A 70,825-nucleotide genomic window follows, 5' to 3' on the forward strand; every position below is an offset into this window, starting at 1 on the left:
ACTCTGGGATCCGCATGCCTTGTCTGAACTCTGGGATCCGCCTGCCTGGTCTGAACTCTGGGATCCGCCTGCCTGCCTGGTCTGAACTCTGGGATCCTCCTGCCTGGTCTGAACTCTGGGATCCTCCTGCCTGCCTGGTCTGAACTCCGGGATCCTCCTGCCTGCCTGCCTGGTCTGAACTCTGGGATCCGCCTGCCTGCCTGGTCTGAACTCTGGGATCCTCCTGCCTGGTCTGCACTCTGGGATCCTCCTGCCTGGTCTGAACTCTGGGATCTGCCTGCCTGGTCTGAACTCTGGGATCTGCCTGCCTGGTCTGACCTCTGGGATCGGCCTGCCTGCCTGGTCTGAACTCTGGGATCCGCCTGATTGCCTGCCTGGTCTGAACTCTGGGATCCGCCTGATTGCCTGCCTGCTCTGAACTCTGGGATCCGCCTGCCTGCCTGGTCTGAACTCTGGGATCCGCCTCCCTGGTCTGAACTCTGGGATCCGCCTGCCTGGTCTGAACTCTGGGATCCGCCTGATTGCCTGCCTGGTCTGAACTCTGGGATCCGCCTGCCTGCCTGGTCTGAACTCTGGGATCCGCCTGCCTGGTCTGAACTCTGGGATCCACCTGCCTGCCTGGTCTGAACTCTGGGATCCGCCTGATTGCCTGCCTGGTCTGAACTCTGGGATCCTCCTGCCTGGTCTGAACTCCGGGATCCGCCTTCCTTGTCTGAACTCTGGGATCCGCCCCGCCTGGTCTGAACTCTGGGATCCTCCTGCCTGGTCTGAACTCAGGGATCCTCCGGCCTAGTCTGAACTCTGGGATCCTCCTGCCTGGTCTGAACTCTGGGATCCTCCTGCCTGGTCTGAACTCTGGGATCCGCCTGCCTGCCTCGTCTGAACTCTTGGACCCCCCTGCCTGACCTGAACTCTGTGATCCGCCTGCCTGCCTGGTCTGAACTCTGGGATCCGCCTGCCTGCCTTGTCTGAACTCTGGGATCCCCCCCGCCTGGTCTGAACTCTGGGATCCTTCTGCCTGGTCTGAACTCCGGGATCCTCCGGCCTGGTCTGAACTCTGGGATCCTCCTGCCTGGTCTGAACCCCGGGATCCGCCTGCATGGTCTGAACTCTGGGATCCCCCTACCTGGTCTGAACTCTGGATCCTCCGGCCTGCCTGCCTCATCTGAACTCTGTGATCCTCCTGCCTGCCTGCCTTGTCTGAACTCTGGGATCCGCCTGCCTGGTCTGAACTCTGGGATCCCCCCTGCCTGGTCTGAACTCTGGTATCCCCCTGCCTGGTCTGAACTCTGGGATACTCCGGCCTGCCTGGTCTGAACTCTGGGATCCCCCCTGCCTGGTCTGAACTCTGTGATCCTCCTGCCTGCCTGCCTTGTCTGAACTCTGGGATCCGCCTGCCTGGTCTGAACTCTGGGATCCACCTGCTTGGACTGAACTCTGGGATCCTCCTGCCTGGTCTGAACTCTGGGATCCTCCTGCCTGGTCTGAACTCCGGGATCCGCCTGCCTGGTCTGAACTCTGGGATCCCCCTGCCTGGTCTGAACTCTGGGATCCTCCGTCCTGCCTGCCTCATCTGAACTCTGGGATCCTCCTGATTGCCTGCCTGGTCTGAACTCTGGGATCCCCCTGCCTGCCTGGTCTGAACTCTGGGATCCGCCTACCTGCCTGGTCTGAACTCTGGGATCCTCCTGCCTGGTCTGAACTCCGGGATCGTCCCGCCTGCCTGGTATGAACTCCGGGATCCGCCTGCCTGCCTCGTCTGAACTCTGGGATCCGCCTGCCTGGTCTGAACTCTGGGATCCGCCTGCCTCGTCTGAACTCTGGGATCATCCTGCCTGCCGGGTCTGAACTCTGGGATCCCCCTGCCTGGTCTGAACTCTGGGATCCTCCGACCTGCCTGCCTCATCTGAACTCTGGGATCCGCCTACCTGGTCTGAACTCTGGGATCCGACTGCCTGGTCTGAACTCTGGGATCCGCCTGCCTGGTCTGAACTCTGGGATCCTCCTGCCTGGTCTGAACTCTGGGATCCGCCTGCCTGGTCTGAACTCTGGGATCCGCATGCCTCGTCTGAACTCTGGGATCCGCCTGCCTGGTCTGAACTCTGGGATCCGCCTGCCTGCCTGGTCTGAACTCTGGGATCCTCCTGCCTGGTCTGAACTCTGGGATCCTCCTGCCTGCCTGGTCTGAACTCTGGGATCCGCCTGCCTGCCTGGTCTGAACTCTGGGATTCTCCTGCCTGGTCTGAACTCTGGGATCCTCCTGCCTGCCTGGTCTAAACTCCGGGATCCTCCTGCCTGCCTGCCTGGTCGGAACTCTGGGATCCGCCTGCCTGCCTGGTCTGAACTCTGGGATCCTCCTGCCTGGTCTGCACTCTGGGATCCTCCTGCCTGGTCTGAACTCTGGGATCTGCCTGCCTGGTCTGAACTCTGGGATCTGCCTACCTGGTCTGACCTCTGGGATCGGCCTGCCTGCCTGGTCTGAACTCTGGGATCCGCCTGATTGCCTGCCTGGTCTGAACTCTGGGATCCGCCTGATTGCCTGCCTGGTCTGAACTCTGGGAACGTCCTGCCTGCCTCGTCTGAACTCTGGGATCCGCCTGCCTGCCTGGTCTGAACTCTGGGATCCGCCTGCCTGGTCTGAACTCTGGGATCCTCCTGCCTGGTCTGCACTCTGGGATCCTCCTGCCTGGTCTGAACTCTGGGATCTGCCTGCCTGGTCTGAACTCTGGGATCTGCCTGCCTGGTCTGAACTCTGGGATCCGCCTGATTGCCTGCCTGGTCTGAACTCTGGGATCCGCCTGATTGCCTGCCTGGTCTGAACTCTGGGATCCTCCTGCCTGGTCTGAACTCTGGGATCCGCCTGCCTGGTCTGAACTCTGGGATCCTCCTGCCTGGTCTGAACTCCGGGATCGTCCTGCATGCCTCGTCTGAACTCCGGGATCCCCCGCCTGGCCTGATCTCTGGGATCCGCCTGCCTGGTATGAACTCTGGGATCCGCCTGCCTGCCTGGTCTGAACTCTGGGATACTCCGGCCTGCCTGGTCTGAACTCTGGGATCCCCCCTGCCTGGTCTGAACTCTGTGATCCTCCTGCCTGCCTGCCTTGTCTGAACTCTGGGATCCGCCTGCCTGGTCTGAACTCTGGGATCCACCTGCTTGGACTGAACTCAGGGATCCTCCTGCCTGGTCTGAACTCTGGGATCCTCCTGCCTGGTCTGAACTCCGGGATCCGCCTGCCTGGTCTGAACTCTGGGATCCCCCTGCCTGGTCTGAACTCTGGGATCCTCCGGCCTGCCTGCCTCATCTGAACTCTGGGATCCTCCTGATTGCCTGCCTGGTCTGAACTCTGGGATCCCCCTGCCTGCCTGGTCTGAACTCTGGGATCCGCCTGCCTGCCTGGTCTGAACTCTGGGATCCTCCTGCCTGGTCTGAACTCCGGGATCGTCCTGCCTGCCTGGTATGAACTCCGGGATCCGCCTGCCTGCCTCGTCTGAACTCTGGGATCCGCCTGCCTCGTCTGAACTCTGGGATCATCCTGCCTGCCGGGTCTGAACTCTGGGATCCCCCTGCCTGGTCTGAACTCTGGGATCCTCCGACCTGCCTGCCTCATCTGAACTCTGGGATCCGCCTACCTGGTCTGAACTCTGGGATCCGACTGCCTGGTCTGAACTCTGGGATCCGCCTGCCTGGTCTGAACTCTGGGATCCTCCTGCCTGGTCTGAACTCTGGGATCCGCCTGCCTGGTCTGAACTCTGGGATCCGCATGCCTCGTCTGAACTCTGGGATCCGCCTGCCTGGTCTGAACTCTGGGATCCGCCTGCCTGCCTGGTCTGAACTCTGGGATCCTCCTGCCTGGTCTGAACTCTGGGATCCTCCTGCCTGCCTGGTCTGAACTCTGGGATCCGCCTGCCTGCCTGGTCTGAACTCTGGGATCCTCCTGCCTGGTCTGAACTCTGGGATCCTCCTGCCTGCCTGGTCTAAACTCCGGGATCCTCCTGCCTGCCTGCCTGGTCTGAACTCTGGGATCCGCCTGCCTGCCTGGTCTGAACTCTGGGATCCTCCTGCCTGGTCTGCACTCTGGGATCCTCCTGCCTGGTCTGAACTCTGGGATCTGCCTGCCTGGTCTGAACTCTGGGATCTGCCTGCCTGGTCTGACCTCTGGGATCGGCCTGCCTGCCTGGGCTGAACTCTGGGATCCGCCTGATTGCCTGCCTGGTCTGAACTCTGGGATCCGCCTGATTGCCTGCCTGGTCTGAACTCTGGGAACGTCCTGCCTGCCTGGTCTGAACTCTGGGATCCGCCTGCCTGCCTGGTCTGAACTCTGGGATCCGCCTGCCTGGTCTGAACTCTGGGATCCTCCTGCCTGGTCTGCACTCTGGGATCCTCCTGCCTGGTCTGAACTCTGGGATCTGCCTGCCTGGTCTGAACTCTGGGATCTGCCTGCCTGGTCTGAACTCTGGGATCCGCCTGATTGCCTGCCTGGTCTGAACTCTGGGATCCGCCTGATTGCCTGCCTGGTCTGAACTCTGGGATCCTCCTGCCTGGTCTGAACTCTGGGATCCGCCTGCCTGGTCTGAACTCTGGGATCCTCCTGCCTGGTCTGAACTCCGGGATCGTCCTGCATGCCTCGTCTGAACTCCGGGATCCCCCGCCTGGCCTGATCTCTGGGATCCGCCTGCCTGGTCTGAACTCTGGGATCCGCCTGCCTGCCTGGTCTGAACTCTGGGATACTCCGGCCTGCCTGGTCTGAACTCTGGGATCCCCCCTGCCTGGTCTGAACTCTGTGATCCTCCTGCCTGCCTGCCTTGTCTGAACTCTGGGATCCGCCTGCCTGGTCTGAACTCTGGGATCCACCTGCTTGGACTGAACTCTGGGATCCTCTTGCCTGGTCTGAACTCTGGGATCCTCCTGCCTGGTCTGAACTCCGGGATCCGCCTGCCTGCCTGGTCTGAACTCTGGGATACTCCGGCCTGCCTGGTCTGAACTCTGGGATCCCCCCTGCCTGGTCTGAACTCTGTGATCCTCCTGCCTGCCTGCCTTGTCTGAACTCTGGGATCCGCCTGCCTGGTCTGAACTCTGGGATCCACCTGCTTGGACTGAACTCTGGGATCCTCCTGCCTGGTCTGAACTCTGGGATCCTCCTGCCTGGTCTGAACTCCGGGATCCGCCTGCCTGGTCTGAACTCTGGGATCCCCCTGCCTGGTCTGAACTCCGGGATCGTCCTGCATGCCTCGTCTGAACTCCGGGATCCCCCGCCTGGCCTGATCTCTGGGATCCGCCTGCCTGGTCTGAACTCTGGGATCCACCTGCCTGGTCTGAACTCCGGGATCCCCCCGCCTGGCCTGAACTCTGGTATCCGCCTGCCTGCCTGGTCTGAACTCTGGGATCCTCCTGCCTGGTCTGAACTCTGGGATCCGCCTGCCTGCCTGGTCTGAACTCTGGGATCCTCCTGCCTGGACTGAACTCTGGGATCCTCCTGCCTGTTCTGAACTCTGGGATCCTCCTGCCTGGACTGAACTCTGGGACCCTCCTGCCTGGACTGAACTCTGGGATCCTCCTGCCTGGTCTGAACTCTGGGATCCGCCTGCCTGCCTGGTCTGAACTCTGGGATCCTCCGGCCTGCCTGCACCATCTGAACTCTGTGATCCTCCTGCCTGCCTGCCTTGTCTGAACTCTGGGATCCGCCTACCTGGTCTGAACTCTGGGATCCTCCTGCCTGGTCTGAACTCCGGGATCGTCCTGCATGCCTCGTCTGAACTCCGGGATCCCCCGCCTGGCCTGATCTCTTGGATCCGCCTGCCTGGTCTGAACTCTGGGATCCGCCTGCCTGCCTGGTCTGAACTCTGGGATACTCCGGCCTGCCTGGTCTGAACTCTGGGATCCCCCCTGCCTGGTCTGAACTCTGTGATCCTCCTGCCTGCCTGCCTTGTCTGAACTCTGGGATCCGCCTGCCTGGTCTGAACTCTGGGATCCACCTGCTTGGACTGAACTCTGGGATCCTCCTGCCTGGTCTGAACTCTGGGATCCTCCTGCCTGGTCTGAACTCCGGGATCCGCCTGCCTGGTCTGAACTCTGGGATCCCCCTGCCTGGTCTGAACTCTGGGATCCTCCGGCCTGCCTGCCTCATCTGAACTCTGGGATCCTCCTGATTGCCTGCCTGGTCTGAACTCTGGGATCCCCCTGCCTGCCTGGTCTGAACTCTGGGATCCGCCTGCCTGCCTGGTCTGAACTCTGGGATCCTCCTGCCTGGTCTGAACTCTGGGATCCTCCTGCCTGGTCTGAACTCCGGGATCCGCCTGCCTGCCTGCCTTGTCTGAACTCTGGGATCCGCCTGCCTGGTCTGAACTCTGGGATCCACCTGCTTGGACTGAACTCTGGGATCCTCCTGCCTGGTCTGAACTCTGGGATCCCCCTGCCTGGTCTGAACTCTGGGATCCTCCGGCCTGCCTGCCTCATCTGAACTCTGGGATCCTCCTGATTGCCTGCCTGGTCTGAACTCTGGGATCCCCCTGCCTGCCTGGTCTGAACTCTGGGATCCGCCTGCCTGCCTGGTCTGAACTCTGGGATCCTCCTGCCTGGTCTGAACTCCGGGATCGTCCTGCCTGCCTGGTGTGTACTCCGGGATCCGCCTGCCTGCCTCGTCTGAACTCTGGGATCCGCCTGCCTGGTCTGAACTCTGCGATCCGCCTGCCTCGTCTGAACTCTGGGATCATCCTGCCTGCCGGGTCTGAACTCTGGGATCCCCCTGCCTGGTCTGAACTCTGGGATCCTCCGACCTGCCTGCCTCATCTGAACTCTGGGATCCGCCTACCTGGTCTGAACTCTGGGATCCGACTGCCTGGTCTGAACTCTGGGATCCGCCTGCCTGGTCTGAACTCTGGGATCCGCCTGCCTGGTCTGAACTCTGGGATCCGCATGCCTCGTCTGAACTCTGGGATCCGCCTGCCTGGTCTGAACTCTGGGATCCGCCTGCCTGCCTGGTCTGAACTCTGGGATCCTCCTGCCTGGTCTGAACTCTGGGATCCTCCGACCTGCCTGCCTCATCTGAACTCTGGGATCCGCCTACCTGGTCTAAACTCTGGGATCCGACTGCCTGGTCTGAACTCTGGGATCCGCCTGCCTGGTCTGAACTCTGGGATCCGCCTGCCTGGTCTGAACTCTGGGATCCGCATGCCTCGTCTGAACTCTGGGATCCGCCTGCCTGGTCTGAACTCTGGGATCCGCCTGCCTGCCTGGTCTGAACTCTGGGATCCTCCTGCCTGGTCTGAACTCTGGGATCCTCCTGCCTGCCTGGTCTGAACTCTGGGATCCGCCTGCCTGCCTGGTCTGAACTCTGGGATCCTCCTGCCTGGTCTGAACTCTGGGATCCTCCTGCCTGCCTGGTCTAAACTCCGGGATCCTCCTGCCTGCCTGCCTGGTCTGAACTCTGGGATCCGCCTGCCTGCCTGGTCTGAACTCTGGGATCCTCCTGCCTGGTCTGCACTCTGGGATCCTCCTGCCTGGTCTGAACTCTGGGATCTGCCTGCCTGGTCTGAACTCTGGGATCTGCCTGCCTGGTCTGACCTCTGGGATCGGCCTGCCTGCCTGGGCTGAACTCTGGGATCCGCCTGATTGCCTGCCTGGTCTGAACTCTGGGATCCGCCTGATTGCCTGCCTGGTCTGAACTCTGGGAACGTCCTGCCTGCCTGGTCTGAACTCTGGGATCCGCCTGCCTGCCTGGTCTGAACTCTGGGATCCTCCTGCCTGGACTGAACTCTGGGATCCTCCTGCCTGTTCTGAACTCTGGGATCCTCCTGCCTGGACTGAACTCTGGGATCCTCCTGCCTGGACTGAACTCTGGGATCCTCCTGCCTGGTCTGAACTCTGGGATCCGCCTGCCTGCCTGGTCTGAACTCTGGGATCCGCCTGCCTGGTCTGAACTCTGGGATCCGCCTGCCTGGTCTGGACTCTGGGATCCTCCTGCCTGCCTGGTCTGAACTCTGGGATCCACCTGCCTGGTCTGAACTCCGGGATCCCCCCGCCTGTCCTGAACTCTGGGATCCGCCTGCCTGCCTGGCCTGAACTCTGGTATCCGCCTGCCTGGTCTGAACTCTGGGATCCTCCTGCCTGGTCTGAACTCTGGGATCCTCCTGCCTGGTCTGAACTCTGGGATCCTCCTGCCTGGTCTGAACTTTGGGATCCGCCTGCCTGGTCTGAACTCTCGGATCCTCCTGCCTGCCTGGTCTGAACTCTGGGATCCGCCTGCCTGCCTCGTCTGAACTCTGGGATCGTCCTGCCTGCCAGGCCTGAACTCTGGGATCCGCCTGCCTGCCTGGTCTGAACTCTGGGATCCTCCTTCCTGGTCTGAACTCTGGGATCCTCCTGCCTGGTCTGAACTCTGGGATCCGCCTGATTGCCTGCCTGGTCTGAACTCTGGGATCCTCCTGCCTGGTCTGAACTCTGGGATCCTCCTTCCTGGTCTGAACTCTGGGATCCTCCTTCCTGGTCTGAACTCTGGGATCCTCCTGCCTGGTCTGAACTCTGGGATCCTCCTGCCTGGTCTGAACTCTGGGATCCTCCTGCCTGCCTGGTCTGAACTCTGGGATCCGCCTGCCTGGTCTGTACTCTGGGATCCGCCTGCCGGACTCGTCTGAACTCTGGGATCCGCCTGCCTAGTCTGAACTCTGGGATCCTCCTGCCTGCCTGGTCTGAACTCCGGGATCCGCCTGATTGCCTGCCTGGTCTGAACTCCGGGATCCGCCTGATTGCCTGCCTGGTCTGAATTCCGGGATCCGCCTGCCTGCCTCGTCTGAACTCCGGGATCCTTCTGCCTGGTCTGAACTATGGGATCCTTCTGCCTGGTCTGAACTCCGGGATCCTCCTGCCTGGTCTGAACTCTGGGATCCTCCTGCCTGGTCTGAACTCCGGGATCCTCCGGCCTGGTCTGAACTCTGGGATCCCCCTGCCTGGTCTGACCTCTGGATCCTCCGTCCTGCCTGCCTCATCTGAACTCTGTGATCCTCCTGCCTGCTTGCCTTGTCTGAATTCTGGGATCCGCCTGCCTGGTCTGAACTCTGGGATCCAACTGCTTGGTCTGCACTCTGGGATCCTCCTGCCTGGTCTGAACTCTGGGATCCACCTGCCTGGTCTGAACTCCGGGATCCGCCTGCCTGGTCTGAACTCTGGGATCCTCCGGCCTGCCTGCACCATCTGAACTCTGTGATCCTCCTGCCTGCCTGCCTTGTCTGAACTCTGGGATCCGCCTACCTGGTCTGAACTCTGGGATCCACCTGCCGGGTCTGAACTCTGGGACACACCTGCCTGGTCTGAACTCTGGGATCCACCTGCCTGGTCTGAACTCTGGGATCCACCTGCCTGCCTGGTCTGAACTCTGGGATCGTCCTGCCTGGTCTGAACTCTGGGATCCTCCTGTCTGGTCTGAACTCTGGGACACACCTGCCTGGTCTGAACTCTGGGATCCACCTGCCTGGTCTGAACTCTGGGATCCACCTGCCTGCCTGGTCTAAACTCCGGGATCCTCCTGCCTGCCTGCCTGGTCTGAACTCTGGGATCCGCCTGCCTGCCTGGTCTGAACTCTGGGATCCTCCTGCCTGGTCTGCACTCTGGGATCCTCCTGCCTGGTCTGAACTCTGGGATCTGCCTGCCTGGTCTGAACTCTGGGATCTGCCTGCCTGGTCTGACCTCTGGGATCGGCCTGCCTGCCTGGGCTGAACTCTGGGATCCGCCTGATTGCCTGCCTGGTCTGAACTCTGGGATCCGCCTGATTGCCTGCCTGGTCTGAACTCTGGGAACGTCCTGCCTGCCTGGTCTGAACTCTGGGATCCGCCTGCCTGCCTGGTCTGAACTCTGGGATCCGCCTGCCTGGTCTGAACTCTGGGATCCTCCTGCCTGGTCTGCACTCTGGGATCCTCCTGCCTGGTCTGAACTCTGGGATCTGCCTGCCTGGTCTGAACTCTGGGATCTGCCTGCCTGGTCTGAACTCTGGGATCCGCCTGATTGCCTGCCTGGTCTGAACTCTGGGATCCGCCTGATTGCCTGCCTGGTCTGAACTCTGGGATCCTCCTGCCTGGTCTGAACTCTGGGATCCGCCTGCCTGGTCTGAACTCTGGGATCCTCCTGCCTGGTCTGAACTCCGGGATCGTCCTGCATGCCTCGTCTGAACTCCGGGATCCCCCGCCTGGCCTGATCTCTGGGATCCGCCTGCCTGGTCTGAACTCTGGGATCCACCTGCCTGGTCTGAACTCCGGGATCCCCCCCGCCTGGCCTGAACTCTGGTATCCGCCTGCCTGCCTGGTCTGAACTCTGGGATCCTCCTGCCTGGTCTGAACTCTGGGATCCGCCTGCCTGCCTGGTCTGAACTCTGGGATCCTCCTGCCTGGACTGAACTCTGGGATCCTCCTGCCTGTTCTGAACTCTGGGATCCTCCTGCCTGGACTGAACTCTGGGATCCTCCTGCCTGGACTGAACTCTGGGATCCTCCTGCCTGGTCTGAACTCTGGGATCCGCCTGCCTTCCTGGTCTGAACTCTGGGATCCGCCTGCCTGGTCTGAACTCTGGGATCCGCCTGCCTGGTCTGGACTCTGGGATCCTCCTGCCTGCCTGGTCTGAACTCTGGGATCCACCTGCCTGGTCTGAACTCCGGGATCCCCCCGCCTGTCCTGAACTCTGGGATCCGCCTGCCTGCCTGGCCTGAACTCTGGTATCCGCCTGCCTGGTCTGAACTCTGGGATCCTCCTGCCTGGTCTGAACTCTGGGATCCTCCTGCCTGGTCTGAACTCTGGGATCCTCCTGCCTGGTCTGAACTTTGGGATCCGCCTGCCTGGTCTGAACTCTCGGATCCTCCTGCCTGCCTGGTCTGAACTCTGGGATCCGCCTGCCTGCCTCGTCTGAACTCTGGGATCGTCCTGCCTGCCAGGCCTGAACTCTGGGATCCGCCTGCCTGCCTGGTCTGAACTCTGGGATCCTCCTTCCTGGTCTGAACTCTGGGATCCTCCTGCCTGGTCTGAACTCTGGGATCCGCCTGATTGCCTGCCTGGTCTGAACTCTGGGATCCTCCTGCCTGGTCTGAACTCTGGGATCCTCCTTCCTGGTCTGAACTCTGGGATCCTCCTTCCTGGTCTGAACTCTGGGATCCTCCTGCCTGGTCTGAACTCTGGGATCCTCCTGCCTGGTCTGAACTCTGGGATCCTCCTGCCTGCCTGGTCTGAACTCTGGGATCCGCCTGCCTGGTCTGTACTCTGGGATCCGCCTGCCGGACTCGTCTGAACTCTGGGATCCGCCTGCCTAGTCTGAACTCTGGGATCCTCCTGCCTGCCTTGTCTGAACTCCGGGATCCGCCTGATTGCCTGCCTGGTCTGAACTCCGGGATCCGCCTGATTGCCTGCCTGGTCTGAATTCCGGGATCCGCCTGCCTGCCTCGTCTGAACTCCGGGATCCTTCTGCCTGGTCTGAACTATGGGATCCTTCTGCCTGGTCTGAACTCCGGGATCCTCCTGCCTGGTCTGAACTCTGGGATCCTCCTGCCTGGTCTGAACTCCGGGATCCTCCGGCCTGGTCTGAACTCTGGGATCCTCCTGCCTGGTCTGAACTCTGGGATCCCCCTGCCTGGTCTGACCTCTGGATCCTCCGTCCTGCCTGCCTCATCTGAACTCTGTGATCCTCCTGCCTGCTTGCCTTGTCTGAATTCTGGGATCCGCCTGCCTGGTCTGAACTCTGGGATCCAACTGCTTGGTCTGCACTCTGGGATCCTCCTGCCTGGTCTGAACTCTGGGATCCACCTGCCTGGTCTGAACTCCGGGATCCGCCTGCCTGGTCTGAACTCTGGGATCCTCCGGCCTGCCTGCACCATCTGAACTCAGTGATCCTCCTGCCTGCCTGCCTTGTCTGAACTCTGGGATCCGCCTACCTGGTCTGAACTCTGGGATCCACCTGCCGGGTCTGAACTCTGGGACACACCTGCCTGGTCTGAACTCTGGGATCCACCTGCCTGGTCTGAACTCTGGGATCCACCTGCCTGCCTGGTCTGAACTCTGGGATCGTCCTGCCTGGTCTGAACTCTGGGATCCTCCTGTCTGGTCTGAACTCTGGGATCCTCCTTCCTGGTCTGAACTCTGGGATCCTCCTGCCTGGTCTGAACTCTGGGATCCTCCTGCCTGGTCTGAACTCTGGGATCCTCCTGCCTGGTCTGAACTCTGGGATCCTCCTTCCTGGTCTGAACTCTGGGATCCTCCTTCCTGGTCTGAACTCTGGGATCCTCCTGCCTGGTCTGAACTCTGGGATCCTCCTGCCTGGTCTGAACTCTGGGATCCTCCTGCCTGCCTGGTCTGAACTCTGGGATCCGCCTGCCTGGTCTGTACTCTGGGATCCGCCTGCCGGACTCGTCTGAACTCTGGGATCCGCCTGCCTAGTCTGAACTCTGGGATCCTCCTGCCTGCCTGGTCTGAACTCCGGGATCCGCCTGATTGCCTGCCTGGTCTGAACTCCGGGATCCGCCTGATTGCCTGCCTGGTCTGAATTCCGGGATCCGCCTGCCTGCCTCGTCTGAACTCCGGGATCCTTCTGCCTGGTCTGAACTATGGGATCCTTCTGCCTGGTCTGAACTCCGGGATCCTCCTGCCTGGTCTGAACTCTGGGATCCTCCTGCCTGGTCTGAACTCCGGGATCCTCCGGCCTGGTCTGAACTCTGGGATCCTCCTGCCTGGTCTGAACTCTGGGATCCCCCTGCCTGGTCTGACCTCTGGATCCTCCGTCCTGCCTGCCTCATCTGAACTCTGTGATCCTCCTGCCTGCTTGCCTTGTCTGAATTCTGGGATCCGCCTGCCTGGTCTGAACTCTGGGATCCAACTGCTTGGTCTGCACTCTGGGATCCTCCTGCCTGGTCTGAACTCTGGGATCCACCTGCCTGGTCTGAACTCCGGGATCCGCCTGCCTGGTCTGAACTCTGGGATCCTCCGGCCTGCCTGCACCATCTGAACTCTGTGATCCTCCTGCCTGCCTGCCTTGTCTGAACTCTGGGATCCGCCTACCTGGTCTGAACTCTGGGATCCACCTGCCGGGTCTGAACTCTGGGACACACCTGCCTGGTCTGAACTCTGGGATCCACCTGCCTGGTCTGAACTCTGGGATCCACCTGCCTGCCTGGTCTGAACTCTGGGATCGTCCTGCCTGGTCTGAACTCTGGGATCCTCCTGTCTGGTCTGAACTCTGGGATCCGCTGGCCTGGTCTGAACTCTGGGATCCTCCTGCCTGCCTGGTCTGAACTCCGGGATCCGCCTGATTGCCTGCCTGGTCTGAACTCTGGGATCCGCCTGCCTGCCTGGTCTGAACTCTGTGATCCGCCTGCTGCCTGGTCTGAACTCTGGGATCCGCCTGCCTGCCTCATCTGAACTCTGGGATCCGCCTGCCTGCCTCATCTGAACTCTGGGATCGTCCTGCCGTCCTGGTATGAACTCCGGGATCCGCCTGCCTGCCTCGTCTGAACTCTGGGATCCGCCTGCCTGGTCTGAACTCTGGGATCCTCCTGCCTGCCTGTTCTGAACTCCGGCATCCGCCTGCCTGCCTAGTCTGAACTCTGGGATCCGCCTGCCTGGTCTGAACTCTGGGATCCTCCTTCCTGCCTGGTCTGAACTCTGGGATCCTCCTTCCTGCCTGGTCTGAACTCCGGGATCCACCTGATTGCCTGCCTGGTCTGAACTCTGGGATCCTCCTGCCTGGTCTGAACTCCGGGATCCTCCTGCCTGGTCTGAACTCTGGGATCCGCCTGCCTGGTCTGAACTCTGGGATCGTACTGCCTTCCTGGTCTGAACTCCGGGATCCGCCTGCCTGCCTCGTCTGAACTCTGGGATCCGCCTGCCTGGTCTGAACTCTGGGATCCTCCTGCCTGGTCTGAACTCTGGGATCCTCCTGCCTGCCTGGTCTGAACTCTGGGATCCGCCTGCCTGGTCTGTACTCTGGGATCCGCCTGCCGGCCTCGTCTGAACTCTGGGATCCGCCTGCCTAGTCTGAACTCTGGGATCCTCCTGCCTGCCTGGTCTGAACTCCGGGATCCGCCTGATTGCCTGCCTGGTCTGAACTCCGGGATCCGCCTGATTGCCTGCCTGGTCTGAATTCCGGGATCCGCCTGCCTGCCTCGTCTGAACTCCGGGATCCTTCTGCCTGGTCTGAACTATGGGATCCTTCTGCCTGGTCTGAACTCCGGGATCCTCCTGCCTGGTCTGAACTCTGGGATCCTCCTGCCTGGTCTGAACTCCGGGATCCTCCGGCCTGGTCTGAACTCTGGGATCCTCCTGCCTGGTCTGAACTCTGGGATCCCCCTGCCTGGTCTGACCTCTGGATCCTCCGTCCTGCCTGCCTCATCGGAACTCTGTGATCCTCCTGCCTGCTTGCCTTGTCTGAATTCTGGGATCCGCCTGCCTGGTCTGAACTCTGGGATCCAACTGCTTGGTCTGCACTCTGGGATCCTCCTGCCTGGTCTGAACTCTGGGATCCACCTGCCTGGTCTGAACTCCGGGATCCGCCTGCCTGGTCTGAACTCTGGGATCCTCCGGCCTGCCTGCCCCATCTGAACTCTGTGATCCTCCTGCCTGCCTGCCTTGTCTGAACTCTGGGATCCGCCTACCTGGTCTGAACTCTGGGATCCACCTGCCGGGTCTGAACTCTGGGACACACCTGCCTGGTCTGAACTCTGGGATCCACCTGCCTGGTCTGAACTCTGGGATCCACCTGCCTGCCTGGTCTGAACTCTGGGATCGTCCTGCCTGGTCTGAACTCTGGGATCCTCCTGTCTGGTCTGAACTCTGGGATCCGCTGGCCTGGTCTGATCTCTGGGATCCTCCTGCCTGCCTGGTCTGAACTCCGGGATCCGCCTGATTGCCTGCCTGGTCTGAACTCTGGGATCCGCCTGCCTGCCTGGTCTGAACTCTGTGATCCGCCTGCCTGCCTGGTCTGAACTCTGGGATCCGCCTGCCAGCCTCGCCTGAACTCTGGGATCGGCCTGTCTGGTCTGAACTCTGGGATCGTCCTGCCTGCCTGGTATGAACTCCGGGATCCGCCTGCCTGCCTCGTCTGAACTCTGGGATCCGCCTGCCTGGTCTGAACTCTGGGATCCTCCTGCCTGCCTGGTCTGAACTCCGGGATCCGCCTGATTGCCTGCCTCATCTGAACTCTGGGATCCGCCTGCCTGCCTCATCTGAACTCTGGGATCGTCCTGCCGTCCTGGTATGAACTCCGGGATCCGCCTGCCTGCCTCGTCTGAACTCTGGGATCCGCCTGCCTGGTCTGAACTCTGGGATCCTCCTGCCTGCCTGTTCTGAACTCCGGCATCCGCCTGCCTGCCTAGTCTGAACTCTGGGATCCGCCTGCCTGGTCTGAACTCTGGGATCCTCCTTCCTGCCTGGTCTGAACTCTGGGATCCTCCTTCCTGCCTGGTCTGAACTCCGGGATCCACCTGATTGCCTGCCTGGTCTGAACTCTGGGATCCTCCTGCCTGCCTGGTCTGAACTCTGGGATCCTCCTGCCTGGTCTGAACTCTGGGATCCGCCTGCCTGGTCTGAACTCCGGGATCCTCCTGCCTGGTCTGAACTCTGGGATCCGCCTGCCTGGTCTGAACTCTGGGATCGTACTGCCTGCCTGGTCTGAACTCCGGGATCCGCCTGCCTGCCTCGTCTGAACTCTGGGATCCGCCTGCCTGGTCTGAACTCTGGGATCCTCCTGCCTGCCTGGTCCGAACTCCGGGATCCGCCTGATTGCCTGCCTAATCTGAACTCTGGGATCCGCCTGCCTGCCTGGTCTGAACTCTGTGATCCGCCTGCCTGCCTCGTCTGAACTCTGGGATCCGCCTGCCTGGTCTGAACTCTGGGATCCACCTGCTTGGGCTGAACTCTGGGATCCTCCTGCCTGGTCTGAACTCTGGGATCCTCCTGCCTGGTCTGAACTCCGGGATCCGCCTGCCTGGTCTGAACTCTGGGATCCCCCTGCCTGGTCTGAACTCTGGGATCCTCCGGCCTGCCTGCCTCATCTGAACTCTGTGATCCTCCTGCCTGCCTGCCTTGTCTGAACTCTGGGATCCGCCTGCCTGGTCTGAACTCTGGGATCCGCCTGCCTGGTCTGAACTCTGGGATCGTCCTGCCTGCCTGGTCTAAACTCCGGGATCCTCCTGCCTGCCTGCCTGGTCTGAACTCTGGGATCCGCCTGCCTGGTCTGAACTCTGGGATCGTCCTGCCTGCCTGGTCTGAACTCCGCGATCCGCCTGCCTGCCTCGTCTGAACTCTGGGATCCCCCTGCCTGGTCTGAACTCCGGGATCCGCCTGACTGCCTGCCTTGTCTGAACTCTGGGATCTGCCTGCCTGGTCTGAACTCTGGGATCCACCTGCCTGGTCTGAACTCTGGGATCCACCTGCCTGGTCTGAACTCTGGGATCCGCCTGCCTGCCTGGTCTGAACTCTGGGATCCTCCTGCCTGGTCTGAACACTGGGATCCTCCTGCCTGGTCTGAACTCTGGGATCCGCCTGCCTGGTCTGAACTCTGGGATCGTCCTGCCTGCCTGGTCTGAACTCTGGGATCGTACGGCCTGCCTGGTCTGAACTCTGGGATCCTCCTGCCTTGTCTGAACTCTGGCATCCGCCTGCCTGGTCTGAACTCTGGGATCCGCCTGCCTGCCTGGTCTGAACTCTGGGATCCTCCTGCCTGTTCTGAACTCTGGGATCGTCCTGCCTGCCTCGTCTGAACTCCGGGATCCTGCCTGCCTGGCCTGGACTCTGGGATCCGCCTGCCTGCCTGGTCTGAACTCTGGGATCCTCCTGCCTGGTCTGAACTCTGGGATCCGCCTGCCTGGTCTGAACTCTTGGATCCTCCTGCCTGGTCTGAACTCTGGGATCCGCCTGCCTGCCTGGTCTGAACTCTGGGATCCGCCTGATTGCCTGCCTCATCTGTACTCTGGGATCCGCCTGCCTGCCTGGTCTGAACTCTGGGATCCACTTGCCTGCCTCGTCTGAACTCTGGGATCCCCCCTGCCTCGTCTGAACTCTGGGATCCCCCCTGCCTGGTCTGAACTCTGGGATCCGCCTGCCTGGTCTGTACTCTGGGATTCTCCTGCCTGGTCTGAACTCTGGGATCCACCTGCCTGCCTGGTCTGAACTCTGGGATCCTCCTGCCTGCCTTGTCTGAACTCTGGGATCCTCCTGCCTGGTCTGAACTCTGGGATCCCCCTGCCTGGTCTGAACTCTGGGATTCTCCTGCCTGGACTGAACTCTGGGATCCTCCTGCCTGGTCTGAACTCTGGGATCCTCCTGCCTGGTCTGTACTCCGGGATCCGCCTGCCAGGTCTGAACTCTGTGATCCTCCGGCCTGCCTGCCACATCTGAACTCTGTGATCCTCCTGCCTGCCTGCCTTGTCTGAACTCTGGGATCCGCCTGCCTGGTCTGAACTCTGGGATCCACCTGCTTGGTCTGAACTCTGGGATCCTCCTGCCTGGTCTGAACTCTGGGATACTCCTGCCTGGTCTGAACTCCGGGATCCGCCTGCCTGGTCTGAACTCTGGGATCCACCTGCCTGGTCTGAACTCTGGGATCCTCCGGCCTGCCTGCCTCATCTGAACTCTGTGATCCTCCTGCCTGCCTGCCTTGTCTGAACTCTGGGATCCGGCTGCCTGGTCTGAACTCTGGGATCCGCCTGCCTGGTCTGAACTCTGGGATCCGCCTGATTGCCTGCCTCATCTGAACTCTGGGATCCGCCTGCCTGCCTGGTCTGAACTCTGGGATCCTCCTGCCTGCCTGGTCTGAACTCCGGGATCCACCTGCCAGCCTCGCCTGAACTCTGGGATCCGCCTGCCAGCCTCGCCTGAACTCTGGGATCCGCCTGCCTGCCTGGTCTGAACTCTGGGATCCGCCTGCCTGGTCTGAACTCTGGGATCCTCCTTCCTGCCTGGTCTGAACTCTGGGATCCTCCTTCCTGCCTGGTCTGAACTCCGGGATCCACCTGATTGCCTGCCTGGTCTGAACTCTGGGATCCTCCTGCCTGCCTGGTCTGAACTCTGAGATCCGCATGCCTGCCTGGTCTGAACTCTGGGATCCTCCTGCCGGGTCTGAACTCTGGGATCCGCCTGCCTGGTCTGAACTCCGGGATCCTCCTGCCTGGTCTGAACTCTGGGATCCGCCTGCCTGGTCTGAACTCTGGGATCGTCCTGCCTGCCTGGTCTGAACTCTGGGATCCTCCTGCCTGGTCTGAACTCTGGGATCCGCCTGCCTGGTCTGAACTCTGGGATCGTCCTGCCTGCCTGGTCTGAACTCCGCAATCCGCCTGCCTGCCTGGTCTGAACTCCGGGATCCGCCTGCCTGCCTGGTCTGAACTCTGGGATCCTCCTGCCTGCCTGCCTTGTCTGAACTCTGGGATCCGCCTGCCTGGTCTGAACTCTGGGATCCACCTGCCAGGTCTGAACTCTGGGATCCACCTGCCTGGTCTGAACTGTGGGATCCGCCTGCCTGCCTGGTCTGAACTCTGGGATCCTCCTGCCTGGTCTGAACTCTGGGATCCGCCTGCCTGGTCTGAACTCTGGGATCGTCCTGCCTGCCTGGTCTGAACTCTGGGATCGTACTGCCTGCCTGGTCTGAACTCTGGGATCCTCCTGCCTGGTCTGAACTCTGGGATCCGCCTGCCTGCCTGGTCTGAACTCCGGGATCCCGCCTGCCTGGCCTGGACTCTGGGATCCGCCTGCCTGCCTGGTCTGAACTCTGGGATCCTCCTGCCTGGTCTGAACTCTGGGATCCGCCTGCCTGGTCTGAACTCCGGGATCCGCCTGCCTCGTCTGAACTCTGGGATCCGCCTGCCTGGTCTGAACTCTGGGATCCTCCTGCCTGCCTGGTCTGAACTCTGGGATCCGCCTGCCTGCCTGGTCTGAACTCTGGGATCCGCCTGCCTGCCTCGTCTGAACTCTGGGATCCCCCCCTGCCTCGTCTGAACTCTGGGATCCGCGTGCCTGCCTGGCCTGAACTCTGGGATCCACCTGCCTGCCTGGTCTGAACTCTGGGATCCTCCTGCCTGGTCTGAACTCTGGGATCCGCCTGCCTGCCTTGTCTGAACTCTGGGATCCCCCTGCCTGGTCTGAACTCTGGGATTCTCCTGCCTGGACTGAACTCTGGGATCCTCCTGCCTGGTCTGAACTCTGGGATCCTCCTGCCTTGTCTGAACTCCGGGATCCGCCTGCCTGGTCTGAACTCTGGGATCCCCCTGCCTGGTCTGAACTCTGGGATCCTCCGGCCTGCCTGCCTCATCTGAACTCTGTGATCCTCCTGCCTGCCTGCCTTGTCTGAACTCTGGGATCCGCCTGCCTGGTCTGAACTCTGGGATCCACCTGCTTGGTCTGAACTCTGGGATCCTCCTGCCTGGTCTGAACTCTGGGATCCTCCTGCCTGGTCTGAACTCCGGGATCCACCTGCCTGGTCTGAACTCTGGGATCCCCCTGCCTGGTCTGAACTCTGGGATCCTCCGGCCTGCCTGCCTCATCTGAACTCTGTGATCCTCCTGCCTGCCTGCCTTGTCTGAACTCTGGGATCCGCCTGCCTGGACTGAACTCTGGGATCCTCCTGCCTGGTCTGAACTCTGGGATCCTCCTGCCTGGTCTGAACTCCGGGATCCACCTGCCTGGTCTGAACTCTGGGATCCCCCTGCCTGGTCTGAACTCTGGGATCCTCCGGCCTGCCTGCCTCATCTGAACTCTGTGATCCTCCTGCCTGCCTGCCTTGTCTGAACTCTGGGATCCGCCTGCCTGGTCTGAACTCTGGGATCCACCTGCTTGGTCTGAACTCTGGGATCCTCCTGCCTGGTCTGAACTCTGGGATCCTCCTGCCTGGTCTGAACTCCGGGATCCACCTGCCTGGTCTGAACTCTGGGATCCCCCTGCCTGGTCTGAACTCTGGGATCCTCCGGCCTGCCTGCCTCATCTGAACTCTGTGATCCTCCTGCCTGCCTGCCTTGTCTGAACTCTGGGATCCGCCTGCCTGGTCTGAACTCTGGGATCCGCCTGCCTGGTCTGAACTCTGGGATCCGCCTGATTGCCGCCTCATCTGAACTCTGGGATCCGCCTGCCTGCCTGCCTTGTCTGAACTCTGGGATCCGCCTGCCTGGTCTGAACTCTGGGATCCGCCTGCCTGGTCTGAACTCTGGGATCCGCCTGATTGCCTGCCTCATCTGAACTCTGGGATCCGCCTGCCTGCCTGGTCTGAACTCTGGGATCCTCCTGCCTGCCTGGTCTGAACTCCGGGATCCACCTGATTGCCTGCCTGGTCTGAACTCTGGGATCCTCCTGCCTGCCTGGTCTGAACTCTGAGATCCGCATGCCTGCCTGGTCTGAACTCTGGGATCCTCCTGCCGGGTCTGAACTCTGGGATCCGCCTGCCTGGTCTGAACTCTGGGATCCGCCTGATTGCCTGCCTCATCTGAACTCTGGGATCCGCCTGCCTGCCTGGTCTGAACTCTGGGATCCTCCTGCCTGCCTGGTCTGAACTCCGGGATCCACCTGCCAGCCTCGCCTGAACTCTGGGATCCGCCTGCCAGCCTCGCCTGAACTCTGGGATCCGCCTGCCTGCCTGGTCTGAACTCTGGGATCCGCCTGCCTGGTCTGAACTCTGGGATCCTCCTTCCTGCCTGGTCTGAACTCTGGGATCCTCCTTCCTGCCTGGTCTGAACTCCGGGATCCACCTGATTGCCTGCCTGGTCTGAACTCTGGGATCCTCCTGCCTGCCTGGTCTGAACTCTGAGATCCGCATGCCTGCCTGGTCTGAACTCTGGGATCCTCCTGCCGGGTCTGAACTCTGGGATCCGCCTGCCTGGTCTGAACTCCGGGATCCTCCTGCCTGGTCTGAACTCTGGGATCCGCCTGCCTGGTCTGAACTCTGGGATCGTCCTGCCTGCCTGGTCTGAACTCTGGGATCCTCCTGCCTGGTCTGAACTCTGGGATCCGCCTGCCTGGTCTGAACTCTGGGATCGTCCTGCCTGCCTGGTCTGAACTCCGCAATCCGCCTGCCTGCCTGGTCTGAACTCCGGGATCCGCCTGCCTGCCTGGTCTGAACTCTGGGATCCTCCTGCCTGCCTGCCTTGTCTGAACTCTGGGATCCGCCTGCCTGGTCTGAACTCTGGGATCCACCTGCCAGGTCTGAACTCTGGGATCCACCTGCCTGGTCTGAACTGTGGGATCCGCCTGCCTGCCTGGTCTGAACTCTGGGATCCTCCTGCCTGGTCTGAACTCTGGGATCCGCCTGCCTGGTCTGAACTCTGGGATCGTCCTGCCTGCCTGGTCTGAACTCTGGGATCGTACTGCCTGCCTGGTCTGAACTCTGGGATCCTCCTGCCTGGTCTGAACTCTGGGATCCGCCTGCCTGCCTGGTCTGAACTCCGGGATCCCGCCTGCCTGGCCTGGACTCTGGGATCCGCCTGCCTGCCTGGTCTGAACTCTGGGATCCTCCTGCCTGGTCTGAACTCTGGGATCCGCCTGCCTGGTCTGAACTCCGGGATCCGCCTGCCTCGTCTGAACTCTGGGATCCGCCTGCCTGGTCTGAACTCTGGGATCCTCCTGCCTGCCTGGTCTGAACTCTGGGATCCGCCTGCCTGCCTGGTCTGAACTCTGGGATCCGCCTGCCTGCCTCGTCTGAACTCTGGGAACCCCCCCTGCCTCGTCTGAACTCTGGGATCCGCGTGCCTGCCTGGCCTGAACTCTGGGATCCACCTGCCTGCCTGGTCTGAACTCTGGGATCCTCCTGCCTGGTCTGAACTCTGGGATCCGCCTGCCTGCCTTGTCTGAACTCTGGGATCCCCCTGCCTGGTCTGAACTCTGGGATTCTCCTGCCTGGACTGAACTCTGGGATCCTCCTGCCTGGTCTGAACTCTGGGATCCTCCTGCCTTGTCTGAACTCCGGGATCCGCCTGCCTGGTCTGAACTCTGGGATCCCCCTGCCTGGTCTGAACTCTGGGATCCTCCGGCCTGCCTGCCTCATCTGAACTCTGTGATCCTCCTGCCTGCCTGCCTTGTCTGAACTCTGGGATCCGCCTGCCTGGTCTGAACTCTGGGATCCACCTGCTTGGTCTGAACTCTGGGATCCTCCTGCCTGGTCTGAACTCTGGGATCCTCCTGCCTGGTCTGAACTCCGGGATCCACCTGCCTGGTCTGAACTCTGGGATCCCCCTCCCTGGTCTGAACTCTGGGATCCTCCGGCCTGCCTGCCTCATCTGAACTCTGTGATCCTCCTGCCTGCCTGCCTTGTCTGAACTCTGGGATCCGCCTGCCTGGACTGAACTCTGGGATCCTCCTGCCTGGTCTGAACTCTGGGATCCTCCTGCCTGGTCTGAACTCCGGGATCCACCTGCCTGGTCTGAACTCTGGGATCCCCCTGCCTGGTCTGAACTCTGGGATCCTCCGGCCTGCCTGCCTCATCTGAACTCTGTGATCCTCCTGCCTGCCTGCCTTGTCTGAACTCTGGGATCCGCCTGCCTGGTCTGAACTCTGGGATCCACCTGCTTGGTCTGAACTCTGGGATCCTCCTGCCTGGTCTGAACTCTGGGATCCTCCTGCCTGGTCTGAACTCCGGGATCCACCTGCCTGGTCTGAACTCTGGGATCCCCCTGCCTGGTCTGAACTCTGGGATCCTCCGGCCTGCCTGCCTCATCTGAACTCTGTGATCCTCCTGCCTGCCTGCCTTGTCTGAACTCTGGGATCCGCCTGCCTGGTCTGAACTCTGGGATCCGCCTGCCTGGTCTGAACTCTGGGATCCGCCTGATTGCCGCCTCATCTGAACTCTGGGATCCGCCTGCCTGCCTGCCTTGTCTGAACTCTGGGATCCGCCTGCCTGGTCTGAACTCTGGGATCCGCCTGCCTGGTCTGAACTCTGGGATCCGCCTGATTGCCTGCCTCATCTGAACTCTGGGATCCGCCTGCCTGCCTGGTCTGAACTCTGGGATCCTCCTGCCTGCCTGGTCTGAACTCCGGGATCCACCTGATTGCCTGCCTGGTCTGAACTCTGGGATCCTCCTGCCTGCCTGGTCTGAACTCTGAGATCCGCATGCCTGCCTGGTCTGAACTCTGGGATCCTCCTGCCGGGTCTGAACTCTGGGATCCGCCTGCCTGGTCTGAACTCCGGGATCCTCCTGCCTGGTCTGAACTCTGGGATCGTCCTGCCTGCCTGGTCTGAACTCTGGGATCCTCCTGCCTGGTCTGAACTCTGGGATCCGCCTGCCTGGTCTGAACTCTGGGATCGTCCTGCCTGCCTGGTCTGAACTCCGCAATCCGCCTGCCTGCCTGGTCTGAACTCCGGGATCCGCCTGCCTGCCTGGTCTGAACTCTGGGATCCTCCTGCCTGCCTGCCTTGTCTGAACTCTGGGATCCGCCTGCCTGGTCTGAACTCTGGGATCCACCTGCCAGGTCTGAACTCTGGGATCCACCTGCCTGGTCTGAACTGTGGGATCCGCCTGCCTGCCTGGTCTGAACTCTGGGATCCTCCTGCCTGGTCTGAACTCTGGGATCCGCCTGCCTGGTCTGAACTCTGGGATCGTCCTGCCTGCCTGGTCTGAACTCTGGGATCGTACTGCCTGCCTGGTCTGAACTCTGGGATCCTCCTGCCTGGTCTGAACTCTGGGATCCGCCTGCCTGCCTGGTCTGAACTCCGGGATCCCGCCTGCCTGGCCTGGACTCTGGGATCCGCCTGCCTGCCTGGTCTGAACTCTGGGATCCTCCTGCCTGGTCTGAACTCTGGGATCCGCCTGCCTGGTCTGAACTCCGGGATCCGCCTGCCTCGTCTGAACTCTGGGATCCGCCTGCCTGGTCTGAACTCTGGGATCCTCCTGCCTGCCTGGTCTGAACTCTGGGATCCGCCTGCCTGCCTGGTCTGAACTCTGGGATCCGCCTGCCTGCCTCGTCTGAACTCTGGGATCCCCCCTGCCTCGTCTGAACTCTGGGATCCGCGTGCCTGCCTGGCCTGAACTCTGGGATCCACCTGCCTGCCTGGTCTGAACTCTGGGATCCTCCTGCCTGGTCTGAACTCTGGGATCCGCCTGCCTGCCTTGTCTGAACTCTGGGATCCCCCTGCCTGGTCTGAACTCTGGGATTCTCCTGCCTGGACTGAACTCTGGGATCCTCCTGCCTGGTCTGAACTCTGGGATCCTCCTGCCTGGTCTGAACTCCGGGATCCGCCTGCCTGGTCTGAACTCTGGGATCCCCCTGCCTGGTCTGAACTCTGGGATCCTCCGGCCTGCCTGCCTCATCTGAACTCTGTGATCCTCCTGCCTGCCTGCCTTGTCTGAACTCTGGGATCCGCCTGCCTGGTCTGAACTCTGGGATCCACCTGCTTGGTCTGAACTCTGGGATCCTCCTGCCTGGTCTGAACTCTGGGATCCTCCTGCCTGGTCTGAACTCCGGGATCCACCTGCCTGGTCTGAACTCTGGGATCCCCCTGCCTGGTCTGAACTCTGGGATCCTCCGGCCTGCCTGCCTCATCTGAACTCTGTGATCCTCCTGCCTGCCTGCCTTGTCTGAACTCTGGGATCCGCCTGCCTGGACTGAACTCTGGGATCCTCCTGCCTGGTCTGAACTCTGGGATCCTCCTGCCTGGTCTGAACTCCGGGATCCACCTGCCTGGTCTGAACTCTGGGATCCCCCTGCCTGGTCTGAACTCTGGGATCCTCCGGCCTGCCTGCCTCATCTGAACTCTGTGATCCTCCTGCCTGCCTGCCTTGTCTGAACTCTGGGATCCGCCTGCCTGGTCTGAACTCTGGGATCCACCTGCTTGGTCTGAACTCTGGGATCCTCCTGCCTGGTCTGAACTCTGGGATCCTCCTGCCTGGTCTGAACTCCGGGATCCACCTGCCTGGTCTGAACTCTGGGATCCCCCTGCCTGGTCTGAACTCTGGGATCCTCCGGCCTGCCTGCCTCATCTGAACTCTGTGATCCTCCTGCCTGCCTTGTCTGAACTCTGGGATCCGCCTGTCTGGTCTGAACTCTGGGATCCGCCTGCCTGGTCTGAACTCTGGGATCCGCCTGATTGCCGCCTCATCTGAACTCTGGGATCCGCCTGCCTGCCTGGTCTGAACTCTGGGATCCTCCTGCCTGGTCTGAACTCTGGGATCCGCCTGATTGCCTGCCTCATCTGAACTCTGGGATCCACCTGCCTGCCTGGTCTGAACTCTGGGATCCGCCTGCCTGCCTGGTCTGAATTCTGGGATCCTCCTGCCTGCTCTGAACTCTGGGATCGTCCTGCCTGCCTAGTCTGAACTCTGGGATCCGCCTGCCTGGTCTGAACTCTGGGATCCTCCTTCCTGCCTGGTCTGAACTCTGGGATCCTCCTTCCTGCCTGGTCTGAACTCCGGGATCCACCTGATTGCCTGCCTGGTCTGAACTCTGGGATCCTCCTGCCTGCCTGGTCTGAACTCTGAGATCCGCCTGCCTGCCTGGTCTGAACTCTGGGATCCTCCTGCCTGGTCTGAACTCTGGGATCCGCCTGCCTGGTCTGAACTCCGGGATCCTCCTGCCTGGTCTGAACTCTGGGATCCGCCTGCCTGGTCTGAACTCTGGGATCGTCCTGCCTGCCTGGTCTGAACTCTGGGATCCTCCTGCCTGGACTGAACTCTGGGATCCTCCTGCCTGGTCTGAACTCTGGGATCCTCCTGCCTGGTCTGAACTCTGGGATCTGCCTGCCTGGTCTGAACTCTGGGATCCCCCTGCCTGGTCTGAACTCTGGGATCCTCCGGCCTGCCTGCCTCATCTGAACTCTGTGATCCTCCTGCCTGCCTGCCTTGTCTGAACTCTGGGATCCGCCTGCCTGGTCTGAACTCTGGGATCCACCTGCTTGGTCTGAACTCTGGGATCCTCCTGCCTGGTCTGAACTCTGGGATCCTCCTGCCTGGTCTGAACTCCGGGATCCACCTGCCTGGTCTGAACTCTGGGATCCCCCTGCCTGGTCTGAACTCTGGGATCCTCCGGCCTGCCTGCCTCATCTGAACTCTGTGATCCTCCTGCCTGCCTGCCTTGTCTGAACTCTGGGATCCGCCTGCCTGGTCTGAACTCTGGGATCCGCCTGCCTGGTCTGAACTCTGGGATCCGCCTGATTGCCGCCTCATCTGAACTCTGGGATCCGCCTGCCTGCCTGGTCTGAACTCTGGGATCCGCCTGCCTGGTCTGAACTCTGAGATCCGCCTGATTGCCTGCCTCATCTGAACTCTGGGATCCGCCTGCCTGCCTGGTCTGAACTCTGGGATCCGCCTGCCTGCCTGGTCTGAATTCTGGGATCCTCCTGCCTGCTCTGAACTCTGGGATCGTCCTGCCTGCCTAGTCTGAACTCTGGGATCCGCCTGCCTGGTCTGAACTCTGGGATCCTCCTTCCTGCCTGGTCTGAACTCTGGGATCCTCCTTCCTGCCTGGTCTGAAATCCGGGATCCACCTGATTGCCTGCCTGGTCTGAACTCTGGGATCCTCCTGCTTGCCTGGTCTGAACTCTGAGATCCGCCTGCCTGCCTGGTCTGAACTCTGGGATCCTCCTGCCTGGTCTGAACTCTGGGATCCGCCTGCCTGGTCTGAACTCCGGGATCCTCCTGCCTGGTCTGAACTCTGGGATCCGCCTGCCTGGTCTGAACTCTGGGATCGTCCTGCCTGCCTGGTCTGAACTCTGGGATCCTCCTGCCTGGTCTGAACTCTGGGATCCGCCTGCCTGGTCTGAACTCTGGGATCGTCCTGCCTGCCTGGTCTGAACTCCGCGATCCGCCTGCCTGCCTGGTCTGAACTCCGGGATCCGCCTGCCTGCCTGCCTTGTCTGAACACTGGGATCCGCCTGCCTGGTCTGAACTCTGGGATCCACCTGCCTGGTCTGAACTCTGGGATCCACCTGCCTGGTCTGAACTCTGGGATCCGCCTGCCTGCCTGGTCTGAACTGTGGGATCCTCCTGCCTGGTCTGAACTCTGGGATCCTCCTGCCTGGTCTGAACTCTGGGATCCGCCTGCCTGGTCTGAACTCTGGGATCGTCCTGCCTGCCTGGTCTGAACTCTGGGATCGTACTGCCTGCCTGGTCTGAACTCTGGGATCCTCCTGCCTGGTCTGAACTCTGGGATCCTCCTGCCTGGTCTGAACTCTGGGATCCGCCTGCCTGGTCTGAACTCCGGGATCCGCCTGCCTGCCTCGTCTGAACTCTGGGATCCGCCTGCCTGGTCTGAACTCTGGGATCCTCCTGCCTGCCTGGTCTGAACTCTGGGATCCGCCTGCCTGCCTGGTCTGAACTCTGGGATCCGCCTGCCTGCCTCGTCTGAACTCTGGGATCCCCCCGCCTCGTCTGAACTCTGGGATCCGCGTGCCTGCCTGGCCTGAACTCTGGGATCCACCTGCCTGCCTGGTCTGAACTCTGGGATCCTCCTGCCTGGTCTGAACTCTGGGATCCGCCTGCCTGCCTTGTCTGAACTCTGGGATCCCCCTGCCTGGTCTGAACTCTGGGATTCTCCTGCCTGGACTGAACTCTGGGATCCTCCTGCCTGGTCTGAACTCTGGGATCCTCCTGCCTGGTCTGAACTCCGGGATCCGCCTGCCTGGTCTGAACTCTGGGATCCCCCTGCCTGGTCTGAACTCTGGGATCCTCCGGCCTGCCTGCCTCATCTGAACTCTGTGATCCTCCTGCCTGCCTGCCTTGTCTGAACTCTGGGATCCGCCTGCCTGGTCTGAACTCTGGGATCCACCTGCTTGGTCTGAACTCTGGGATCCTCCTGCCTGGTCTGAACTCTGGGATCCTCCTGCCTGGTCTGAACTCCGGGATCCACCTGCCTGGTCTGAACTCTGGGATCCCCCTGCCTGGTCTGAACTCTGGGATCCTCCGGCCTGCCTGCCTCATCTGAACTCTGTGATCCTCCTGCCTGCCTGCCTTGTCTGAACTCTGGGATCCGCCTGCCTGGACTGAACTCTGGGATCCTCCTGCCTGGTCTGAACTCTGGGATCCTCCTGCCTGGTCTGAACTCCGGGATCCGCCTGCCTGGTCTGAACTCTGGGATCCCCCTGCCTGGTCTGAACTCTGGGATCCTCCGGCCTGCCTGCCTCATCTGAACTCTGTGATCCTCCTGCCTGCCTGCCTTGTCTGAACTCTGGGATCCGCCTGCCTGGTCTGAACTCTGGGATCCACCTGCTTGGTCTGAACTCTGGGATCCTCCTGCCTGGTCTGAACTCTGGGATCCTCCTGCCTGGTCTGAACTCCGGGATCCACCTGCCTGCCTCGTCTGAACTCTGGGATCCGCCTGCCTGGTCTGAACTCTGGGATCCTCCTGCCTGCCTGGTCTGAACTCTGGGATCCGCCTGCCTGCCTGGTCTGAACTCTGGGATCCGCCTGCCTGCCTCGTCTGAACTCTGGGATCCCCCCGCCTCGTCTGAACTCTGGGATCCGCGTGCCTGCCTGGCCTGAACTCTGGGATCCACCTGCCTGCCTGGTCTGAACTCTGGGATCCTCCTGCCTGGTCTGAACTCTGGGATCCGCCTGCCTGCCTTGTCTGAACTCTGGGATCCCCCTGCCTGGTCTGAACTCTGGGATTCTCCTGCCTGGACTGAACTCTGGGATCCTCCTGCCTGGTCTGAACTCTGGGATCCTCCTGCCTGGTCTGAACTCCGGGATCCGCCTGCCTGGTCTGAACTCTGGGATCCCCCTGCCTGGTCTGAACTCTGGGATCCTCCGGCCTGCCTGCCTCATCTGAACTCTGTGATCCTCCTGCCTGCCTGCCTTGTCTGAACTCTGGGATCCGCCTGCCTGGTCTGAACTCTGGGATCCACCTGCTTGGTCTGAACTCTGGGATCCTCCTGCCTGGTCTGAACTCTGGGATCCTCCTGCCTGGTCTGAACTCCGGGATCCACCTGCCTGGTCTGAACTCTGGGATCCCCCTGCCTGGTCTGAACTCTGGGATCCTCCGGCCTGCCTGCCTCATCTGAACTCTGTGATCCTCCTGCCTGCCTGCCTTGTCTGAACTCTGGGATCCGCCTGCCTGGTCTGAACTCTGGGATCCGCCTGCCTGGTCTGAACTCTGGGATCCGCCTGATTGCCGCCTCATCTGAACTCTGGGATCCGCCTGCCTGCCTGGTCTGAACTCTGGGATCCGCCTGCCTGGTCTGAACTCTGGGATCCGCCTGATTGCCTGCCTCATCTGAACTCTGGGATCCGCCTGCCTGCCTGGTCTGAACTCTGGGATCCGCCTGCCTGCCTGGTCTGAATTCTGGGATCCTCCTGCCTGCTCTGAACTCTGGGATCGTCCTGCCTGCCTAGTCTGAACTCTGGGATCCGCCTGCCTGGTCTGAACTCTGGGATCCTCCTTCCTGCCTGGTCTGAACTCTGGGATCCTCATTCCTGCCTGGTCTGAACTCCGGGATCCACCTGATTGCCTGCCTGGTCTGAACTCTGGGATCCTCCTGCCTGCCTGGTCTGAACTCTGAGATCCGCCTGCCTGCCTGGTCTGAACTCTGGGATCCTCCTGCCTGGTCTGAACTCTGGGATCCGCCTGCCTGGTCTGAACTCCGGGATCCTGCTGCCTGGTCTGAACTCTGGGATCCTGCCTGGTCTGAACTCTGGGATCATCCTGCCTGCCTGGTCTGAACTCTGGGATCCTCCTGCCTGGACTGAACTCTGGGATCCTCCTGCCTGGTCTGAACTCTGGGATCCTCCTGCCTGGTCTGAACTCCGGGATCCGCCTGCCTGGTCTGAACTCTGGGATCCCCCTGCCTGGTCTGAACTCTGGGATCCTCCGGCCTGCCTGCCTCATCTGAACTCTGTGATCCTCCTGCCTGCCTGCCTTGTCTGAACTCTGGGATCCGCCTGCCTGGTCTGAACTCTGGGATCCACCTGCTTGGTCTGAACTCTGGGATCCTCCTGCCTGGTCTGAACTCTGGGATCCTCCTGCCTGGTCTGAACTCCGGGATCCACCTGCCTGGTCTGAACTCTGGGATCCCCCTGCCTGGTCTGAACTCTGGGATCCTCCGGCCTGCCTGCCTCATCTGAACTCTGTGATCCTCCTGCCTGCCTGCCTTGTCTGAACTCTGGGATCCGCCTGCCTGGTCTGAACTCTGGGATCCACCTGCTTGGTCTGAACTCTGGGATCCCCCTGCCTGGTCTGAACTCTGGGATCCTCCTGCCTGGTCTGAACTCTGGGATCCGCCTGCCTGGTCTGAACTCCGGGATCCGCCTGCCTCGTCTGAACTCTGGGATCCGCCTGCCTGGTCTGAACTCTGGGATCCTCCTGCCTGCCTGGTCTGAACTCTGGGATCCGCCTGCCTGCCTGGTCTGAACTCTGGGATCCGCCTGCCTGCCTCGTCTGAACTCTGGGATCCCCCCTGCCTCGTCTGAACTCTGGGATCCGCGTGCCTGCCTGTCCTGAACTCTGGGATCCACCTGCCTGCCTGGTCTGAACTCTGGGATCCTCCTGCCTGGTCTGAACTCTGGGATCCGCCTGCCTGCCTTGTCTGAACTCTGGGATCCCCCTGCCTGGTCTTGACTCTGGGATTCTCCTGCCTGGACTGAACTTTGGGATCCTCCTGCCTGGTCTGAACTCTGGGATCCTCCTGCCTGGTCTGAACTCCGGGATCCGCCTGCCTGGTCTGAACTCTGGGATCCCCCTGCCTGGTCTGAACTCTGGGATCCTCCGGCCTGCCTGCCTCATCTGAACTCTGTGATCCTCCTGCCTGCCTGCCTTGTCTGAACTCTGGGATCCGCCTGCCTGGTCTGAACTCTGGGATCCACCTGCTTGGTCTGAACTCTGGGATCCTCCTGCCTGGTCTGAACTCTGGGATCCTCCTGCCTGGTCTGAACTCCGGGATCCACCTGCCTGGTCTGAACTCTGGGATCCCCCTGCCTGGTCTGAACTCTGGGATCCTCCGGCCTGCCTGCCTCATCTGAACTCTGTGATCCTCCTGCCTGCCTGCCTTGTCTGAACTCTGGGATCCGCCTGCCTGGACTGAACTCTGGGATCCTCCTGCCTGGTCTGAACTCTGGGATCCTCCTGCCTGGTCTGAACTCCGGGATCCACCTGCCTGGTCTGAACTCTGGGATCCCCCTGCCTGGTCTGAACTCTGGGATCCTCCGGCCTGCCTGCCTCATCTGAACTCTGTGATCCTCCTGCCTGCCTGCCTTGTCTGAACTCTGGGATCCGCCTGCCTGGTCTGAACTCTGGGATCCACCTGCTTGGTCTGAACTCTGGGATCCTCCTGCCTGGTCTGAACTCTGGGATCCTCCTGCCTGGTCTGAACTCCGGGATCCACCTGCCTGGTCTGAACTCTGGGATCCCCCTGCCTGGTCTGAACTCTGGGATCCTCCGGCCTGCCTGCCTCATCTGAACTCTGTGATCCTCCTGCCTGCCTGCCTTGTCTGAACTCTGGGATCCGCCTGCCTGGTCTGAACTCTGGGATCCGCCTGCCTGGTCTGAACTCTGGGATCCGCCTGATTGCCGCCTCATCTGAACTCTGGGATCCGCCTGCCTGCCTGGTCTGAACTCTGGGATCCTCCTGCCTGGTCTGAACTCTGGGATCCGCCTGATTGCCTGCCTCATCTGAACTCTGGGATCCGCCTGCCTGCCTGGTCTGAACTCTGGGATCCGCCTGCCTGCCTGGTCTGAATTCTGGGATCCTCCTGCCTGCTCTGAACTCTGGGATCGTCCTGCCTGCCTAGTCTGAACTCTGGGATCCGCCTGCCTGGTCTGAACTCTGGGATCCTCCTTCCTGCCTGGTCTGAACTCTGGGATCCTCCTTCCTGCCTGGTCTGAACTCCGGGATCCACCTGATTGCCTGCCTGGTCTGAACTCTGGGATCCTCCTGCCTGCCTGGTCTGAACTCTGAGATCCGCCTGCCTGCCTGGTCTGAACTCTGGGATCCTCCTGCCTGGTCTGAACTCTGGGATCCGCCTGCCTGGTCTGAACTCCGGGATCCTCCTGCCTGGTCTGAACTCTGGGATCCGCCTGCCTGGTCTGAACTCTGGGATCGTCCTGCCTGCCTGGTCTGAACTCTGGGATCCTCCTGCCTGGACTGAACTCTGGGATCCTCCTGCCTGGTCTGAACTCTGGGATCCTCCTGCCTGGTCTGAACTCTGGGATCTGCCTGCCTGGTCTGAACTCTGGGATCCCCCTGCCTGGTCTGAACTCTGGGATCCTCCGGCCTGCCTGCCTCATCTGAACTCTGTGATCCTCCTGCCTGCCTGCCTTGTCTGAACTCTGGGATCCGCCTGCCTGGTCTGAACTCTGGGATCCACCTGCTTGGTCTGAACTCTGGGATCCTCCTGCCTGGTCTGAACTCTGGGATCCTCCTGCCTGGTCTGAACTCCGGGATCCACCTGCCTGGTCTGAACTCTGGGATCCCCCTGCCTGGTCTTAACTCTGGGATCCTCCGGCCTGCCTGCCTCATCTGAACTCTGTGATCCTCCTGCCTGCCTGCCTTGTCTGAACTCTGGGATCCGCCTGCCTGGTCTGAACTCTGGGATCCGCCTGCCTGGTCTGAACTCTGGGATCCGCCTGATTGCCGCCTCATCTGAACTCTGGGATCCGCCTGCCTGCCTGGTCTGAACTCTGGGATCCGCCTGCCTGGTCTGAACTCTGAGATCCGCCTGATTGCCTGCCTCATCTGAACTCTGGGATCCGCCTGCCTGCCTGGTCTGAACTCTGGGATCCGCCTGCCTGCCTGGTCTGAATTCTGGGATCCTCCTGCCTGCTCTGAACTCTGGGATCGTCCTGCCTGCCTAGTCTGAACTCTGGGATCCGCCTGCCTGGTCTGAACTCTGGGATCCTCCTTCCTGCCTGGTCTGAACTCTGGGATCCTCCTTCCTGCCTGGTCTGAACTCCGGGATCCACCTGATTGCCTGCCTGGTCTGAACTCTGGGATCCTCCTGCTTGCCTGGTCTGAACTCTGAGATCCGCCTGCCTGCCTGGTCTGAACTCTGGGATCCTCCTGCCTGGTCTGAACTCTGGGATCCGCCTGCCTGGTCTGAACTCCGGGATCCTCCTGCCTGGTCTGAACTCTGGGATCCGCCTGCCTGGTCTGAACTCTGGGATCGTCCTGCCTGCCTGGTCTGAACTCTGGGATCCTCCTGCCTGGTCTGAACTCTGGGATCCGCCTGCCTGGTCTGAACTCTGGGATCGTCCTGCCTGCCTGGTCTGAACTCCGCGATCCGCCTGCCTGCCTGGTCTGAACTCCGGGATCCGCCTGCCTGCCTGCCTTGTCTGAACTCTGGGATCCGCCTGCCTGGTCTGAACTCTGGGATCCACCTGCCTGGTCTGAACTCTGGGATCCACCTGCCTGGTCTGAACTCTGGGATCCGCCTGCCTGCCTGGTCTGAACTGTGGGATCCTCCTGCCTGGTCTGAACTCTGGGATCCTCCTGCCTGGTCTGAACTCTGGGATCCGCCTGCCTGGTCTGAACTCTGGGATCGTCCTGCCTGCCTGGTCTGAACTCTGGGATCGTACTGCCTGCCTGGTCTGAACTCTGGGATCCTCCTGCCTGGTCTGAACTCTGGGATCCTCCTGCCTGGTCTGAACTCTGGGATCCGCCTGCCTGGTCTGAACTCCGGGATCCGCCTGCCTGCCTCGTCTGAACTCTGGGATCCGCCTGCCTGGTCTGAACTCTGGGATCCTCCTGCCTGCCTGGTCTGAACTCTGGGATCCGCCTGCCTGCCTGGTCTGAACTCTGGGATCCGCCTGCCTGCCTCGTCTGAACTCTGGGATCCCCCCTGCCTCGTCTGAACTCTGGGATCCGCGTGCCTGCCTGGCCTGAACTCTGGGATCCACCTGCCTGCCTGGTCTGAACTCTGGGATCCTCCTGCCTGGTCTGAACTCTGGGATCCGCCTGCCTGCCTTGTCTGAACTCTGGGATCCCCCTGCCTGGTCTGAACTCTGGGATTCTCCTGCCTGGATTGAACTCTGGGATCCTCCTGCCTGGTCTGAACTCTGGGATCCTCCTGCCTGGTCTGAACTCCGGGATCCGCCTGCCTGGTCTGAACTCTGGGATCCCCCTGCCTGGTCTGAACTCTGGGATCCTCCGGCCTGCCTGCCTCATCTGAACTCTGTGATCCTCCTGCCTGCCTGCCTTGTCTGAACTCTGGGATCCGCCTGCCTGGTCTGAACTCTGGGATCCACCTGCTTGGTCTGAACTCTGGGATCCTCCTGCCTGGTCTGAACTCTGGGATCCTCCTGCCTGGTCTGAACTCCGGGATCCACCTGCCTGGTCTGAACTCTGGGATTCCCCTGCCTGGTCTGAACTCTGGGATCCTCCGGCCTGCCTGCCTCATCTGAACTCTGTGATCCTCCTGACTGCCTGCCTTCTCTGAACTCTGGGATCCGCCTGCCTGGACTGAACTCTGGGATCCTCCTGCCTGGTCTGAACTCTGGGATCCTCCTGCCTGGTCTGAACTCCGGGATCCGCCTGCCTGGTCTGAACTCTGGGATCCCCCTGCCTGGTCTGAACTCTGGGATCCTCCGGCCTGCCTGCCTCATCTGAACTCTGTGATCCTCCTGCCTGCCTGCCTTGTCTGAACTCTGGGATCCGCATGCCTGGTCTGAACTCTGGGATCCACCTGCTTGGTCTGAACTCTGGGATCCTCCTGCCTGGTCTGAACTCTGGGATCCTCCTGCCTGGTCTGAACTCCGGGATCCACCTGCCTGGTCTGAACTCTGGGATCCCCCTGCCTGGTCTGAACTCTGGGATCCTCCGGCCTGCCTGCCTCATCTGAACTCTGTGATCCTCCTGCCTGCCTGCCTTGTCTGAACTCTGGGATCCGCCTGCCTGGTCTGAACTCTGGGATCCGCCTGCCTGGTCTGAACTCTGGGATCCGCCTGATTGCCGCCTCATCTGAACTCTGGGATCCGCCTGCCTGCCTGGTCTGAACTCTGGGATCCGCCTGCCTGGTCTGAACTCTGGGATCCGCCTGATTGCCTGCCTCATCTGAACTCTGGGATCCGCCTGCCTGCCTGGTCTGAACTCTGGGATCCGCCTGCCTGCCTGGTCTGAATTCTGGGATCCTCCTGCCTGCTCTGAACTCTGGGATCGTCCTGCCTGCCTAGTCTGAACTCTGGGATCCGCCTGCCTGGTCTGAACTCTGGGATCCTCCTTCCTGCCTGGTCTGAACTCTGGGATCCTCCTTCCTGCCTGGTCTGAACTCCGGGATCCACCTGATTGCCTGCCTGGTCTGAACTCTGGGATCCTCCTGCCTGCCTGGTCTGAACTCTGGGATCCGCCTGCCTGGTCTGAACTCTGAGATCCGCCTGATTGCCTGCCTCATCTGAACTCTGGGATCCGCCTGCCTGCCTGGTCTGAACTCTGGGATCCGCCTGCCTGCCTGGTCTGAATTCTGGGATCCTCCTGCCTGCTCTGAACTCTGGGATCGTCCTGCCTGCCTAGTCTGAACTCTGGGATCCGCCTGCCTGGTCTGAACTCTGGGATCCTCCTTCCTGCCTGGTCTGAACTCTGGGATCCTCCTTCCTGTCTGGTCTGAACTCCGGGATCCACCTGATTGCCTGCCTGGTCTGAACTCTGGGATCCTCCTGCTTGCCTGGTCTGAACTCTGAGATCCGCCTGCCTGCCTGGTCTGAACTCTGGGATCCTCCTGCCTGGTCTGAACTCTGGGATCCGCCTGCCTGGTCTGAACTCCGGGATCCTCCTGCCTGGTCTGAACTCTGGGATCCGCCTGCCTGGTCTGAACTCTGGGATCGTCCTGCCTGCCTGGTCTGAACTCTGGGATCCTCCTGCCTGGTCTGAACTCTGGGATCCGCCTGCCTGGTCTGAACTCTGGGATCGTCCTGCCTGCCTGGTCTGAACTCCGCGATCCGCCTGCCTGCCTGGTCTGAACTCCGGGATCCGCCTGCCTGCCTGCCTTGTCTGAACTCTGGGATCCGCCTGCCTGGTCTGAACTCTGGGATCCACCTGCCTGGTCTGAACTCTGGGATCCACCTGCCTGGTCTGAACTCTGGGATCCGCCTGCCTGCCTGGTCTGAACTGTGGGATCCTCCTGCCTGGTCTGAACTCTGGGATCCTCCTGCCTGGTCTGAACTCTGGGATCCGCCTGCCTGGTCTGAACTCTGGGATCGTCCTGCCTGCCTGGTCTGAACTCTGGGATCGTACTGCCTGCCTGGTCTGAACTCTGGGATCCTCCTGCCTGGTCTGAACTCTGGGATCCTCCTGCCTGGTCTGAACTCTGGGATCCGCCTGCCTGGTCTGAACTCCGGGATCCGCCTGCCTGCCTCGTCTGAACTCTGGGATCCGCCTGCCTGGTCTGAACTCTGGGATCCTCCTGCCTGCCTGGTCTGAACTCTGGGATCCGCCTGCCTGCCTGGTCTGAACTCTGGGATCCGCCTGCCTGCCTCGTCTGAACTCTGGGATCCCCCCTGACTCGTCTGAACTCTGGGATCCGCGTGCCTGCCTGGCCTGAACTCTGGGATCCACCTGCCTGCCTGGTCTGAACTCTGGGATCCTCCTGCCTGGTCTGAACTCTGGGATCCGCCTGCCTGCCTTGTCTGAACTCTGGGATCCCCCTGCCTGGTCTGAACTCTGGGATTCTCCTGCCTGGACTGAACTCTGGGATCCTCCTGCCTGGTCTGAACTCTGGGATCCTCCTGCCTGGTCTGAACTCCGGGATCCGCCTGCCTGGTCTGAACTCTGGGATCCTCCTGCCTGGTCTGAACTCTGGGATCCGCCTGCCTGGTCTGAACTCTGGGATCGTCCTGCCTGCCTGGTCTGAACTCTGGGATCGTACTGCCTGCCTGGTCTGAACTCTGGGATCCTCCTGCCTGGTCTGAACTCTGGGATCCTCCTGCCTGGTCTGAACTCTGGGATCCGCCTGCCTGGTCTGAACTCCGGGATCCGCCTGCCTGCCTCGTCTGAACTCTGGGATCCGCCTGCCTGGTCTGAACTCTGGGATCCTCCTGCCTGCCTGGTCTGAACTCTGGGATCCGCCTGCCTGCCTGGTCTGAACTCTGGGATCCGCCTGCCTGCCTCGTCTGAACTCTGGGATCCCCCCTGCCTCGTCTGAACTCTGGGATCCGCGTGCCTGCCTGGCCTGAACTCTGGGATCCACCTGCCTGCCTGGTCTGAACTCTGGGATCCTCCTGCCTGGTCTGAACTCTGGGATCCGCCTGCCTGCCTTGTCTGAACTCTGGGATCCCCCTGCCTGGTCTGAACTCTGGGATTCTCCTGCCTGGACTGAACTCTGGGATCCTCCTGCCTGGTCTGAACTCTGGGATCCTCCTGCCTGGTCTGAACTCCGGGATCCGCCTGCCTGGTCTGAACTCTGGGATCCCCCTGCCTGGTCTGAACTCTGGGATCCTCCGGCCTGCCTGCCTCATCTGAACTCTGTGATCCTCCTGCCTGCCTGCCTTGTCTGAACTCTGGGATCCGCCTGCCTGGTCTGAACTCTGGGATCCACCTGCTTGGTCTGAACTCTGGGATCCTCCTGCCTGGTCTGAACTCTGGGATCCTCCTGCCTGGTCTGAACTCCGGGATCCACCTGCATGGTCTGAACTCTGGGATCCCCCTGCCTGGTCTGAACTCTGGGATCCTCCGGCCTGCCTGCCTCATCTGAACTCTGTGATCCTCCTGCCTGCCTGCCTTGTCTGAACTCTGGGATCCGCCTGCCTGGACTGAACTCTGGGATCCTCCTGCCTGGTCTGAACTCTGGGATCCTCCTGCCTGGTCTGAACTCCGGGATCCGCCTGCCTGGTCTGAACTCTGGGATCCCCCTGCCTGGTCTGAACTCTGGGATCCTCCGGCCTGCCTGCCTCATCTGAACTCTGTGATCCTCCTGCCTGCCTGCCTTGTCTGAACTCTGGGATCCGCATGCCTGGTCTGAACTCTGGGATCCACCTGCTTGGTCTGAACTCTGGGATCCTCCTGCCTGGTCTGAACTCTGGGATCCTCCTGCCTGGTCTGAACTCCGGGATCCACCTGCCTGGTCTGAACTCTGGGATCCCCCTGCCTGGTCTGAACTCTGGGATCCTCCGGCCTGCCTGCCTCATCTGAACTCTGTGATCCTCCTGCCTGCCTGCCTTGTCTGAACTCTGGGATCCGCCTGCCTGCCTGGTCTGAACTCTGGGATCCGCCTGCCTGCCTGGTCTGAACTCTGGGATCCGCCTGCCTGCCTGGTCTGAATTCTGGGATCCTCCTGCCTGCTCTGAACTCTGGGATCGTCCTGCCTGCCTAGTCTGAACTCTGGGATCCGCCTGCCTGGTCTGAACTCTGGGATCCTCCTTCCTGCCTGGTCTGAACTCTGGGATCCTCCTTCCTGCCTGGTCTGAACTCCGGGATCCACCTGATTGCCTGCCTGGTCTGAACTCTGGGATCCTCCTGCCTGCCTGGTCTGAACTCTGAGATCCGCCTGCCTGCCTGGTCTGAACTCTGGGATCCTCCTGCCTGGTCTGAACTCTGGGATCCGCCTGCCTGGTCTGAACTCCGGGATCCTCCTGCCTGGTCTGAACTCTGGGATCCTGCCTGGTCTGAACTCTGGGATCATCCTGCCTGCCTGGTCTGAACTCTGGGATCCTCCTGCCTGGACTGAACTCTGGGATCCTCCTGCCTGGTCTGAACTCTGGGATCCTCCTGCCTGGTCTGAACTCCGGGATCCGCCTGCCTGGTCTGAACTCTGGGATCCCCCTGCCTGGTCTGAACTCTGGGATCCTCCGGCCTGCCTGCCTCATCTGAACTCTGTGATCCTCCTGCCTGCCTGCCTTGTCTGAACTCTGGGATCCGCCTGCCTGGTCTGAACTCTGGGATCCACCTGCTTGGTCTGAACTCTGGGATCCTCCTGCCTGGTCTGAACTCTGGGATCCTCCTGCCTGGTCTGAACTCCGGGATCCACCTGCCTGGTCTGAACTCTGGGATCCCCCTGCCTGGTCTGAACTCTGGGATCCTCCGGCCTGCCTGCCTCATCTGAACTCTGTGATCCTCCTGCCTGCCTGCCTTGTCTGAACTCTGGGATCCGCCTGCCTGGTCTGAACTCTGGGATCCGCCTGCCTGGTCTGAACTCTGGGATCCGCCTGATTGCCGCCTCATCTGAACTCTGGGATCCGCCTGCCTGCCTGGTCTGAACTCTGGGATCCGCCTGCCTGGTCTGAACTCTGGGATCCGCCTGATTGCCTGCCTCATCTGAACTCTGGGATCGTCCTGCCTGCCTAGTCTGAACTCTGGGATCCGCCTGCCTGGTCTGAACTCTGGGATCCTCCTTCCTGCCTGGTCTGAACTCTGGGATCCTCCTTCCTGCCTGGTCTGAACTCCGGGATCCACCTGATTGCCTGCCTGGTCTGAACTCTGGGATCCTCCTGCCTGCCTGGTCTGAACTCTGAGATCCGCCTGCCTGCCTGGTCTGAACTCTGGGATCCTCCTGCCTGGTCTGAACTCTGGGATCCGCCTGCCTGCCTTGTCTGAACTCTGGGATCCCCCTGCCTGGTCTGAACTCTGGGATTCTCCTGCCTGGACTGAACTCTGGGATCCTCCTGCCTGGTCTGAACTCTGGGATCCTCCTGCCTGGTCTGAACTCCGGGATCCGCCTGCCTGGTCTGAACTCTGGGATCCCCCTGCCTGGTCTGAACTCTGGGATCCTCCGGCCTGCCTGCCTCATCTGAACTCTGTGATCCTCCTGCCTGCCTGCCTTGTCTGAACTCTGGGATCCGCCTGCCTGGTCTGAACTCTGGGATCCACCTGCTTGGTCTGAACTCTGGGATCCTCCTGCCTGGTCTGAACTCTGGGATCCTCCTGCCTGGTCTGAACTCCGGGATCCACCTGCATGGTCTGAACTCTGGGATCCCCCTGCCTGGTCTGAACTCTGGGATCCTCCGGCCTGCCTGCCTCATCTGAACTCTGTGATCCTCCTGCCTGCCTGCCTTGTCTGAACTCTGGGATCCGCCTGCCTGGACTGAACTCTGGGATCCTCCTGCCTGGTCTGAACTCTGGGATCCTCCTGCCTGGTCTGAACTCCGGGATCCGCCTGCCTGGTCTGAACTCTGGGATCCCCCTGCCTGGTCTGAACTCTGGGATCCTCCGGCCTGCCTGCCTCATCTGAACTCTGTGATCCTCCTGCCTGCCTGCCTTGTCTGAACTCTGGGATCCGCATGCCTGGTCTGAACTCTGGGATCCACCTGCTTGGTCTGAACTCTGGGATCCTCCTGCCTGGTCTGAACTCTGGGATCCTCCTGCCTGGTCTGAACTCCGGGATCCACCTGCCTGGTCTGAACTCTGGGATCCCCCTGCCTGGTCTGAACTCTGGGATCCTCCGGCCTGCCTGCCTCATCTGAACTCTGTGATCCTCCTGCCTGCCTGCCTTGTCTGAACTCTGGGATCCGCCTGCCTGCCTGGTCTGAACTCTGGGATCCGCCTGCCTGCCTGGTCTGAACTCTGGGATCCGCCTGCCTGCCTGGTCTGAATTCTGGGATCCTCCTGCCTGCTCTGAACTCTGGGATCGTCCTGCCTGCCTAGTCTGAACTCTGGGATCCGCCTGCCTGGTCTGAACTCTGGGATCCTCCTTCCTGCCTGGTCTGAACTCTGGGATCCTCCTTCCTGCCTGGTCTGAACTCCGGGATCCACCTGATTGCCTGCCTGGTCTGAACTCTGGGATCCTCCTGCCTGCCTGGTCTGAACTCTGAGATCCGCCTGCCTGCCTGGTCTGAACTCTGGGATCCTCCTGCCTGGTCTGAACTCTGGGATCCGCCTGCCTGGTCTGAACTCCGGGATCCTCCTGCCTGGTCTGAACTCTGGGATCCTGCCTGGTCTGAACTCTGGGATCATCCTGCCTGCCTGGTCTGAACTCTGGGATCCTCCTGCCTGGACTGAACTCTGGGATCCTCCTGCCTGGTCTGAACTCTGGGATCCTCCTGCCTGGTCTGAACTCCGGGATCCGCCTGCCTGGTCTGAACTCTGGGATCCCCCTGCCTGGTCTGAACTCTGGGATCCTCCGGCCTGCCTGCCTCATCTGAACTCTGTGATCCTCCTGCCTGCCTGCCTTGTCTGAACTCTGGGATCCGCCTGCCTGGTCTGAACTCTGGGATCCACCTGCTTGGTCTGAACTCTGGGATCCTCCTGCCTGGTCTGAACTCTGGGATCCTCCTGCCTGGTCTGAACTCCGGGATCCACCTGCCTGGTCTGAACTCTGGGATCCCCCTGCCTGGTCTGAACTCTGGGATCCTCCGGCCTGCCTGCCTCATCTGAACTCTGTGATCCTCCTGCCTGCCTGCCTTGTCTGAACTCTGGGATCCGCCTGCCTGGTCTGAACTCTGGGATCCGCCTGCCTGGTCTGAACTCTGGGATCCGCCTGATTGCCGCCTCATCTGAACTCTGGGATCCGCCTGCCTGCCTGGTCTGAACTCTGGGATCCGCCTGCCTGGTCTGAACTCTGGGATCCGCCTGATTGCCTGCCTCATCTGAACTCTGGGATCGTCCTGCCTGCCTAGTCTGAACTCTGGGATCCGCCTGCCTGGTCTGAACTCTGGGATCCTCCTTCCTGCCTGGTCTGAACTCTGGGATCCTCCTTCCTGCCTGGTCTGAACTCCGGGATCCACCTGATTGCCTGCCTGGTCTGAACTCTGGGATCCTCCTGCCTGCCTGGTCTGAACTCTGAGATCCGCCTGCCTGCCTGGTCTGAACTCTGGGATCCTCCTGCCTGGTCTGAACTCTGGGATCCTCCTGCCTGGTCTGAACTCCGGGATCCGCCTGCCTGGTCTGAACTCTGGGATCCCCCTGCCTGGTCTGAACTCTGGGATCCTCCGGCCTGCCTGCCTCATCTGAACTCTGTGATCCTCCTGCCTGCCTGCCTTGTCTGAACTCTGGGATCCGCATGCCTGGTCTGAACTCTGGGATCCACCTGCTTGGTCTGAACTCTGGGATCCTCCTGCCTGGTCTGAACTCTGGGATCCTCCTGCCTGGTCTGAACTCCGGGATCCACCTGCCTGGTCTGAACTCTGGGATCCCCCTGCCTGGTCTGAACTCTGGGATCCTCCGGCCTGCCTGCCTCATCTGAACTCTGTGATCCTCCTGCCTGCCTGCCTTGTCTGAACTCTGGGATCGTCCTGCCTGCCTAGTCTGAACTCTGGGATCCGCCTGCCTGGTCTGAACTCTGGGATCCTCCTTCCTGCCTGGTCTGAACTCTGGGATCCGCCTGCCTGCCTGGTCTGAACTCTGGGATCCTCCTGCCTGGTCTGAACTCTGGGATCCTCCTGCCTGGTCTGAACTCCGGGATCCGCCTGCCTGGTCTGAACTCTGGGATCCCCCTGCCTGGTCTGAACTCTGGGATCCTCCGGCCTGCCTGCCTCATCTGAACTCTGTGATCCTCCTGCCTGCCTGCCTTGTCTGAAATCTGGGATCCGCATGCCTGGTCTGAACTCTGGGATCCACCTGCTTGGTCTGAACTCTGGGATCCTCCTGCCTGGTCTGAACTCTGGGATCCTCCTGCCTGGTCTGAACTCCGGGATCCACCTGCCTGGTCTGAACTCTGGGATCCCCCTGCCTGGTCTGAACTCTGGGATCCTCCGGCCTGCCTGCCTCATCTGAACTCTGTGATCCTCCTGCCTGCCTGCCTGCTCTGAACTCTGGGATCGTCCTGCCTGCCTAGTCTGAACTCTGGGATCCGCCTGCCTGGTCTGAACTCTGGGATCCTCCTTCCTGCCTGGTCTGAACTCTGGGATCCTCCTTCCTGCCTGGTCTGAACTCCGGGATCCACCTGATTGCCTGCCTGGTCTGAACTCTGGGATCCTCCTGCCTGCCTGGTCTGAACTCTGGGATCCGCCTGCCTGGTCTGAACTCTGAGATCCGCCTGATTGCCTGCCTCATCTGAACTCTGGGATCCGCCTGCCTGCCTGGTCTGAACTCTGGGATCCGCCTGCCTGCCTGGTCTGAATTCTGGGATCCTCCTGCCTGCTCTGAACTCTGGGATCGTCCTGCCTGCCTAGTCTGAACTCTGGGATCCGCCTGCCTGGTCTGAACTCTGGGATCCTCCTTCCTGCCTGGTCTGAACTCTGGGATCCTCCTTCCTGTCTGGTCTGAACTCCGGGATCCACCTGATTGCCTGCCTGGTCTGAACTCTGGGATCCTCCTGCTTGCCTGGTCTGAACTCTGAGATCCGCCTGCCTGCCTGGTCTGAACTCTGGGATCCTCCTGCCTGGTCTGAACTCTGGGATCCGCCTGCCTGGTCTGAACTCCGGGATCCTCCTGCCTGGTCTGAACTCTGGGATCCGCCTGCCTGGTCTGAACTCTGGGATCGTCCTGCCTGCCTGGTCTGAACTCTGGGATCCTCCTGCCTGGTCTGAACTCTGGGATCCGCCTGCCTGGTCTGAACTCTGGGATCGTCCTGCCTGCCTGGTCTGAACTCCGCGATCCGCCTGCCTGCCTGGTCTGAACTCCGGGATCCGCCTGCCTGCCTGCCTTGTCTGAACTCTGGGATCCGCCTGCCTGGTCTGAACTCTGGGATCCACCTGCCTGGTCTGAACTCTGGGATCCACCTGCCTGGTCTGAACTCTGGGATCCGCCTGCCTGCCTGGTCTGAACTGTGGGATCCTCCTGCCTGGTCTGAACTCTGGGATCCTCCTGCCTGGTCTGAACTCTGGGATCCGCCTGCCTGGTCTGAACTCTGGGATCGTCCTGCCTGCCTGGTCTGAACTCTGGGATCGTACTGCCTGCCTGGTCTGAACTCTGGGATCCTCCTGCCTGGTCTGAACTCTGGGATCCTCCTGCCTGGTCTGAACTCTGGGATCCGCCTGCCTGGTCTGAACTCCGGGATCCGCCTGCCTGCCTCGTCTGAACTCTGGGATCCGCCTGCCTGGTCTGAACTCTGGGATCCTCCTGCCTGCCTGGTCTGAACTCTGGGATCCGCCTGCCTGCCTGGTCTGAACTCTGGGATCCGCCTGCCTGCCTCGTCTGAACTCTGGGATCCCCCCTGCCTCGTCTGAACTCTGGGATCCGCGTGCCTCCCTGGCCTGAACTCTGGGATCCACCTGCCTGCCTGGTCTGAACTCTGGGATCCTCCTGCCTGGTCTGAACTCTGGGATCCGCCTGCCTGCCTTGTCTGAACTCTGGGATCCCCCTGCCTGGTCTGAACTCTGGGATTCTCCTGCCTGGACTGAACTCTGGGATCCTCCTGCCTGGTCTGAACTCTGGGATCCTCCTGCCTGGTCTGAACTCCGGGATCCGCCTGCCTGGTCTGAACTCTGGGATCCCCCTGCCTGGTCTGAACTCTGGGATCCTCCGGCCTGCCTGCCTCATCTGAACTCTGTGATCCTCCTGCCTGCCTGCCTTGTCTGAACTCTGGGATCCGCCTGCCTGGTCTGAACTCTGGGATCCACCTGCTTGGTCTGAACTCTGGGATCCTCCTGCCTGGTCTGAACTCTGGGATCCTCCTGCCTGGTCTGAACTCCGGGATCCACCTGCATGGTCTGAACTCTGGGATCCCCCTGCCTGGTCTGAACTCTGGGATCCTCCGGCCTGCCTGCCTCATCTGAACTCTGTGATCCTCCTGCCTGCCTGCCTTGTCTGAACTCTGGGATCCGCCTGCCTGGACTGAACTCTGGGATCCTCCTGCCTGGTCTGAACTCTGGGATCCTCCTGCCTGGTCTGAACTCCGGGATCCGCCTGCCTGGTCTGAACTCTGGGATCCCCCTGCCTGGTCTGAACTCTGGGATCCTCCGGCCTGCCTGCCTCATCTGAACTCTGTGATCCTCCTGCCTGCCTGCCTTGTCTGAACTCTGGGATCCGCATGCCTGGTCTGAACTCTGGGATCCACCTGCTTGGTCTGAACTCTGGGATCCTCCTGCCTGGTCTGAACTCTGGGATCCTCCTGCCTGGTCTGAACTCCGGGATCCACCTGCCTGGTCTGAACTCTGGGATCCCCCTGCCTGGTCTGAACTCTGGGATCCTCCGGCCTGCCTGCCTCATCTGAACTCTGTGATCCTCCTGCCTGCCTGCCTTGTCTGAACTCTGGGATCCGCCTGCCTGCCTGGTCTGAACTCTGGGATCCGCCTGCCTGCCTGGTCTGAACTCTGGGATCCGCCTGCCTGCCTGGTCTGAATTCTGGGATCCTCCTGCCTGCTCTGAACTCTGGGATCGTCCTGCCTGCCTAGTCTGAACTCTGGGATCCGCCTGCCTGGTCTGAACTCTGGGATCCTCCTTCCTGCCTGGTCTGAACTCTGGGATCCTCCTTCCTGCCTGGTCTGAACTCCGGGATCCACCTGATTGCCTGCCTGGTCTGAACTCTGGGATCCTCCTGCCTGCCTGGTCTGAACTCTGAGATCCGCCTGCCTGCCTGGTCTGAACTCTGGGATCCTCCTGCCTGGTCTGAACTCTGGGATCCGCCTGCCTGGTCTGAACTCCGGGATCCTCCTGCCTGGTCTGAACTCTGGGATCCTGCCTGGTCTGAACTCTGGGATCATCCTGCCTGCCTGGTCTGAACTCTGGGATCCTCCTGCCTGGACTGAACTCTGGGATCCTCCTGCCTGGTCTGAACTCTGGGATCCTCCTGCCTGGTCTGAACTCCGGGATCCGCCTGCCTGGTCTGAACTCTGGGATCCCCCTGCCTGGTCTGAACTCTGGGATCCTCCGGCCTGCCTGCCTCATCTGAACTCTGTGATCCTCCTGCCTGCCTGCCTTGTCTGAACTCTGGGATCCGCCTGCCTGGTCTGAACTCTGGGATCCACCTGCTTGGTCTGAACTCTGGGATCCTCCTGCCTGGTCTGAACTCTGGGATCCTCCTGCCTGGTCTGAACTCCGGGATCCACCTGCCTGGTCTGAACTCTGGGATCCCCCTGCCTGGTCTGAACTCTGGGATCCTCCGGCCTGCCTGCCTCATCTGAACTCTGTGATCCTCCTGCCTGCCTGCCTTGTCTGAACTCTGGGATCCGCCTGCCTGGTCTGAACTCTGGGATCCGCCTGCCTGGTCTGAACTCTGGGATCCGCCTGATTGCCGCCTCATCTGAACTCTGGGATCCGCCTGCCTGCCTGGTCTGAACTCTGGGATCCGCCTGCCTGGTCTGAACTCTGGGATCCGCCTGATTGCCTGCCTCATCTGAACTCTGGGATCGTCCTGCCTGCCTAGTCTGAACTCTGGGATCCGCCTGCCTGGTCTGAACTCTGGGATCCTCCTTCCTGCCTGGTCTGAACTCTGGGATCCTCCTTCCTGCCTGGTCTGAACTCCGGGATCCACCTGATTGCCTGCCTGGTCTGAACTCTGGGATCCTCCTGCCTGCCTGGTCTGAACTCTGAGATCCGCCTGCCTGCCTGGTCTGAACTCTGGGATCCTCCTGCCTGGTCTGAACTCTGGGATCCGCCTGCCTGGTCTGAACTCCGGGATCCTCCTGCCTGGTCTGAACTCTGGGATCCGCCTGCCTGGTCTGAACTCTGGGATCGTCCTGCCTGCCTGGTCTGAACTCTGGGATCCTCCTGCCTGGTCTGAACTCTGGGATCCGCCTGCCTGGTCTGAACTCTGGGATCGTCCTGCCTGCCTGGTCTGAACTCCGCGATCCGCCTGCCTGCCTGGTCTGAACTCTGGGATCCCCCTGCCTGGTCTGAACTCTGGGATCCTCCGGCCTGCCTGCCTCATCTGAACTCTGTGATCCTCCTGCCTGCCTGCCTTGTCTGAACTCTGGGATCCGCCTGCCTGGACTGAACTCTGGGATCCCCCTGCCTGGTCTGAACTCTGGGATCCTCCTGCCTGGTCTGAACTCCGGGATCCGCCTGCCTGGTCTGAACTCTGGGATCCCCCTGCCTGGTCTGAACTCTGGGATCCTCCGGCCTGCCTGCCTCATCTGAACTCTGTGATCCTCCTGCCTGCCTGCCTTGTCTGAACTCTGGGATCCGCCTGCCTGGTCTGAACTCCGGGATCCACCTGCCTGGTCTGAACTCTGGGATCCCCCTGCCTGGTCTGAACTCTGGGATCCTCCGGCCTGCCTGCCTCATCTGAACTCTGTGATCCTCCTGCCTGCCTGCCTTGTCTGAACTCTGGGATCCGCCTGCCTGGTCTGAACTCTGGGATCCGCCTGCCTGGTCTGAACTCTGGGATCCGCCTGATTGCCGCCTCATCTGAACTCTGGGATCCGCCTGCCTGCCTGGTCTGAACTCTGGGATCCTCCTGCCTGGTCTGAACTCTGGGATCCGCCTGATTGCCTGCCTCATCTGAACTCTGGGATCCGCCTGCCTGCCTGGTCTGAACTCTGGGATCCGCCTGCCTGCCTGGTCTGAATTCTGGGATCCTCCTGCCTGCTCTGAACTCTGGGATCGTCCTGCCTGCCTAGTCTGAACTCTGGGATCCGCCTGCCTGGTCTGAACTCTGGGATCCTCCTTCCTGCCTGGTCTGAACTCTGGGATCCTCCTTCCTGCCTGGTCTGAACTCCGGGATCCACCTGATTGCCTGCCTGGTCTGAACTCTGGGATCCTCCTGCCTGCCTGGTCTGAACTCTGAGATCCGCCTGCCTGCCTGGTCTGAACTCTGGGATCCTCCTGCCTGGTCTGAACTCTGGGATCCGCCTGCCTGGTCTGAACTCCGGGATCCTCCTGCCTGGTCTGAACTCTGGGATCCGCCTGCCTGGTCTGAACTCTGGGATCGTCCTGCCTGCCTGGTCTGAACTCTGGGATCCTCCTGCCTGGACTGAACTCTGGGATCCTCCTGCCTGGTCTGAACTCTGGGATCCTCCTGCCTGGTCTGAACTCTGGGATCTGCCTGCCTGGTCTGAACTCTGGGATCCCCCTGCCTGGTCTGAACTCTGGGATCCTCCGGCCTGCCTGCCTCATCTGAACTCTGTGATCCTCCTGCCTGCCTGCCTTGTCTGAACTCTGGGATCCGCCTGCCTGGTCTGAACTCTGGGATCCACCTGCTTGATCTGAACTCTGGGATCCTCCTGCCTGGTCTGAACTCTGGGATCCTCCTGCCTGGTCTGAACTCCGGGATCCACCTGCCTGGTCTGAACTCTGGGATCCCCCTGCCTGGTCTGAACTTTGGGATCCTCCGGCCTGCCTCATCTGAACTCTGTGATCCTCCTCCCTGCCTGCCTTGTCTGAACTCTGGGATCCGCCTGCCTGGTCTGAACTCTGGGATCCGCCTGCCTGGTCTGAACTCTGGGATCCGCCTGATTGCCGCCTCATCTGAACTCTGGGATCCGCCTGCCTGCCTGGTCTGAACTCTGGGATCCGCCTGCCTGGTCTGAACTCTGAGATCCGCCTGATTGCCTGCCTCATCTGAACTCTGGGATCCGCCTGCCTGCCTGGTCTGAATTCTGGGATCCGCCTGCCTGCCTGGTCTGAATTCTGGGATCCTCCTGCCTGCTCTGAACTCTGGGATCGTCCTGCCTGCCTAGTCTGAACTCTGGGATCCGCTTCCCTGGTCTGAACTCTGGGATCCTCCTGCCTGCCTGGTCTGAACTCTGAGATCCGCCTGCCTGCCTGGTCTGAACTCTGGGATCCTCCTGCCTGGTCTGAACTCTGGGATCCGCCTGCCTGGTCTGAACTCCGGGATCCTCCTGCCTGGTCTGAACTCTGGGATCAGCCTGCCTGGTCTGAACTCTGGGATCGTCCTGCCTGCCTGGTCTGAACTCTGGGATCCTCCTACCTGGTCTGAACTCTGGGATCCGCCTGCCTGGTCTGAACTCTGGGATCGTCCTGCCTGCCTGGTCTGAACTCCGCGATCCGCCTGCCTGCCTGGTCTGAACTCCGGGATCCGCCTGCCTGCCTGCCTTGTCTGAACTCTGGGATCCGCCTGCCTGGTCTGAACTCTGGGATCCACCTGCCTGGTCTGAACTCTGGGATCCACCTGCCTGGTCTGAACTCTGGGATCCGCCTGCCTGCCTGGTCTGAACTGTGGGATCCTCCTGCCTGGTCTGAACTCTGGGATCCTCCTGCCTGGTCTGAACTCTGGGATCCGCCTGCCTGGTCTGAACTCTGGGATCGTCCTGCCTGCCTGGTCTGAACTCTGGGATCGTACTGCCTGCCTGGTCTGAACTCTGGGATCCTCCTGCCTGGTCTGAACTCTGGGATCCTCCTGCCTGGTCTGAACTCTGGGATCCGCCTGCCTGGTCTGAACTCCGGGATCCGCCTGCCTGCCTCGTCTGAACTCTGGGATCCGCCTGCCTGGTCTGAACTCTGGGATCCTCCTGCCTGCCTGGTCTGAACTCTGGGATCCGCCTGCCTGCCTGGTCTGAACTCTGGGATCCGCCTGTCTGCCTCGTCTGAACTCTGGGATCCCCCCTGCCTCGTCTGAACTCTGGGATCCGCGTGCCTGCCTGGCCTGAACTCTGGGATCCACCTGCCTGCCTGGTCTGAACTCTGGGATCCTCCTGCCTGGTCTGAACTCTGGGATCCGCCTGCCTGCCTTGTCTGAACTCTGGGATCCCCCTGCCTGGTCTGAACTCTGGGATTTTCCTGCCTGGACTGAGCTCTGGGATCCTCCTGCCTGGTCTGAACTCTGGGATCCTCCTGCCTGGTCTGAACTACGGGATCCGCCTGCCTGGTCTGAACTCTGGGATCCCCCTGCCTGGTCTGAACTCTGGGATCCTCCGGCCTGCCTGCCTCATCTGAACTCTGTGATCCTCCTGCCTGCCTGCCTTGTCTGAACTCTGGGATCCGCCTGCCTGGTCTGAACTCTGGGATCCACCTGCTTGGTCTGAACTCTGGGATCCTCCTGCCTGGTCTGAACTCTGGGATCCTCCTGCCTGGTCTGAACTCCGGGATCCACCTGCCTGGTCTGAACTCTGTGATCCCCCTGCCTGGTCTGAACTCTGGGATCCTCCGGCCTGCCTGCCTCATCTGAACTCTGTGATCCTCCTGCCTGCCTGCCTTGTCTGAACTCTGGGATCCGCCTGCCTGGACTGAACTCTGGGATCCTCCTGCCTGGTCTGAACTCTGGGATCCTCATGCCTGGTCTGAACTCCGGGATCCGCCTGCCTGGTCTGAACTCTGGGATCCCCCTGCCTGGTCTGAACTCTGGGATCCTCCGGCCTGCCTGCCTCATCTGAACTCTGTGATCCTCCTGCCTGCCTGCCTTGTCTGAACTCTGGGATCCGCCTGCCTGGTCTGAACTCTGGGATCCACCTGCTTGGTCTGAACTCTGGGATCCTCCTGCCTGGTCTGAACTCTGGGATCCTCCTGCCTGGTCTGAACTCCGGGATCCACCTGCCTGGTCTGAACTCTGGGATCCCCCTGCCTGGTCTGAACTCTGGGATCCTCCGGCCTGCCTGCCTCATCTGAACTCTGTGATCCTCCTGCCTGCCTGCCTTGTCTGAACTCTGGGATCCGCCTGCCTGGTCTGAACTCTGGGATCCGCCTGCCTGGTCTGAACTCTGGGATCCGCCTGATTGCCGCCTCATCTGAACTCTGGGATCCGCCTGCCTGCCTGGTCTGAACTCTGGGATCCGCCTGCCTGGTCTGAACTCTGGGATCCGCCTGATTGCCTGCCTCATCTGAACTCTGGGATCCGCCTGCCTGCCTGGTCTGAACTCTGGGATCCGCCTGCCTGCCTGGTCTGAATTCTGGGATCCGCCTGCCTGCTCTGAACTCTGGGATCGTCCTGCCTGCCTAGTCTGAACTCTGGGATCCGCCTGCCTGGTCTGAACTCTGGGATCCTCCTTCCTGCCTGGTCTGAACTCTGGGATCCTCCTTCCTGCCTGGTCTGAACTCTGGGATCCTCCTGCCTGCCTGGTCTGAACTCTGAGATCCGCCTGCCTGCCTGGTCTGAACTCTGGGATCCGCCTGCCTGGTCTGAACTCCGGGATCCTCCTGCCTGGTCTGAACTCTGGGATCCGCCTGCCTGGTCTGAACTCTGGGATCGTCCTGCCTGCCTGGTCTGAACTCTGGGATCCTCCTGCCTGGACTGAACTCTGGGATCCTCCTGCCTGGTCTGAACTCTGGGATCCTCCTGCCTGGTCTGAACTCTGGGATCGTCCTGCCTGCCTCGTCTGAACTCTGGGATCCGCCTGCCTGCCTGGTCTGAACTCTGGGATCCCCCTGCCTCGTCTGAACTCTGGGATCCCCCCTGCCTCGTCTGAACTCTGGGATCCCCCCTGCCTGGTCTGAACTCTGGGATCCGCCTGCCTGCCTGGTCTGAACTCTGGGATCCTCCTGCCTGGTCTGAACTCTGGGATCCTCCTGCCTGGTCTGAACTCCGGGATCCTCCTGCCTGGTCTGAACTCTGGGATCCCCCTGCCTGGTCTGAACTCTGGGATCGTCCTGCCTGCCTGGTCTGAACTCTGGGATCGTCCTGCCTGCCTGGTCTGAACTCTGGGATCCGCCTGCCTGGTCTGAACTCTGGGATCCCCCTGCCTGGTCTGAACTCTGGGATCGTCCTGCCTGCCTGGTCTGAACTCTGGGATCGTACTGCCTGCCTGGTCTGAACTCTGGGATCCCCCTGCCTGGTCTGAACTCTGGGATCCGCCTGCCTGTTCTGAACTCTGGGATCGTCCTGCCTGCCTGGCCTGGACTCTGGGATCCGCCTGCCTGCCTGGTCTGAACTCTGGGATCCTCCTGCCTGGTCTGAACTCTGGGATCCGCCTGCCTGGTCTGAACTCCGGGATCGTCCTGCCTGGTCTGAACTCCGGGATCCGCCTGCCTGCCTCGTCTGAACTCTGGGATCCGCCTGCCTCGTCTGAACTCTGGGATCCTCCTGCCTGCCTGGTCCGAACTCCGGGATCCGCCTGATTGCCTGCCTCATCTGTACTCTGGGATCCGCCTGCCAGCCTGGTCTGAACTCTGGGATCCGCGTGCCTGCCTGGCCTGAAATCTGGGATCCGCCTGCCTGCCTGGTCTGAACTCTGGGATCCTCCTGCCTGGACTGAACTCTGGGATCGTCCTGCCTGCCTGGTCTGAACTCTGGGATCGGCCTGCCTGCCTCGTCTGAACTCCGGGATCCTTCTGCCTGGTATGAACTCTGGGATCCCCCCTGCCTGGCCTGAACTCTGGGATCCGCCTGCCTGCCTGGTCTGAACTCTGGGATCCACCTGCCTGGTCTGAACTCTGGGATCCGCGTGCCTGCCTGGCCTGAAATCTGGGATCAGCCTGCCTGGACTGAACTCTGGGATCGTCCTGCCTGCCTGGTCTGAACTCCGGGATCCGCCTGCCTGCCTGGTCTGAACTCTGGGATCCTTCTGCCTGGTCTGAACTCTTGGATCGTCCTGCCTGCCTGGTCTGAACTCTGGGATCCTCCTGCCTGGTCTGAACTCTGGGATCCGCCTGATTGCCTGCCTCATCTGAACTCTGGGATCCCCCCTGCCTGGTCTGAACTCTGGGATCCGCGTGCCTGCCTGGCCTGAAATCTGGGATCCGCCTGCCTGGACTGAACTCTGGGATCGTCCTGCCTGCCTGGTCTGAACTCCGGGATCCGCCTGCCTGCCTCGTCTGAACTCCGGGATCCTTCTGCCTGGTATGAACTCTGGGATCCGCCTGCCTGCCTGGTCTGAACTCTGGGATCCTCCTGCCTGGTCTGAACTCTGGTATCCACCTGCCTGGTCTGAACTCTGGTATCCACCTGCCTGGTCTGAACTCCGGGATCCGCCTGCCTGCCTCGTCTGAACTCCGGGATCCTTCTGCCTGGTATGAACTCTGGGATCCGCCTGCCTGGTCTGAACTGTGGGATCCCCCTGCCTGGTCTGAACTCTGGGATCCTCCGGCCTGCCTGCCTCATCTGAACTCTGTGATCCTCCTGCCTGCCTGCCTTGTCTGAACTCTGGGATCCGCCTGCCTGGTCTGAACTCTGGGATCCGCCTGCCTGGTCTGAACTCTGGGATCCGCCTGCCTGGTCTGAACTCTGGGACACACCTGCCTGGTCTGAACTCTGGTATCCACCTGCCTGGTCTGAACTCTGGTATCCACCTGCCTGGTCTGAACTCTGGGATCCTCCCACCTGCCTGGTCTGAACTCTGGTAACCGCCTGCCTGGTCTGACCTCTGGGATCCGCCTGCCTGGTCTGAACTCTGGGATCGGCCTGCCTGCCTGGTCTGAACTCCGGGATCCGCCTGCCTGCCTCGTCTGAACTCTGGGATCCGCCTGCCTGCCTGGTCTGAACTCTGGGATCCTCCTGCCTGCCTGGTCTGAACTCTGGGATCCTCCTGCCTGCCTGGTCTGAACTCCGGGATCCTCCTGCCTGGTCTGAACTCTGGGATCCTCCTGCCTGGTCTGAACTCCGGGATCCTCCTGCCTGGTCTGAACTCTGGGATCCTCCTGCCTGGTCTGAACTCCGGGATCCGCCTGCCTGCCTGGTCTGAACTCTGGGATCCGCCTGCCTGGTCTGAACTCTGGGATCCTCCTGACTGGTCTGAGCTCTGGGATCCGCCTGCCTGGTCTGAACTCTGGGATCGTCCTGCCTGCCTGGTCTGAACTCTGGGATCCTCCTGCCTGCCTCGTCTGAACTCTGGGATCCCCCTGCCTGGTCTGAACTCCGGGATCCGCCTGCCTGGTCTGAACTCTGGGATCCCCCTGCCTGGTCTGAACTCTGGGATCCTCCGGCCTGCCTGCCTCATCTGAACTCTGTGATCCTCCTGCCTGCCTGCCTTGTCTGAACTCTGGGATCCGCCTGCCTGGTCTGAACTCTGGGATCCACCTGCTTGGTCTGAACTCTGGGATCCTCCTGCCTGGTCTGAACTCTGGGATCCTCCTGCGTGTTCTGAACTCCGGGATCCGCCTGCCTGGTCTGAACTCTGGGATCCACCTGCTTGGTCTGAACTCTGGGATCCTCCTGCCTGGTCTGAACTCTGGGATCCTCCTGCGTGTTCTGAACTCTGGGATCCCCCTGCCTGGTCTGAACTCTGGGATCCTCCGGCCTGCCTGCCTCATCTGAACTCTGTGATCCTCCTGCCTGCCTGCCTTGTCTGAACTTTGGGATCCGCCTGCCTGGTCTGAACTCTGGGACACACCTGCCTGGTCTGAACTCTGGTATCCACCTGCCTGGTCTGAACTCTGGGATCCTCCCACCTGCCTGGTCTGAACTCTGGGATCCGCCTGCCTGGTCTGACCTCTGGGATCCGCCTGCCTGGTCTGAACTCTGGGATCGGCCTGCCTGCCTGGTCTGAACTCCGGGATCCGCCTGCCTTCCTCGTCTGAACTCTGGGATCCGCCTGCCTGGTCTGAACTCTGGGATCCTCCTGCCTGCCTGGTCTGAACTCTGGGATCCGCCTGCCTGCCTGGTCTGAACTCTGGGATCCTCCTGCCTGGTCTGACCTCTGGGATCCGCCTGCCTGGTCTGAACTCTGGGATCGGCCTGCCTGCCTGGTCTGAACTCCGGGATCCGCCTGCCTGCCTCGTCTGAACTCTGGGATCCGCCTGCCTGGTCTGAACTCTGGGATCCTCCTGCCTGCCTGGTCTGAACTCTGGGATCCGCCTGCCTGCCTGGTCTGAACTCTGGGATCCTCCTGCCTGGTCTGAACTCTGGGATCCGCCTGCCTGGTCTGAACTCTGGGATCCGCCTGCCTGGTCTGAACTCCGGGATCCGCCTGCCAGGTCTGAACTCTGGGATCCTCCTGCCTGCCTAGTCTGAACTCCGGGATCCGCCTGATTGCCTGCCTGCTCTGAACTCTGGGATCCTCCTGCCTGCCTGGTCTGAACTCTGGGATCCGCCTGCCTGCCTGGTCTGAACTCTGGGATCCTCCTGCCTGGTCTGAACTCTGGGATCCGCCTGCCTGGTCTGAACTCTGGGATCGGCCTGCCTGCCTGGTCTGAACTCAGGGATCCGCCTGCCTGCCTCGTCTGAACTCTGGGATCCGCCTGCCTGGTCTGAACTCTGGGATCGTCCTGCCTGCCTGGTCTGAACTCCGGGATCCTTCTGCCTGGTATGAACTCTGGGATCCCCCCGCCTGGTCTGAACTCTGGGATCCTCCTGCCTGCTCTGAACTCTGGGATCGTCCTGCCTGCCTCGTCTGAACTCTGGGATCCGCCTGCCTGCCTGGTCTGAACTCTGGGATCCTCCCGCCTGGTCTGAACTCCGGGATCCGCCTGATTGCCTGCCTGGTCTGAACTCTGGGATCCTCCTGCCTGCCTGGTCTGAACTCTGGGATCCGCCTGCCTGCCTGGTCTGAACTCTGGGATCCTCCTGCCTGGTCTGAACTCTGGGATCCACCTGCCTGGTCTGAACTCTGGGATCCTCCTGACTGGTCTGAGCTCTGGGATCCGCCTGCCTGGTCTGAACTCTGGGATCGTCCTGCCTGCCTGGTCTGAACTCTGGGATCCTCCTGCCTGCCTCGTCTGAACTCTGGGATCCGCCTGCCTGGTCTGAACTCTGGGATCCACCTGCCGGGTCTGAACTCCGTGATCCCCCCCCCCCGCCTGGTCTGAACTCCGGGATCCGCCTGCCCGGACTGAACTCCGGGATCCGCCTGCCTGCCTGGTCTGAACTCTGGGATCCGCCTGCCTGGTCTGAACTCTGGCATCCTCCTGCCTGGTCTGAACTCCGGGATCCCCCCCCCCTGCCTGGTCTGAACTCCGGGATCCGCCTGCCCGGACTGAACTCTGGGATCCTCCTGCCTGTTCTGAACTCCGGGATCCTCCTGCCTGGTCTGAACTCTGGGATCCTCCTGCCTAGTCTGAACTCCGGGATCCGCCTGCCCGGACTGAACTCTGGGATCCTCCTGCCTGGTCTGAACTCCGGGATCCGCCTGCCTGGTCTGAACTCCGGGATCCTCCTGCCTGGACTGAGCTCTGGGATCCTCTGGCCTGCCTGCCTCGTCTGAACTCTGGGATCCTCCGGCCTGCCTGGTCTTAACTCTGGGATCCGCCTGCCTGCCTGGTCTGAACTCTGGGATCCTCCTGCCTGGTCTGAACTCTGGGATCCCCCTGCCTGCTCTGAACTCTGGGATTTCCCCCGCCTCGTCTGAACTCTGGGATCCGCCTGCCTGCCTGCATTAACCCTTAAATGCCATGGCATCCCCATCCTGTCCTCCCCCTAGTACTTCAATGTCTGCGTCCTGCGTTTGGGTCCATCCGGCCCCTGCTCCTGACAAAATCAACGTATTGAGTATAAGAGTTGGAATGTTATGTTGAGGTTGTATAAGACATTGGTGAGGCTGAATTTGGAGTATTGTGTGCAGTTTTGGTCACCGAATTACAGGAAGGATATTAATAAGGTTGAAAGAATGCAGAGAAGGTTTATAAGGATGTTACTGGGATTTGAAAAGCTGAGTTACCGAGAAAGGTTGATTAGGTTAGGACTTTATTCCCTGGAGCGTAGAAGAACGAGGGGAGACTTGATAGAGGTATATAAAATTATGATGGATATAGATAGAGTGAATGCAAGCAGGCTTTTTCCACTGAGGCTAGGGGAGAAAAAACCAGAGGACATGGGTTAAGGGTGAAAGGGGAAAAGTTTAAAGGGAACATTAGTGGGGGGGCTTCTTTACACAGAGTGGTGGGAGTGTGGAATGAGCTGCCAGTTGAAGTGGTAAGTACAGGCTCACTTTTAACATTTAAGAAAAGCTTGGACAGCTACATGGATGAGAGGTGTATGGAGGGATATGGGCCAGGTGCAGGTCAGTGGGACTAGGCAGAAAAATGGTTCAGCACAGCCAAGAAGGGCCAAAAGGCCTGTTTCTGTGCTGTAACGTTCTATGGTTCTATGGTTTCTATACATGTCTATCAGCAAGCTGCAGGTAATGAATAAGTTAATCTCCAATACTCTACATTGAATATAAAACAGTTCTAGCAGTTAACCTTCAATTGTGAATAAAAATGGGCTAGTATACATTTTCTAATGGTACATATACTAATAGGCTAGGTATTAGGATACAACCCAGATTTTTGAGTGGTAGAGTCATTTCAGTCATACAACACAGAAAGGGGTTCTTTGGTCCACCATGTCTGTGCTGACTATCAAATACCTATTTATACTAACAAAATTTACCAGTACTGTCCATAGCATTCCATACATTGATGAGTAATCTTCCAGGGTAAGGCTTGAAACCACTGAAATAAGCAAGATTGCTATTCCTGCCAAGGTTTATGTACAAGAACATTATTGCCATCATATAAACAAGTTCTTTAGCCCACCAAGTCCATGCCAACCATCAGGCACCCACCTGCACTAATCCGACATGAATCTAATTCATTCTCATCATCCCCCAAGATTTTGCCACTTACTTTACACTGGGGTCAATTCAAAATGTTCAAATAATCTACCAACCTGTACATCATTGTAATGTGGAAGAGTGTGGGTACACCCAGGGCTCATGCCCTTGTAGTCACAGGGATAACATGCAAACTCCACTCAGACAGCATCACATGAGCCACTGTTGGCATATGCATGTCTTTCCATTGCATATGAAACAGGAATGCTGATTATATTTCAGAGTGCTGTTTATTACATTCTGCTTTCCATAGGTCCTCTGTTGGGTGGGATTGACCAAGCCAGTACGCGAGGCAGGGCAGTACGATACGGAGAGCAGGCTGTTGCCCATGCAGCAGGCTCCCCCTCTCTATGCAGCTGATGAGTCCAAAGAAATGGCAGAGGCCTTCAGCTTTACTTTTATACTAAACTGCAAATAATGCTTGGTCACCACCTGTAGGAAGGTGAGTGGGGTAAACTGATTTTTCTGTTTCAACAAATGGCACAGTATTATACACTTGAAGAGTACAGAGTAAGTGATCAACAATTCTAAATGCTTAGAAATTAATCACAGATCCAGTGTGGGGTGGAGGCATGATGGTAATGAACCAAGATGAAGAAACATGGCATTGCAGTTCCTCTCATTCACGAGGAAAAGAACAAACAGGAAAATAGGTGAAAATAAACAAATCTAGAAGGGCAGAAGTGTTGCTGTTATTGTTGATTGTTTCTCGATATACTCTGTTTCATTCATGCATAAATAAATATGTTGGCCTTCTTTCCATCTAATTTTAATGAACAAGAAAGCCCTTGCATTAAGATATGAAATGGTGTCAGTGCTGTACTTGCTGGTTAAGTTTGAAAGTAATCTTCTAACTTATGATACAGAACACAGTTAATTGATTTCACATCAGGAACAAGGAGTAATAGGAAAGGAAGTATCAGCACAGATGTATTTCTGTATATTGGACCCATTGAAACATTTTAGAATTATGATATTCCTTATTGTAATGGAATAAACAGCTCCCTCTCCACCCCCACTAGATCACCACTTCAATCCTCATTCAGATAAAAGTAAATTTTCTGTTAAATTGTTAAATCCTTCCTTTTCAGTGTCTAGAATTTGATGATGTTGATATTGTTAACCAGTTTAAAGTTCAAAGTAAATATATTATCAAAGTACATATATGTTACCATACACATACCTGAGATTTGTTTTCTTGCGGTCATACACGGTAAATCCAGAAAACATAATAGTATCAATGAAAGACCGCACCCCAACAGGACAGGCAAGCAACCAATATACAAGACAACAAACTGTGCAAATACAAAAGAAAAACAAGAAATAATAATAATAATAATAATAATAATAATAATAATAATAATAATAATAATAATAATGATAATAATAATAATAATAATAATAATAATAATAATAAACAATAAATATTGAGAACATGTGATAAAGAGTCCTTGAAAGTGAGTTCATAAGTTGTGGAAACAGTTCAGTGATGGAGCAAGTGAAGTTGAGTGAAGTTACACCCTCTGGTTCAACAGCCTGATGGTTGAGGGGTAATAAGACAGACAGACAGACATACTTTATTGATCCCGAGGGAAATTGGGTTTCTGAAATAACTGTTTCTGAACCTGGTGGACTGGTGTCATATTTGAATGCCTGCACTATACAGAACAAGGTAGATGGTCTTATAACACAGTTAGAGATTAGCAGGTATGATATTGTGAGCATCAGTGAGACATTGCTGAAAGAAGGTCACAGTTGGGAGTTTAATATCCAAGGATACACCTTGTACTGAAAGGAAAGGCAGATAAGCAGAGGGGGTGGGGATACTCTGTTAGTAAAAAATGAAGTAAAATCCTTAGAAAGAGGTGTCATAGGAACAGAAGATGTAAAATCCTTGTGGGTAGGGTTAAGAAATTGTAAGGGTAAAAAGTCTCTAATGGGAATTATATACAGGTCCCTGAACAGTAGCCAGGATGTGGGATATAAATTTTAATGGGGAATAGAAAAGGCTTGTAATAAGGGCAATGTTATGACAGTCATGGGGGATTTCAGTATACAGGTAGATTGGGAAAATCAGGTTGGAGCTGGATCCCAGGAGAGGGAATTTGTAAACACAAAGTATACTGCAGATGCTGTGGTCAAATCAAGAGGTACAAACAAGCTGGATGAACTCAACAGGTCAGGCAGCATCTGTTGAAATGAGCAGTCAACGTTTCGGGCCGACCTGCTGAGTTCATCCAGCTTGTTTGTACATCTTGAGGGAATTAGTAGTATGCCTGAAAGATAGCTTTTTTGAGCAGCTTGTGGTTGAGTCCAATCAGGAAAAGGCAGTTCTAGACTGGATGTTGTGATTAGGGAGCTTAAGGTAAAGGAACCCTTGGGAGATGGTGATCATATGATAGAATTCACCCTGCAGTTTGAGAGAGAGAAGATGAAGTCAGATACAGTTCCTATAAAAAGTATTCACCCCACCCCCCTTGGAAGTTTTCATGTTCTAATGTTTTGCACTGATCAATAGAAAAAGACTCTTTCATGTCAAAGTGAACACAGATCTCTACAAAGTGATCTAAATAAATTACAAATATAAAACACACAATAATTGATTATGTAAGTATTCACCCCCCTTTAATATGACACACCAAATCATCACTGGTGAAGCCAATTGGCTTTAGAAGTCATATAATTAGTTCAATGGAGATCTGTTTTTGGAGACCTGTGCGCGGTCAAGGTGTTTCAATTGATTTTGTAGTAAAAAGACACCTGTATCTGGAAGGTATAACTGCAGGCAAAAACTACATCACAAAGACAAAAGAACACTCCAAACAACTCTGTGAAAAGGTTATTGAAAAGCACAAGTCAGGAGATGGATACAAGAAAATTTCCAAGTCACAGAATAACTGTTGGAGTACAGTTAAATCAATCCTCAAGAAATGGAAAGAATATGGCACAGCTGTTAATCTGCCTAGAGCTCAAAAACTGAGTGACTGTGCAAGAAGGGGACTAGTGACGGAGGCCACCAAGAGATCTACGATAACTCTGGAGGAGCTACAAGCTTCAGTGACTGAGATGGGAGGGACTGCGCATACAACAACTGTTGCCCGGGTGCTTCACCAGTTGCAGCTTTATGGGAGAGTGGCAAAGAAAAAGCCACTGTTGAAAAAAAAAACCTCACATGAATTCTTGGCTAGAGTTTGCCATAAGGCCTGTTGGAGGGTCTGAAGTCAGCTGGAAGAAGGTTCTATGGTCTGATGAAATTAAAGTTGAACTTTTAGGTCATCAGATTAAATGTTGTGTTTAGCGTAAGCCAAACACCACACATCATCAAAAACACACCATCCCTACCGTGAAGCATGGTGGTGGCTGCATCATGCTGTGGGGATGCTTCACTGCAGCAGGCCCTGGAAGGCTTGTGAAGGTAGAGGGTAAAATGAATGCAGCAAGATACAGGGAATTCCTGGAGGAAAACCTGATGCAGTCTGCAAGAGAACTGCAATTTGGGAGAAAATTTGTTTTCCAGCAAGACAGTGACACCAAGCATAAAGCCAAAGCTATACAGGAATGGCTTAAAAACAACAAAGTTAATGTCCTGGAATGGCCAAGTCAGAGTCCAGAGCTCAATCCAAATGAGAATTTGTGGCTGGACTTGAAAATGGCTGTTCACTCACAATCCCCATGCAATCTGACAGAGTTTGAATAGTTTTGTAAAGAAGAATGGGGAAAAATTGCAGTGTCCAGATGTGCAAAGCTGATAGAGACCTATCCACACAGACTCAAGGCTGTAATTGCTGCCAAAGGCGCATCTACTAAATACTGACTTGAAGGGGATGAGTAGTTATGCAATCGATTATATTGTTTAATAACTGTAATAAATTTAAACTAATTTGTAGAAATTTGTTTTCACTTTGACACAAGACTTTTCTGTTGATCAGTGTCAAAAACACCAAATTATATCCACTGTAATTCAGTGTTGTAAAACAATAAAACATGATAAATTCCAAGGGGGTGAATACCTTTTATAGGCGCTGCACATCGGTATTACAGAGGCATGAGACAGGAGTTGGCCAAAGTTAACTAAAAGGTGACACTAGCAGGGGTGACTGCAGAACAACAATGGCTGTCCCAGTGGTATCATTAGAAAGTCACTAAATAGCATTGAACAACTAGGCCTGCACAGCCTTATTTATGTCAATCTCCAGTAAGCTACAATACTAAACATCATTAGAATAGTCCAGAAGTTCCTAACAATTGAGAAATAAGTCTGCTTGACTGTGCCCTTATCTCAGGTTTTACTAGCTTAATCTGAGGAAATAATAAATAAGCAACATATATCAAGAACATGAGCTTTAGAGTCTTTAAGAGTGAGTCCAGAGCTTATCCATTGGTTGTGGAATCAGTTCTGTGTTGGGGTGTGTGAAGTTATCCCCCTCTATTCAAGAGGCTGCTGGATAAGGGGTAATAACTCTTCCTAAACCTCATGGTGTGGGACTTGAGGCTTCTGTACCTCCTTCCTGATGGCAGCAGTGAGAAGAGCATGACCTGGGTGGTGGAGGTCCTCGATGACGGATGCTGTGTTCCTTGTAAATGTGCTTTACCCTTGATAGACTGGACTAAATCTACTCCTCTTTGTAGTCCCTTTCTTTCAAGGTCATTGGTGTCCCCATACCAGTCTGTGGTGCAACTAGAAAGAATATTCTCCACCGAGCATCTATAGAAGTTTGTCAAAGTTTTAGATAACATGGCAAATCTGTGCAAACTTCTGTTGGCCAGAAAGACTAATCACTGAATTCGAATGAGTCAAAGACAGTGGAAGTATCAAAAGTATCAACTCTCCCTTCTCCTCACCCCCCACTTATTCTACCATAAATCATCAGCATTCCCACCACCCACCATGTAAGCAACAGCAAAACCCCCAAAGAGAGTCCATGGTCTACAGTACATCAAAAACTAACTGTTCACTCCAACACTTTCGACATCCCACATCTCTTTCACTAACAAGGAAGAGACAGATATCGCTCCTTCCACAGCAAGAGATGAGACAACAGTCACTATTTTGATGTTACAGTCACTCTGAAGCATTGCTATTTATTTTCAGTTCCCTGACTTGAGAATTGGCAACAAATTCCCCCTCACCATTGAGAGAGAGAGAGAGCATGATCAGTCCCGAGTGCAGAGCCCTCCAACATATCTTTGATGTTCTGGCTCCTGCAACACTTCAGTTCGCAACACCAGCCAGAATTCATACCCACTGGGCCACACAAGGCCCCATAGTCACCCACCTTCTGGCCACCCCTAGACATACTAAAACGCAGACAATTGGCGAGCTCCAAGAACAGGGTCGACCCGTTGTGCGGGACTGGAGTTTTTGAGTGTTGTTGTACATCAAAGATCATTCCAGCTGCCCAGAAAAGGAAAACAGAGACATTAGAATAGAAAGAATTTAATCATTTCACTGATGAGCTGGGAGAAGTCGCCCTCTGGTGCTATCATTTCCAAATGAGGATATTTGCGAGGTGTGCTTTGCTATGATAGAACATGCAGTTTTATGAATGGTCTGTGTCTGCTCTGAGTAAGTGGGTAGTCTGCTCTGTTTTGGAACAAGAGGACATAAATTACCAGTTGTCACTCGCTGAAGAGGGCAATAAATCAATGCTGACTTGGACCACTGCCAATCAGAAAATAACACAGGTCAGTCAGACCCTGAGCCAACGAGATTGAAACACAACATTTGAACTGATAAGAAGTGTTTAAAAGTAATGAGCTTCAAATGTAAAGCAGCAACAGCTCCAGAGAGCAAATATCACAGATGTGGAGGATTCCATGTATGATATGTGGATGTCGCATTGGCACCATGAAGAATGTCTTGCCAGTGTAGACTCTTTTGCCCGAGTATTACCTTTTCTATTCTTTGGCTGTTCACAGAGGGTCAGGGAAACCCTGCACTCAGTTAATCAATTTGTGCATTCATGTGCTTGTTAGTTGAGGCAATAAAGGAATTTCAGAATCAGAATCAAGTATATGTCATGAAATTGTTAACTTTGTGGCAGCAGTACAATAGAACACATGATAAATAAACAAAACAACTGAATTACAGCAAGTATATATGTACATTAAATAGTTAAATTAAGATAAATAATGCTTAGGAAGAGTCAATGGCACCTAACGGTGTCTCCTTTGCTTGCATCTTCGGAAACAGCACTATTTCAATCTTTAATATCTCTATTTTTCCCTTTCAGGTTTCTTTTGAAGACCCTGGTCTGGAGTTACAAGCTGACTTTGGCTCCTTGCGGGAATGGACCCGCTCTCAGGGTGTCACAACTGGCTGTTATCTAACATGCCAAGGATGCGGCCTAAGAGATTACCTCACCTTCAGAGTTCCAGGATCTTGTAGCTCCAGAGACGGGCAGACCGAAGGTCGGTGTCCTGGCAGGAAATCAGTTGTCGTGCAAGATGGAAGATCGCTGGTTGTGTGCCCAAAGACCCAAAATCTTTGGGCACAGAGCTCAGAAAAAATGATGCAACGGACTTTTAACATCGTAAATCAGCGAGATGTTTGACATGTCTCCCCTCTCGCTGTGAAACAGAGACACCTCTTTCTCCCTTATTGGGGGAGAGAGAGCCTGTGGTATGTCGAATACCGGGTGAATGAGTAGCCTTTGGAGTACTGCCAGTCTGTGTCTTTGCTGTTGCCTTGCTGCACGCTTGAGTGCTCGGTGGTGGGTGCCGGTGCTTTTTCTTTGCTGGTGGGGGAGGGTGGATTGTTGCTTTGCTGCTGCCTACGCGCAGGAGGGAGGGGAGCTGAGGTGGGGGTGCTGTGGGGTTCTAACATTTAACTGTCATTCATTCTTTGGGGGCACTCCTCTGTTTTTGTGGATGGTTGTGAAATAAAAGCATTTCGGGATATATATTGTATATTGTATATAATATACATTTCTCTAACATTAAATGTACCTTTGAAACCTTGAAAAAACAGAAATAAAAAAAGTGGTGAGGTCGTGTTCATGGGCTCAATGTCCATTCAGTAATAGGATGGCAGAGGGGAAGAAGCTGTTCCTAAATCGCTGAGAGTGTGCCTTCAGGCTTCTGTACCTCTTACCTAATGGTAACAATGAGAAGAGGGCAGGTCCTGGGTGGTGGGGGTCCTTAATGATGGAAGCTGCTTTTCTGAGGTACTGCTACATGAAGATGTCTTAGATACTATGGAGCCTCATACCCATGATGGAGCTGACTAATGTTATAACTCTATGCCACTTACTACGATCCTGTGCAGCAGCCCCACCCCCCATACCAGACACTGATGCAGCCAGTCAGAATGCTCCCCATGGTACCGGTACCTCTGTAGAAGCTGTCAGTAAATACAGGTTTTCTCTGTGCCTAACTGATCATTATTACTAAAGAGTAATCCTTGTAACAGAATTGGCTTCCCTGGGTGAGCTCAAGGATAAATCTCAATCACAAGAAAATCTGCAGATGCTGGAAAGCAACACATACAAAATGTTGGAGGAGCTCAGCAGGCCAGGCAGCATCAATGGAAAAGAATAAACAGTCAACCTTTTGGGCTGAGACCCCTCATTGGGACCTAGATTACAAAAGCCAATGACGGTTGGCTGTTTAATTGAGGATTTGATAGATTGTCAGCAGGGAGCTAAAGTAGAGAAAGACCGATTAGAAGAGGGAAGGAATCAAAATGCTTCTCAAGGAGGTAGTTAACCTTAAGAAAAAGTTACAAATTTACAGGGACAGAGAAATATACATGTGATACATAAGAACCAGTTTCAGCTAAAGTGTGAGAAACTGGTTCAAGTAAAGAGTAAACAAGAAGGAGAAGCCCAAATTGCTAAGACCAAAGTGAAGTGGCTGAGGAAACAGTGCAGTGATGAAAAGTTGGCAATGAATACAATACTGGAAAGAAACATAACACTGGAGATGAGACAAAGTGTTTAAATCAGATACAAAAGCTGCAGGGGCAGCCAACTTGCTGCACAGAGAGGAAGAGTATGTGCCTTTGGATCTGAAGAGGAGAGTGAATATGGAGATATAGATTGGAGCACTTTAGCAGATGATGCAGCCAGATATAATTGTGATAATGACAAAGAGCCTACTTCCAAGGATCTCCCAACAGCATACAATTCTAAGGAGCCAATGGTGCCAACAGCATTAGTAATCTCCCCAGTTATGTGAAATCAAAACCAAAATATTGCTATAATGAGCACTTTGGGCCTGTGCAGGAAGCCAGAGAACATTGGGCTCCAAGGATTTTAGAGCACTTGAGTTGGTTAATTATAGAGTCATAGAGAAGTACAGCACAGAAACAGGCCCTTCAGCCCATTTAGTCCATATTGAAACTCCTAATGACCTGAACTGGGACCATAGCCCCTCTTATCCCTACTATCCATGCACCTATCCAAACTTCTCTTAAACATTGAAATCGAGCCCACGTGGACCACTTGTGCTGGTAGCTCTTTCCACACTCTCACCACCCTGAGTGAAGAAGTTTCCCCTCATGTTCCCTAATTGTTGTTTAACAAGAGTAGCTAATAATAATAATTATGTTTCTCTTGAGCAACTCCCACTTTGTAATGAGGTCTCCTGGTGCTTTCTGCTTAAACTTTATCTTGATAGTCTTGGGGATTCTGCGTTACTTGTATTATTTAAATGGACACCTAATTAGCACTAATTGCAGGCTCCTAGTTTTGAGAATGGTACATCTCACAGTGTCACTTAGCCAAGCCACCAATATTCTGTTTAAATTCTTATGAATAAACTTTATAGACTCTATCGGAATCTGTCTTTCCTCCGCACTTGGGTTCCGACATTGCCAACGCACAGTGTAACAATAACATATGCTACCCTGTTTGGGGTACAGTAGCTGAGAGATATTGCTAAGTATATCAGGACATATAGGTTCGGAGACGATCCTCAGGAGATGTTCCAGGCAACTAATCTTTAGAGAGTAATACGCGGTCTGGATGTGGCCAAGGAAAAGAAACTGTTTGCATCTTAATATATACTCAGCTTGGCCAGAAATACAATAAGGTGGGGAACAAATGAGTTAACAGACTGTAATATTGACTGTTATGGGTGTTAACAGAGGGGACCCGGTAGACCCACTATCCAAATGTTACCAGAGGAAAACAGAACACCTGCACTGCATTTGCATCCTATTTATGGATGGTATTCCAAGGAGTATATGGAGCAACATTAGGTCAAAACCATTTAGGACCTGAGTCTACAAATAGATGGTTAAGGACACTAGTGTCTCTCTGTACTGATAAATCTAAAAAGGTATTGGAAATGTTTCATCCCACCAACCCTACACATACCGAGGCATGGGCACTGAGGGAAATGAGTAGAGCGTGGGAACAGTAGCGGGAATGGGAAAAAGTGAAGGTGGAGTATTTAATTACTATAACTGTTTTCAAGAGGGACATATTGAGAGAGAATATTGAGAACCTGTGAAGAGAGCAAGCAGAGCACGGAGGTTTGCCCTTGGAGGGGCCAGATAGACCGAGCCCACAAAAATAACATGGGGGAGACACCACCATCCAAGGAGTTGTACCCCGAGCTTCAATGACGTGTCAGGCCTTACCAATATGGGTCTGTGATGCAAGAAGACCTTTAGTGAATGGTAGTGTCAGAACCACTGTCAACACCACTAATGTAAATAAAGCAAACTGAGAGATACAAGGTAAAATTACCCAAAGTGGATTCACAAGACATTCACAACTGGGACTTGCGAGTGTAACATTGGAAATAAGAATAGGAGACATAGCACTGGAACATGCAATAGTGTTGTGGAATTACCCAGGAAGCAGGAACATATACTGGAGAGTGATTAAATGGCCAAAGCAGGGCTTTGTTCTGACCCAGTTAATTGTATGATTTGTCAGATACCAACTGGCATGAACAACATACACCATATTCAGATCCTGGCAGGTGAATATCTGGATAGAATATGAACAATGGGTGAAATGTGGATAAAACCAGAGGAGATGAGCAATGATCAGAAGATGCAGAAAATCACTGCTCTGAACTCAGGGACATTCAAGTATAGTCAAGTCAAGTCAAGTCAAGTTAGATATGGCCCTTGTGGCTAAAGGGATCAGGGGGTATGGAGAAAAAGCAGGTACAGGGTTCTGAGTTGGATGATCAGCCATGATCATACTGAATGGCGGTGCAGGCTCGAAGGGCCAAATGGCCTACTCTTGCACCTATTTTCTATATTTCTATGTTTCTAAGTCACTTTTATTGTCATTTCGACCATAACTGCTGGTACAGTACACAGTAAAAATGAGACAATGTTTTTCAGGACTATGGTGCTACATGGAACAATACAAAAACTACACTGAACTACGTAAAACAACACAGAAAAAACTACACTAGACGACAAACATACCCAGGACTGCATAAAGTGCACAAAACAGTGCAGGCATTACAATAAATAATAAACAAGACAATAGGCTCATTAGCTTGTATGAGGGGTGCGTGGGGTCCTTCATAATGCTGTTTGCTTTGCGGATGCAGCGTGTAGTGTAAATGTCCGTAATGGCAGGAAGAGAGACCCCGATGATCATCTCAGCTGTATGACTGACCCTGGTGGAAAACATTCTGGGTGGCTAACCACATTCTAGGTGTTAATTGTGCTCCCTGTGTACTCATGGCCTTGATACTTAACAAACACTCCCCTGTGCTCTTTGTACATTCTGACTCTGCTCCTTCTACCTTAATTTGTTGTTCCTTCTGCTTTCCCATGTCCACAATCTACAGCTGTCGTTCCTGCCCATTTAAAGCACCTTGCTTCACTAATTTGTTAGCTGCCTTATACCCCTTAGGGGTAATTTAGAGTGGGCTTTCACCTTTATGACTCTGAAACGCACACTCTGTTTGTAACAGCCTTACAGAGCATTTTCCTCTGTGGTAAGCCAGAGTGTGCGTTTCAGCTGACGGGGAGCCCTTGCTTTATTGAGGTATGTATTTGAAGCAGTAAAGGGGAAAGAATATGAGTCATAAAGGTGAAAGCCCACTCTAAATTACCCCTAAGGGGTATAAGGCAGCTAACAAATTAGCGAAGCAAGGTGCTTTAAATGGGCAGGAATGACAGCTGTAGATTGTGAACATGGGAAAGCAGAAGGAACAACAAATTAAGGTAGAAGGAGCAGAGTCAGAATGTACAAAGAGCACAGGGGAGTGTTTGTTAAGTATCAAGTGGTCCAATGTGAAGAAAAGTTTGTGGTTTCAGAAGGAGGGCGAAAGCAAATGATCAACTGGTATCATGATATTTGGAAACACCTGGGAGCCAAAACACACAGGAAAATATAAAGGAAGTGTGCTGCTGGCCTAGGATGAAGGATGCCATGGAGCACTATGTCAAGAATTGCTTGATCATGCACAATATAATCCTGATAATATGTAAAGAAAGCAGCCTTTCAACATACCAGACCAGTAGCAGAGCCTTGGACTAATCTGCAGATAGATTATGTTGGACCCTTGCTACCCACCCCAGGAGGGTACAAGTTGTCATGGTAGATACTTTCGCCGAGTGGGTGAAAGCTTTCCCAACTAAGACAAACATGGCTAAGGCCACTACAAAAATCTTTTTGGAAAGGGTATTTACTCGATGGGGATTACCCCAGAGTATAGAATTGGATACAGCCCAGATACTGCAAGATGTCATGGCACTTTTCGGGATCAGGCAGAGATTTCAATAGGTTCAAAAGGTACATTTAATGACAGAGAAATATATGCAACATACATCTTTCTCTTCCTAATAAGGGAAAAAGGGGTGTCCCTGTTTCACAATGAGAGGGGAGACATAACAAAACAACTCACTGATCTATGGTGTTAGAAGTCTGTTGCATTGCTTTTTCCTAGCTCTGTGCCTTTGGGCACTGCCAACAGTCAGCTTGCTGCTTCCAACCTTCCTTGCTGTCCCGTGATGCATCAGTCGGCGGTGACGGCACCAGCCTTGAATTTGCCTGCCTCCAGAGCCACTAAAATCGGACACCCTGAAGGCACACTAGTCTTCTATGTCCTTGGGAATATCAAAAGTGGCCAGTTGTGAGGCCCTGACAGCAGGTCCCATTCCCACAAAGAAACAAAATCAGAGTGTAACTCCAGGTCAGGGTCTTCAAAAGAACCATGAAATAGAAAAAAAACAGAGATATCAAAGATAGAAATAAAGCTGTTTCTGAAGTTTCCGAGGAGTTATTAGGATTAGATTCATCAGAATCCAAAATAGATGGGGAAGGAGGCCAGTTATGTGGCAGCTTACCAATTGGAAAAGAAAAAGCAACAGAGTAAAGCATACTTTGACTCAAAAGTCAGTCGTAGAATACACCAACGCACATCATCTTTAAGTCCAAGGTTTGCAGGGCCCTCTGAAATTATAGACAAAGCAAGTCCATCAGTGTACATGGTAGTGATTTCTTCAGATAAGTCAATGATACCACATCACCCAGTTGAAATTGCTGGAGGAGAAACAGGAATGTTATTACCATCGGCACATAACGATTGATGCACTTGATGATCCCATTTTGGGAGATTGGACAATCAATGTATATGACGGAACTCAGCAGGTCGGGCAGCATCCGTGGAAACGAGCAGTCAACGTTTTGGGCGGAGACCCTTCATCAGGACTGAAGAGGGAGGGGGCAGGGGCCCCATAAAGAAGGAAGGAGAAGGCTGGTAGGTACCAGGTGGAAAACCAATCAGAGGAAAGATCAAGGGGTGGGGGAGGGGAAGCAGGGAGGGGATAGGCAGGAGAGGTGAAGAAGGAATGTAAGGGGAAAGCGCAATGGGTAGTAGAAGAAGGCAGATCATGAGAGAGGTGATAGGCAGTTGGAAGAGGAGACAGAGTGAAGGTGGGATGGGGGAAGGGAGAGGGAGGGAATTACTGGAAGTTGGAGAATTCGATGTTCATGCCAAGGGGCTGGAGACTACCCAGACGGTATATGAGGTGTTGCTCCTCCAATCTGAGTTTGGCCTCATCATGGCAGTAGAGGAGGCCATATATGGACATATCCGAATGGGAATGTGAAGCAGAGTTGAAGTGGGTGGCAACTGGGAGATCCTGTCTGTTGTGGCGGACAGAGCGGAGGTGCTCGACGAAGCGGTCCCCCAATCTGCGTCGGGTCTCGCCGATGTAGAGGAGGCAGCACCAAGAGCACCGGATGCAATAGATTACTCCAATAAACTCATTGGTGAAGTGCTGCCTCACCTGGAAGGACTGTTTGGGGCCCTGAATGGTGGTAAGAGATGAGGTGTAGGGACAGGTGTAGCACTTATACTTGTAGGGATAAGTGCCGGGTGGGAGATCTGTGGGGAGGGACGTGTGGACCAGGCAGTCGTGGAGGGAACGATCCCTGCGAAAAGCAGAGAGGGGTAGTGAGGGAAAGATGTGCTTAGTGGTGGGGTCCTGTTGAAGGTGGCGGAAGTTACGGAGGAAGTTAACTCCGGTTGGAGGAGCAACACCTCATATACCGTCTGGGTAGTCTCCAGCCCCTTGGTATGAACATTGAATTCTCCAACTTCCGGTGATTCCCTCCCCCACCCTTCCCCCATCCCACTTTCACTCTGCCTTTTCTTCCAGCTGCCTATCACCTCTCTCATGATTCTGCCTTCTTCTGCTAGCCGTAGTGCTTTCCCCTTACATTCCTTCTTCACCTTTCCTGCCTATCCCCTCCCTCACCCCTTGATCTTTCTTCTGATTGGTTTTTCACCTGGCACCTACCACCCTTCCCCCACCTTCTTTATAGGGCCCCTGCCCCCTCCCTCTTCAGTCCTGACAAAGGGTCTTGGCCCAAAACATTGACTGCTT

The sequence above is a fragment of the Hemitrygon akajei genome, chromosome 18, assembly GCF_048418815.1.
Source record: "Hemitrygon akajei chromosome 18, sHemAka1.3, whole genome shotgun sequence".
Taxonomy (NCBI): domain Eukaryota; kingdom Metazoa; phylum Chordata; class Chondrichthyes; order Myliobatiformes; family Dasyatidae; genus Hemitrygon; species Hemitrygon akajei.